This window comes from Oncorhynchus nerka, linkage group LG6 (genome assembly GCF_034236695.1).
Source record: "Oncorhynchus nerka isolate Pitt River linkage group LG6, Oner_Uvic_2.0, whole genome shotgun sequence".
Lineage (NCBI taxonomy): Eukaryota > Metazoa > Chordata > Actinopteri > Salmoniformes > Salmonidae > Oncorhynchus > Oncorhynchus nerka.
This window is the reverse complement of record NC_088401.1, coordinates 58,831,086-58,903,174: the sequence shown is the minus strand read 5'-3', so window position 1 is coordinate 58,903,174 and position 72,089 is coordinate 58,831,086. Positions and strand designations below refer to the sequence as shown.

Sequence of the window (72,089 nt, the reverse complement as noted above, 5' to 3'; positions counted from 1 at the left end):
CCCTGACACAATGGGATTCAATTATTCATTTATTCCGACTGTCTTACATCCAATTACATGGCAGCTGCCGGTCCCCAGGAGCATGGCATCCAGGCAGAGCACCACATTTAAAGCTTCAGCAGCAGTAGCCTCGCCCACTATGCCCCCTTGCCAGGAGGAACATACACAGTGAACCCCCCCCCAGATCCCCTCCCCCCACAGATTCCAGTCAGAGGCCTTATCCACAGCTCCGCACTGTCTGGAATGGAATGCTTTTCATGGAGATTTACGCATGCCAAACTTCCTCTTAGCTGTATGTCTGTGAGTGTGGGTGTCTTTGTGCCTCATTAACTAGAATCAGTCTAGCCAGAGAATGTCAGTATGGTTATTTGATGCAGAATTCCCCACAACAACACAAACAAAACCGCTTTAAATGTACAGTATGTATGACCAGCTATTGCTGCTGACCCAATAAGCATAATGAAATCAAATGGATGTTAAATGGTCTCCTTTAGGTTATCTGTGTTCTACTGTCTGGATACAGACCTTATTGGTGGCATTAGCGCCAGTTTCAGACAAAAAGAGAAGAACAGTCTTAGCATAATTGCACACTTCCCCAAGTTTATTAGGTTTTCCCTTGTGCAGACGCAAACACTGTGAAGCAATCTGTGATGTTTATAAACCAACCAAGGAAATGTTTTCACCAAACTATTGCCTTAGGTCAAGCGAGAACTACAGATCAATTTGTTTTAACAACTTTCAATGCTATTGTAAGCAATACTGGCGTATTCAAAACCACCTACACTGGTTTTATTTAATAATGTTTATTCAATGAACAGCATGCTTGGGCTTTGCTCAATTGAACATTTCAATGAAACATGGTGAAGCCCCAAAATTGCCCCCGCTAGAAGCCTGTGTTTCAGATATAAGGAAGTGGATGGCTGCAAACTTTCTACTTTTAAACTCGGACAAAACAGAGATGCTTGTTCTAGGTCCCAAGAAACAAAGAGATCTTCTGTTGAATCTGACAATAAATCTGGATGGTTATACAGTCGTCTCAAATAAAACTGTGAAGGACCCCGGCGTTACTCTGGACCCTGATCTCTCTTTTTTACGAACATATCAAGACGGTTTCAAGGACACCTTTTTTTCCATCTAAATACGGCTGCTAGAATCCTTACTAGAACCAAAAAATGTGATCATATTACTCCTGTTCTAGCCTCCCTACACTGGCTTCCTGTCAAGGCAAGAGCTGATTTCAAGGTTTACTGCTAACCTACAAAGCATTACATGGGCTTGCTCCTACCTATCTCTCTGATTTGGTCCTGCCGTACATACCTACACTTACGCTACGGTCACAAGACGCAGGCCTCCTAATTGTCCCTAGAATTTCTAAACAAACAGCTGGAGGCAGGGCTTTCTCCTATAGAGCTCCATTTTTATAGAATGGTCTGCCGACCCATGTGAGAGACGCAGACTCGGTCTCAACCTTTAAGTCTTTACGGAAGACTCATCTCTTCAGTGGGTCATATGATTGAGTGTAGTCCGGCCCATATGAAGGTGAACGGAAAGGCTCTGGAGCAACGAACCGCCCTTGCTGCCTCTGCCTGGCCGGTTCCCCTCTCTCCACTGGGATTCTCTGCCTCTAACCCTCTAACCCTATCCCTCAGGGGAAGAGTCACTGGCTCTTCCATGCTGTCCCTAGGATGGATGCGTCACTTGAGTAGGTTGAGTTACTGATGTGATCTTCCTGTCTGGGTTGGCGCCCCCCCCTTGGGCTGTGCCGTGGCGGAGATCTTTGTGGGCTATACTCGGCCTTGTCTCAGGATGGTAAGTTGGTGGTTGAAGATATCCTTTTAATGGTTTGGGCACTGTGCTTTGACAAAGAGGGTGGGGTTATATCCTGCCTGTTTGGCCCTGTCTGGTATCATCGGATGGGGCCACAGCGTCTCCTGACCCCTCTTGTCTCAGCCTCCAGTATTTATGCTGCAGTAGTTTGTGTCGGGGGGCTAGGGTCAGTCTGTTATATCTGGAGTACTTCTCCTGTCTTATCCGGTGTCCTGTTTGAATTTAAGTATGCTCTCTCTAATTCTCTCTTTCTGTCTTTCTTTCTCTCTCTTGGAGGACCTGAGCCCTAGCACCATGCCTCAGGACTACCTGGCATGATGACTCCTTCCTTTCCCCAGTCCATCTGGCCGTGCTGCTGCTCCAGTTTCAACTGTTCTGCCTGCGGCTATGGAACACTGACCTGTTCACCGGACGTGCTACCTGTCCCAGACCTGCTGTTTTCAACTCTCTAGAGACAGCAGGAGAGGTAGAGATACTCTTAATGATCGTCTATGAGAAGCCAACTGACATTTACTCCTTAGGTGCTGACTTGTTGCACCCTTGACAACTACTGTGATTATTATTATTTGACCATGCTGGTCATTTATGAACATTTGAACATCTTGGTCATGTTCTGTTATAATCTCCACCCGGCACAGCCAGAAGAGGACCACCCCTCATAGTCTGGTTCCTTTCTAGGGTTCTTCCTAGGTTTTGGCCTTTCTAGGGAGTTTTTCCTAGCCATCGTACTTCTACACCTGCATTGCTTGCTGTTTGGGGGTTTAGGCTGGGTTTCTGTACAGCACTTTGAGATATCAGCTGATGTACGAAGGACAATATAAATACATTTGATTTGATTTGATTTGCTCCCCGTAGTGTTCAAACAATGAGCAAGGGGTAACCCAAAGACACTAGGTCATGCAAACTTATGGACCAATATATTGAGACAAATATTTGAATAGAAGACAATAGAGCTTTGGAAAACAGAATGAAGATTTGAACCTCCGAGCGGAATTAGTGTGAAATGTCCGTCCAAGCAGTACCAGGCAACAGAGGAAAAGAGAAGGGAAAATGAACTGAAAAATAATGTCACCCTGAGCTTATATCGGAGCGCATGGCATTTTGTGAAATGAAACAGGGGAAAGGAAATGCAATTACATATAGGGGAAAATGTGTCAATGGGGTTGAGAGTGCTCTCGCCATGCCGATTCATTCCTCTGTAATGAATAGTTCCTGTTGCCAGCGGCGCCGGGGGCTCGTATCACAAAAGGTGTGAAACGAGGTGGAGGGATTTGAGTGCTCGGAGTTATATGGGTAGCGACTTTATTGTACTCTCCTGTAGGAGCATTTGGCATCTGTAGGTACAAAGACAACATCAGCAAAGGAAAATGAATCAACCTCATCAAGCTGAGGTCTTATGCTAATAAGAGTTAAATGACTGTAAACATATCATTAGGCCGGTGATGAGATATTAATAGGCCAGTCAAAGGGATTTAGATCATAGATGGTTTTAGCCGTGTACAAATTGCCTTTCAATAGCCCTTTGTAGGCATTGGATAATTGTCTTTTATCGTCAAATGGCATGTAGCATGCTGAGCTAATGGCTGCTGTCACTCAGAACAGCTTGAACACAGACATCAGCTTGATGAATGAACAGATTCAACAATGACACTGGTACTATTAGTGCCTACTCTGCAACAATGGACTAACGTTATTTGTCCTCTCTAGAGCTACAATGTAAACACAATGTATCACAATGATGTATGTCAGTTAGTTCAGTCCAAGTGGGTTCGCAGTGACGCCATTCCATTTATGCAGATGGTAGCTCAAGTGAGACGTAAATCAAAGTCCTCGATTGATCACATGAAATAGTCTTTGCCTGAACTATAGCATGGCAATCAGTCAACACATGACCTTGTCAGTTCGCACTAAGCTGCTACAGAACCTGTTTATCTAACATTGTCCCAAATGAGCTGGATTCTGTGTCAAGGCCTGTGGGTGATTCACAGTTTGTAATATAGATTGTAATCGCTGCTCAGCGAAATTGACAGGTTTCCCCAGGGCCATGTCTCTAGAGTTACCCCTCAGAACGCCCCCCCCCCCCCGCGCTCCCAGCAGTGGGGCTGAGGGGAACCTCTGGAATTGCCATCCTCCACCGGTCCAGTGATAGCCAAGGCATAGGAACTGGCTGCCATTTTACAAGCGCTACTTGAGCATGGGGTTTGATCAAAACCTGAGTCGCTTGGTTCTGTCTGGGCCACCTTGTAGTGCTTTCACCACAGGTCTGACGCTGTAGCCTCGGACGGTTCAAGACCGGGTGGTTAACATGACCCGGAGGAGTTACGGTATATGTGAGTATAGCCCAGGAGAAGAGGGGCTACACATATGCCTCCATATTCTTGGTTTTCTGACATTTATTTGAACTCAAATACAGTACACCGACAGAAAGTATTTTTTAGAAATGTTTGCAGATTTATTACAAATAAAAAACTGAAAAAGCTTATTTACAAAAGTATTCAGACCCTTTGCAATGACACTCGAAATTGAGCTCAGGTGCATCCTGTTTCCATTGATCATCCTTGAGATGTTTCAATTCAATTTATTGGACATGGTTTGGAAAGGCACACACCTGTCTATATAAGGTCCCACAGTTGACAATGTATGTCAGAGAAAAAACAAAGCCACGAGGTCGAAGGAATTGTCTGTAGAGCTCCGAGACAGGATTGTGTCGAGGCACAGATCTGGGGAAGGTTACCAAACATTTATGCAGCTTTGATTGTTCCCAGAACACAGTGGCCTCCATCATTCTTAAATGGAAGAAATTTGGAACCAACAAGACTCTTCCTAGAGCTGGCCGCCTGGCCAAACTGAGCAATCGAGGGAGAAGGGCCTTGGTCAGGGAGGTGACCAAGAACCCAATGGTCACTCTGACAGAGTTGTAGAGTTCCTCTGTGGAGATGTGAGAACCTTCCAGAAGGACAATCATCTCTGCAGCACTCCACCAATCAGGCCATTGTGGTAGAGTGGCCAGACAGAAGCCACTCCTCAGTAAAAGGCACATGACAGCCCGCATGGAATTTGCCAAAAAGGCACATAAAGACTCTCAGACCATGAGGAAGAAGATTCTGTGGTCTGATGAAACCAATATTGAACTATTTGGCCTGAATGCCAAGTGTCACGTCTGGAGGAAACCTGGCACCATCATGCTGTGGGGATGTTTTTCAGTTGCAGGGACTGGGAGACTAGTCAGGATCTAGGCAAAGATGAACAGAGAAACGCACAGAGAGATCCTTGATAAAAACCTGCTCCAGGGTGCTCAGGACCTCAGACTGGGGTGAAGATTCACCTTCCAACAGGACAACGACCCTAAGCACACAGCCAAGACAACACAGGTGTGGCTTCGGGACAAGTGTCTGAATGTCTTTGAGTGGCTCAGCCAGAGCCCGGACTTGTGCCCGATCAAACATCTCTGAGAGACCTGAAAATAACTGTGCAGCGATGCTCCCCATCCAACTTGACAGAGCTTGAGAGGATCTGCAGAGAAGAATGGGAGAAACTCCCCAAATACAGGTGTGCCAAGCTTGTAGCTTCATAACCAAGAAGATTCTGTAATCGTTGCCAAAGGTGCTTCTACAAAGTACTCAGTCATTTTAAATGTTTATTTATTTATTTTATTTAACTAGGCCTTGTTCAAGGGCAGAATAACAGATTTTTACCTTGTCAGCTTGGGGATTCGATCTAGCAACCTTTCGGTTACTGGCCCAACGCTCTCACCCTTAGGCTACCTGCCGTAAAGAGTCTGAATACTTATGTAAATGTGATATTTGCAAAAGTCTGAAAACCGGTTTTTGCTTTGTCTTTATGGGGTATTGTGTGTAGATTTGATGAGGGGAAAAAAACAATTTAATCAATTTTAGAATGAGGCTGTAACGTAACAAATTGTGGAAAAAGTCAAGTGGTCTTAATTTTTAATATTTTTAAACTTTCTGAATGCACTGTATTTCTACTCCTGCATCATTATGGAGACTGAATTCATGTGAAACTATATACTGTATGAACTTCTTCCTGTTCCTTTTCAGAAAACTATTAAAGAGCTATATTCTTGTTGCCCACCTGCGTTATTTGAACCTGTATCCTAAAGAGACTAGATGTTCCCCTTGCTCAGCTGTTTTTTTGCCACTTAATTTTAAAGTTAGCGGTGAGTAAGCTGTGTCGACAGCAATATTGATTTGACTGGTATTGAATTTGTCCTCCATAACATAATGATGTGGTCTTTTATTGGTTATTTGGTCTTTGGAGGACTGTTCCCAACATGTTACAAATGTAGCTTGGTTATGACTACTTACTGTCAGTTGAATGGCACACAAGGAATCAAGCACAACAACAGAATGAATCAACACAAGGTGTATATTGTGTATTTCCAATTATGTCTCTAGTTTCTGTTACCGTTTTGTTCAGAAAACATATCATGTTGTTTACACACGTGACAAGGCAGAACTCAAAGGCTGCAGATAGATGATTCAAGCTAGAGAGACTCGGGTATAATGCGAAACAGGTTATCAATATATTACTAATGTTGATACATTTCTACTTGAGTAATAATCGTCATAAAAATATATCAAATATGAAAAACCAGTATCCATTTCCATGGCCAGTAGTGAAGGGTTATCTCAATGATGCTAAGTTATGCTGTTTAGTATTCTTCTGACTGGCACATCATTTTGCTTTCACATTGCACTGTGGCCTCGAGAAATAAATGTGTAACACAAGTCATCAATTCCAGAGGAGGTGTCCCCAGTCGCTCAAGTGGTAACGGGTCACTCCTTTGTCCTACACAGTATTGATGGTTTGACTGTGTGCAGAGTCTGTCTAATCTACTGCTGGGCCTGAGCCTGTGACTGGGTCAGTAAATCATTCTCCTCAGGGACACTGTAATCGCCTGCAAGGGCTGTGGAGCCCTGATCCTCTGCTCCAGCAGTGCAGTGCTACTGCTCGTTCTCCTTTTTTCCCATATTGAGTCTCTTTCTTTCTATCTTTGTAAATACTTCAAACTCTGCCTCTATCTCTGTCTACCTCCTCTATCTTTCACTCTCTCTCCCTCACTGTTCTGTGTCTTTCTCTCTCTTTCTTTGTCTCTCTCTCTCTAATTTCCTCTGGCCCTAACTCTGGTCTCAACAAGCAGCATTTCTTCCCCACGATAAGGCTGCATTAAAGAGACGCCCGCAGCAAATTCACTCTCAGTCCCGGCGTTAGCGGCACAGTAGGGAAATTTCACTGCAACACAACTAAGTGACTAAGTAAGACTTTCAGGAGATTAGAACTTTCAGTCGGTTCCCTGAGGCACATTGCCTGACAGATAATGATATACTAAAGTGGCCAAAAGACCAACCAAGTTATTCCGCCAACTATGAACAACATCATCTCTGTTGCCTAATGGAAATGGACAGAAGCCACCATGCCCATTATTGTGGAGCAATTACATCATCAGATGTGCTGGTGCTGGTTCATTTACATCATCAGATGTGCTGGTGCTGGTGCTGGTTAATTTACATCATCAGATGTGCTGGTGCTGGTTAATTTACATCATCAGATGTGCTGGTGCTGGTGCTGGTTAATTTACATCATCAGATGTGCTGGTGCTGGTTAATTTACATCATCAGATGTGCTGGTGCTGGATCATTTACATCATCAGATGTGCTGGTGCTGGTTCATTTACATCATCAGATGTGCTGGTGCTGGATCATTTACATCATCAGATGTGCTGGCGCTGGTTCATTTACATCATCAGATGTGCTGGCGCTGGTTCATTTACATCATCAGATGTGCTGGCGCTGGATCATTTACATCATCAGATGTGCTGGTGCTGGTTCATTTACATCATCAGATGTGCTGGCGCTGGTTCATTTACATCATCAGATGTGCTGGCGCTGGTTCATTTACATCATCAGATGTGCTGGTGCTGGTTCATTTACATCATCAGATGTGCTGGCGCTGGATCATTTACATCATCAGATGTGCTGGCGCTGGTTCATTTACATCATCAGATGTGCTGGTGCTGGTTCATTTACATCATCAGATGTGCTGGTGCTGGTTCATTTACATGATCAGATGTGCTGGCGCTGGATCATTTACATCATCAGATGTGCTGGCGCTGGTTCATTTACATCATCAGATGTGCTGGTGCTGGTTCATTTACATCATCAGATGTGCTGGTGCTGGATCATTTACATCATCAGATGTGCTGGCGCTGGATCATTTACATCATCAGATGTGCTGGTGCTGGTTCATTTACATCATCAGATGTGCTGGTGCTGGTTCATTTACATGATCAGATGTGCTGGCGCTGGATCATTTACATCATCAGATGTGCTGGTGCTGGTTCATTTACATCATCAGATGTGCTGGTGCTGGTTCATTTACATCATCAGATGTGCTGGTGCTGGATCATTTACATCATCAGATGTGCTGGTGCTGGTTCATTTACATCATCAGATGTGCTGGTGCTGGTTCATTTACATCATCAGATGTGCTGGTGCTGGGTCATTTACATCATCAGATGTGCTGGTGCTGGATCATTTACATCATCAGATGTGCTGGTGCTGGATCATTTACATCATCAGATGTGCTGGTGCTGGTTAATTTACATCATCAGATGTGATGGCGCTGGATCATTTACATCATCAGATGTGCTGGTGCTGGATCATTTACATCATCAGATGTGCTGGTGCTGGATCATTTACATCATCAGATGTGCTGGTGCTGGATAATTTACATCATCAGATGTGCTGGATCATTTACATCATCAGATGTGCTGGTGCTGGATCATTTACATCATCAGATGTGCTGGTGCTGGATCATTTACATCATCAGATGTGCTGGTGCTGGTTCATTTACATGATCAGATGTGCTGGCGCTGGTTCATTTACATCATCAGATGTGCTGGCGCTGGTTCATTTACATCATCAGATGTGCTGGTGCTGGTTCATTTACATCATCAGATGTGCTGGTGCTGGATTCATTTACATGATCAGATGTGCTGGCGCTGGTTCATTTACATCATCAGATGTGCTGGTGCTGGTTCATTTACATCATCAGATGTGCTGGTGCTGGTTCATTTACATGATCAGATGTGCTGGCGCTGGATCATTTACATCATCAGATGTGCTGGCGCTGGTTCATTTACATCATCAGATGTGCTGGTGCTGGTTCATTTACATGATCAGATGTGCTGGCGCTGGATCATTTACATCATCAGATGTGCTGGCGCTGGTTCATTTACATCATCAGATGTGCTGGTGCTGGTTCATTTACATCATCAGATGTGCTGGTGCTGGTTCATTTACATGATCAGATGTGCTGGCGCTGGATCATTTACATCATCAGATGTGCTGGTGCTGGTTCATTTACATCATCAGATGTGCTGGTGCTGGGTCATTTACATCATCAGATGTGCTGGAGCTGGATCATTTACATCATCAGATGTGCTGGTGCTGGTTCATTTACGTCATCAGATGTGCTGGTGCTGGTTCATTTACATCATCAGATGTGATGGCGCTGGTTCATTTACATCATCAGATGTGCTGGTGCTAGATCATTTACATGATCAGATGTGCTGGTGCTGGATCATTTACATCATCAGGTGTGCTGGTGCTGGATAATTTACATCATCAGATGTGCTGGATCATTTACATCATCAGATGTGCTGGTGCTGGATCATTTACATTATCAGGTGTGCTGGTGCTGGAATCGAACAAAATGTGAAACGGCTGGAGGTCCCTGAGGATTGGTTTGGGAAACACTGCTCTACAGTATTCCTAGCGGGACTGTTCCTTTGAGTATAACAGCAGTATAACAGCAGTACAGTGAGCTAATGGTATGTGTGAAAGGGTTCTTAATATTACTGTAATGCAGCTCCTCTTGTAAATCGGACTTAAGAATTGTTATTGTTTTGGATTAGCTCTTTAACCGCATTGGTATAAGGAGAAGGCGTAGGTGGCCAATGGTTGTGGAAAAACAATTGCTGCTAGTGATTGGGTATACAAGACCACAATCCTACAGAGCATACGTACAATTTATTTTCAAAATTCAAAAATCTCCTTTTCCCTAACCCTTAAACTGAACCCTAACTCCTAAAACACTCACTAACTCACAGTTACATGTGTGGAGGCCAGTCAGTGGAGGGTGCCCAAGTGTGCCAGCTGTTAGTGAGTTTACATGTTCTGTTAAAACTAGATTAACACAGTCATTTTCCCATCAACTGTTTCAGGCATTTTCTGCATTCCTTACCACAGCAGTGGCTAAACAACAACCTTTAATTTTATAAAGCATATTTCTAAAACTGATTCACACACAGTAGATTATTCCTGAGGGAAACAACCCAGTGAATAAACCCGGAATTCCAATGATAACGAGGAAGATTCAGCTGTATTGCTTGAACAGTATTATGACAATGTCCTTCTGAGAAATTACTTTTAAATATAGCACATAATCAGGGATCCTTGAACACATCAGGCTTCCTCATTACCTCACATGAAAGCTATCCCAAATCCTCCCTCTCTTGATTAGATGAAGACTTCCTCTCATTGCCCAAACCAAGTTGGCTGTCGTCTTCAACAAAGGATGTGTCTCAAAGGCCACCCTATTCCCAAATATAGTGCACTTCTTTTGACCAGAGCCCTACGGTGCTCTATGGGCCTGTCATAGAGGGAATAGGGTGTCATTTAAAAAATGTCATAGATTTTGTCTGAAATATACAGTATTAGATCCCTCTATTTATTTTTCCAAGCTAATGATCAAGTCCTGTAGCAAGCATTAGCAGCCATTAACGACTCATACTGTAGCTTGACAACGTGGTAACTTAATGGTGTTATATACTGTAATATACATCGCTATCTACTGTTTCTAAGATAAGAACGTCTGACACCTGTAGTAACTATTTTTCATTGAACCTTTGGCCAATTATAAATGGTAATTTATAATCATCAACACCATAATCCCAGAAACCCCAGACCCACTCCAATTTGCATACCGCCCCAACAGATCCACAGATGATGCAGTCTCTATTGCACTCCACACTGCCCTTTCCCACCTGGACTAAAGGAACAGCTATGTGAGAATGCTATTCATTGACTGCAGCTCAGTGTTCAACACCATAGTGCCCTCAAAGCTCATCAATAAACTAAGGACCCTGGGACTAAACACCTCCCTCTGCAACTGGATCCTGGACTTCCAGGTGGTAAGGGTAGGTAACAACACACCCGCCATGCTGATCCTGAACAAAGGGGCCCCTCAGGGGTGCGTGCTCAGTCCCCTCCTGTACTCCCTGTTCAATCATGACTGCACGACTCCAACACCATCATCAAATTTCCCGATCACACAATAGTGGTAGGCCTGATCACCGACAACAGCGAGAAAGCCTATAGGGAGGAGGTCAGAGACCTGGCCGTGTGGTGCCAGGACAACAATCAAGACAAAGGAGATGATTGTGGACTACAGGGAAAAAAGGACCAAGCACGCCCCCATTCTCATCGACAAGGCTGCAGTTGAGCAGGTTGTGAGTGTCCACATCACCAACAAACTAACATGGTCCAAGCACACCAAGACAGCCGTGAAGCGGGCACAACAAAACCTATTCCCCCTCAGGAGACTGAAAAGATTTGGCATGGGTCCTCAGATCCTCAAAAGGTTCTACAGCTGCAATGAGAGGAAGTCTTCATCTAATCAAGAGAGGGAGGATCCAGGACCTCTATACCAGGCGGTGTCAGAGGAAGGCCCTAAAAATGGTCGAAGACTCCAGCCACCCTAGTCATAGACTTTTTGGGGGGGGGGGTTTACCTTTATTTAACTAGGCAAGTCAGTTAAGAACACATTCTTATTTTCAATGACAGCCTAGGAACAGAGGGTTAACTGCCTTGTTCAGGGGCAGAATGACAAATTCTTACCTTTTCTCCTCGGGGATTCAATCTTGCAACCTATCGGTTACTAGTCTAACGTACTAACCATTAGGCTACCTGCCGCCCTGTTCTCTCTGCTACCCCACGGCAAGCGGTACCGGAGCGCCAAGTCTAGGTCCAAGAGGCTTCTAAACAGCTTCTACCCCCAAGCCATAAGACTTCTGAACATCTAGTCAAATGGCTACCCATACTATTTGCATTGCCCCCCCTCCACTCTCCACACCACTGCCGCCCTCTTTTGTCATCAATGCACAGTCACTTTAATTAACTTTACCTATATATACATACTACCTCAACTAACCGGTGCCCCAGCACATTGACTCTGTACCCAGCAACCCCTGTATATATATATTTTTTTTTTTACTGCTGCTCTTTAATTTAATTACTTACTTTTGTCTCTTATTCTTATCCGTATTTCTTGAATCTGCGCTGTTGGTTAGAGGCTTGTAAGTCAGCATTTCACTGTATGGTCTACACCTGTTGAATTCGGCGCATGTAGCTAATATAATTTGATTTGAATTACCCCAGTGTCTCAAAACACAGCGAATAGTATGTAGCTGCTAGAGTGAACTTTTTTAAGTGTCATCCGAAATATCAGGACCTAGCACCACAGTCAGTGTCTATGGGAGTGTAGAAACGATGAAGACCACTCTGTTAGCCGTAGCATGTGAAAAGTAGCCCAAGTGTTACATCTGACGAATGGGTGTAGAATGTTCGGTCAGCATTCATAAGTTAATTGAGCCTTCGTAGTTTCTCCAGTCCTGGACACCCCTTGTGTTGTTGTTGGCTTGGTCTCAGTATAAATCAGTTGATGACTACATCTTTAGGAGCCTATTGTATACTTTATATGCATCCCTCTTTCGGCATAACATTACAGTAATATACTATATGCGAAATAAAACACTATCAATATTTACTACGTGACCAAAAGTATGTGGACACGTGCTCGTTGGGCATCGCGTTCCAAAATCTAAAATAATATGGGGTTGGTTCCCCCTTTGCTGCTATAACAGCCTCCCCTCTTCTGGGAAGGATTTCCACTAGATGTTGAAACATTGCTGCGGGGACTTGATTCCATTCAGCCATGAGCATTAGTGAGGTTGGGCATTGATGTTTGGCAATTAGGCCTGGCTCGCAGTTGGCGTTCCAATTCATCCCAAAGGTCTTTGATGGGGTTGAGGTCAGGGCTCTGTGCAGGCCAGTCAAGTTGTTCCACACCGATCTTTACAAACAATTTCTGTAAGGACCTCACATTGTTAAAGGGGGTATTGTCATGCTAAAACAGGAAAGGACTTTCCCCAAACTGTTGCCACAAAGTTGGAAGCACAGAATCGTCTAGAATATCATTGTATGCTGTAGCGTTAAGATTTCCCTTCACTGGAACTAAGTGGCCTCGCCCGAACCATGAAAAACAGCCCCAGACCATTATTCCTCCTCCACCAGTTGACACTATGCATTGGGGTAGGTATCGTTCTCCTGGCATCCGCCAAACCCAGATTTGTCCGACGGACTGCCAGATGGTGAAGCGTGATTCATCACTCCAGAGTGAGTTTCCACTGCTCCAGTGACCAATGGTGGCAAGCTTTACACCACTCCAGCCGACGCTTGGCATTGAGCATGGTGAGCTTAGAATTGTGTGCGGATGTTCAGTCATGGAATGGTCTAGGTAGTGAGTGTTGCAACCAAGAACAGATTATTTTTACGCTCTACTCAGCAGTCCCGTTCTGAGAGCTTTTGTGGCCTACCACTTCGTGGCTGAGCCGTTGTTGTGCCTAGATGTTTCCACTTCACAATAACAGCACTTAACAGTTGACCGGGGCAGCTCTAGCAGTGCAGAAATTTAAAGAACTGACTTGTTGGAAAGTTGGCATCCTGTGACTGTGCCATGTTGAAAGTCACTGAGCTCTTCAGTAAAGCCATTCTACTGCCAATGTTTGTTTATGGAGAACTGTGTGCTCAATTGTATACACCTGTCGGCAACGGGTGTTGCTGAAATAGCCAAATCCACAAATTTGAAGGGTTGTCCACATTCTTTTGTATAGAGTGCATTTGGAATGGATTAATTAGTATTTTTTACTCATCAATTTACACACAATACCCCTTTTATGACAAAGCAAAAACAGATTTTAGACATTTTAGCAAATGATTTTAAAAAAAAAACTATCACATTTACTCAGTACTTTGTTGAAGCACCTTTGGTGGCGATTACAGCCTCGAGTCGTCTTGGATATAGCGCTACAACCTTAGCTTGTTTGGGGAGTTTCGCCCATTTCTTCTCTGCAGATCTTAAGTGCTATCAGGTTGGATGGGGAGTGTCGCTGCAGTTATTTTCAGGTCTCTCCAGAGATGTTCGATCGGGTTCAAGTCTGAGCTCTGGCTGGGCCACTCAAGGACATTCAGAGACTTGTCCCGAAGCCACTCCTGCGTTGTCTTGGCTGTGTGGTTAGGGTCATTGTCCTGTTGGAAGGTGAACCTTCGCCCCAGTCTGAGGTCCTGAATGCTCCGGAGCAGGTTTTCATCAAGGATCTCTCTGTACTTTTCTCTGTTTATCTTTCCCCCGATCCTGACTAGTCTCCCAGTCCCTGCTGCTGAAAAACATCCCGGCAGTATAATGCTGCCACAACTATGCTTCATTGTAGGCATGGTGCCAGGTTTCCTCCAGAAGTGACGCTTTGCATTCAGTCCAAAGAGTTGGTTTCATCAGACCAGAGAATCGTCTTTCTCATGGTCTGAGAGTCTTTAGGTGCCTTTTAGCAAACTCCAAGCAGGCGGTCATGTGCTTTTACTGAGGAGTGACTTCCGTCTGGCCACTCTACTATAAAGGCCTGATTGGTGGAGTGCTGCAGAGATCGTTGTTCTTCTGGAAGGTTCTCCCATCTCCACAGAGGAACCCTACAGCTCTGTCAGTGTGACCATCAGGTTCTTGCTCACCTCCCTGACCAAGGCCCTCCTTCCCCGATTGCTCAGTTTGGCCAGGCGGCCAGCTCTAGGAAGAGTCTTGGTGGTTCCAAACTTCTTCCATTTAAGATTGATGGAGGCCAAAGTGTTCTTGGAGACCTTCAATTCTGCAGACATTTTTTGGTACCCTTCTCCAGATCTGTGCCTCGACACAAAGCTCTACAGACAATTCCTTCGACCCCATGGCTTGGTTTTTGCTCTGATATGCACTGTCAACTGTGGGACCTTATATAGACAGGTGTTTGCCTTTCCAAATCATGTCCAATCAATTGAATTTACCACAGGTGGTAAAGTTGTAGAAACATCAAGGATGATCAATTTAAACAGGATGTACCTGAGCTCAATTTCGAGTCTCATAGCAAAGGGTCTGAATGTAAATAAGTAATTTCTGTTTTTTATTTGACATTTGCAAATAAATCTAAGCCTTTTTTTGTTTTGTCATTATGGGGTATTGTGTGTAGTAGATTAATGAGGATTCTTTATTTCATTTAATCCATTTTAGAATAAGGCTGTAACGTAATAAAATGTGGAAAAGGTCAAGGGGTCTGAATACTTCCCGAATGCACTGTATATAGTGTATGTTAGAGAACAGAGGAGGATACAGATGTGGGATCTTAATTTGAGCCAATTTGCTACTGCAGGAAAATAATTCTGCAGCATCAGGTAATGTGGATTATAATTAATGGACCATTTTTGGAGGGGTTGATACATCTTTTGTTAAGGCAAATCAAGTCTGATATTTTAAAGTGGAATTAAACATTTTAGAAGCCTTTTTAAACCTTAAATATACTACAAATTAGAAAATTCTCAGCGACAAAAGTGATCCAAGTTAAAATTATATGACTGTAGGCCTATATTATGACCTTTACATTCTGTTCAGGAGGTTGACATTTACAGATTTCATGCACTAGACTCCCTTAAGAACAGATGGATCTCTTGCATGTCATTCACACTGATCTGACATTTTTAAAGAAACTGTGTACAACTTTCAATATAATGCATCTCATATAGGTAAATAGTGCTTTTGCACAATGTTAGAAACCTAATATTCCACAAATTACTTTGTAATTTCAATAACAGGTATTCTTATCAACATTTTAGCTTTTTTAATAAACTAATGTCTTCTCAGTGTTGCATATTTGTTTCTAGGGCACAACATGTGCTTCAAAAGTAGAATTCGTATTGGGGTTGTTCTGTTTCAAAAAGCAGAATATTTCAACACCAACCATCTCAAATTGTTCTGAAATCGTTTCTGTAGTTCGAAACAGATACGGTGAGCATTCCGGAAACATTATTTTGTTGAATTATAATTTGATCTCTGAGAAATTAAGCTAATTGAATACCCCCAAATTGGCCATTTTTATTTATAGGGTTCATATAATATTCAATAATTATAGTACCTAACATCCAATTTGGACCAAACCTTTTTCGAACAATGACTAAGGAATCCAAAGAACTGGTCAGAAGCCATCCACTGTTTCAAATGTTTAGCATTTGTGGCACAAACCCAATGTAATTCAATGGTACACATATTAGCATTTTCGCGCTTCATATCCAATTGGCTTGCTGAAATGACATGGAACGACCCATCGGCCCAATATAGGCTGGATGTCAATCAACATTTTTTAAATTATATTATATATATATATTATATATTTTTGAATCAACCAGTTTTGTCCTTTTCAAGTTACAGATGTAGAATAGAGTTAAGCTGCCATGACATTACACTTTAAGAGTCATGACATATCCACATGTTGACTTCCTTGAAATCATTTTTGCTCTGTGTGTCTCAGCAAACCATTTGCTATCACTGTTCTGTATCTAACCCCAGAAATAGATGTCTAGCATCCCTTCAAAAAAAAAGAGAGACTGGGCGGAGCCGGAATATCACCACAGAGCATTTTCAAATAGGCTTCCATCCAAGTGCCTCCAGCACACCCCCCCCCCCCCCCCCCCAACACCACCATAATTGCAGTGTCAATGCACCCCTTGAACCAAAAAGGCTTCTGCAGTGAATCAGACATAATTCCCATGAGGCACAAGAAGAAAAAAAGGCTTATGTTTCTTCAATGGAGGATCCTCTGTTTCCAGGCTCAAAATGGAAATAGACTGACCTCCACCATGGAAACTTGGACCAATCACAACAGAGCGATTGGAGCGTTCATTGAGTTAATTGTTTCCTGCCACTGAGGTACAGTAAAGTGATTTAGGGACAAAGAAAGTGGGCAGTGTCTATTCTCCAACATTCACTTTGACATGGAAAGAAAATAAATAATATTTTTGGATATTGTAACATTGATATGTTGATATGAAAGGAGTATAGCATAGCTGCCAATCATCGTATTCATAGATACGGATTGTAAACGTTCATCTGATTTATCATAATCCTATTCAAAGTGGGAAAACAAGTACTTCCTTTAGTTGCGAAAAAACAGAAAAAATTATTTAGCACATCCATCTTAACCATACAATGTTAGTGAAGCTTGTTAGATCTCCCATTGATCGAAATGTTAGTACAGGCCCATAGCATGTTAATGCACATACACTCAACATATACATGCCCTACACCCTACACACACAGACTCACAAAGACAAGAACAAGAAGATAGCTAGCAAGAGAACCCCCATAGCCTAGGGAAGAACTAGCTAGCACCAGCTGGCACCTTGCTGTGGTAACTCCCTCCATAATGGTAGCTAATTGACGCGCAGCGCCAACAAGTCAAGCCTCCCTTTCATCTGTCCATGAAAGAAAAGGCTTGGGCTGGGTTTGGGTGAGGGACAGGAGAGGGTAGGCTGCCTAGTGCCAACACCCATTGACGGTCATGAAACATGTATGGTTGCCGAGCAGCAGCCAGCCGTAATTGATCAGAGGGCACCATTGTGACGGCACACCCCTATTTGGCTGCACCTGTGGACCCTTCCACTCCATTAGTCCTCCATGATGATCAGAGAGAGGAAGGAGACACCCCCTGATGAGTTACTGCCACTCTCACACTGGGTCTTGGGCCTTGGTCTTCACTGTTATGGAAGGGGGGTTTGGATGCTATCCTTCAATGATATCCAGCGTCTTTGCTAAGGTTGTTTACATAGGGAGGGCTTAAGTCTTTCGCAGGTAGCAGCGCTATTCTTCACCATAGCAATGACCAGAATCTGGTGTCATTGTTTGCACACAGGAAAAGGCCCACATGTAATCCCCTGGCAGATGTCAGGCGCCACATTCTCATTCATTTCATGCATTGTTAGCTGCCCCTCAATAAGAGGTCTGCTAAATGACTTAATCATCATCATCAGGAGAATTGTAATTGCACAAACATTGCAGAAGACAGGACGAGGACGGCCTGTGATGTGTGTACCACTGCTGAACCCAATTCCCAGTTATGTGACGATAATCCATACGGACAGGTGAATTAGAGAGAATTCCCTGGCAGATTGCGTGGACTTAGACAATCAATGGGTTGCAGCTGAAAAGTGCAGCGAGTTCTGAGAAAAGGCATATGTTTGTCCTGCACTGTAGCTCTTCTGTTGCTTTCCTTGTTCCTTCTTGAAGTAATCACAGATCTGAGGAGACTGGTGAGAAGACCAATATGGTGGACAGGGCTGTGGATTTTGAGAGTTTGAGACCCATTCCCCCGCACTCATTGATTCCTTATCGATACAGTGTCATATGTCAAGGCCTGTCAATCCAGAGCAGTAATCACCTTGAAGGGATGGATTGTGGTAGGTTGGAAAGCCTTTTTTAGAGAAGGTTTAAAGCCACTGAGAGAGATTGATTACTTTTACAGTGATAGGGGTAAAATCATCTGTTTATAGCCCTAGAATTACCATCAGTATCAATCTAAACATATGAGTCTTCATAGACTTTATGGCTGTTATGATAATACTAGTGCTGAGCGATTAGTGATTTTTGACTGTTAGAAAATAATCACAGATTTCAGTTTCAAATATTTTTTTTAAGGATTAAATGCACTATGCATTTTGTGGGCTGAATGATGTAACACAGAATAAAACAATTAATATAAGTCCCTAATATAAATCACTAATTAACCATCATTTATTCACATTACTTTACTTTAGTAATATGTTTCAGTTGTGTATATTACATTTGCTTTATTTGATGACTTTATTATTTAATTCAAAGTCACCATCTCATCTCTATAGAGCTGCTTCCTATGCTGTCTGACAAAATCACTATTTTAGTAGTTCAAAGTAAGGCATACTTTTATGACTGCTGAATACCAACTATCAATCATATGGATCATGTATTTTCAGGTAGAGATAACTCGTGCAGCAACTGCTCTCTATCCCTCTCATCGAGCATTCTTCTGTCCCTTTTAAATAGCAGTCTTAAAATAAACACAGATCGGACAAGTAGGCAAGCAATGGATTATGATCATTGCAGTTCATTGACAAGTTTTCGGCTCTAAACTATGTTGAATATTGACCTGTTGAAAACAACAGGCCTACATCGCGTAGTCCGGGCTTGATCTGATTTATCTCTAGAGAAACTGCCCAATGTGCACATTGAGCTCACAGAAGAAAAAAAACCAGAACGAAGTGGAATTCAAATAACTGAACCTAAGTTGGTTAAAATCGTTCAGCACTAGATAACGCGTACCTGTATACTACAGTATGATGGTTATGATCCTCATCAACACGTAGCAGTTATATTATTTTTGCCAGTTACACTGTGTAATTGCGATCACATTTATTGGATAGTTTATGACGATATGGGACAATGGTTACCCTACTGACAATGCGTGTCCATCTGCTGCATGGGTCAAATTGGTCCTGCATGCTCTAGAACTCTTTCGGATTACAAATTGGTCCTGCATGCTCTAGAACTCTTTCGGATTACAAATTAGTCCTGCATGCTCTAGAACTCTTTCGGATTACAAATTGGTCCTGCATGCTCTAGAACTCTTTCGGATTACAAATTGGTCCTGCATGCTCTAGAACTCTTTCGGATTACAAATTGGTCCTGCATGCTCTAGAACTCTTTCGGATTACAAATTGATTGCAGGCCTTGAATCACTCCGTTTATTGATATTCCTCCAATTAAAGGCTATCGCAAACTGCATCCACTCCGTTCATTTTGATCTCCCTGCTGAAAGAAAAAAGGTTACTGAATGTTTGATGTCTGCATACAAATTAAGAATGCTCTATTGAGAAATTTTACAAATCAATAACTCGGGAGTTTAAAAGAATCGGAGGTTCCACCTTGGTTTCCCACGTCGGTTAATTGGAAAAGTGTGAATGCGTAGACTAAGTGTACACACTTCACCTTAACAGTACAACTTCTTAATAATCTTCTACTCTTAACTCTAAAGAACTCCGCCAAGATTATATAACTGGATGACGATTCAAATAGACGACAAAAGTTCATAGAATATTTGACATTCGATGGTGTGTCTGTACAAAGATGTGCCAGTCTGAAAAGGCTCCAAGGCAGCCATCTTATAATAGCTTCCTGAGCAGAACAAGGCCATGACACGCTGAATTGAATTTCATTGTGGACACCAAGGCTGTGGGATGTTTGGCTCATTGTTAGAGTCATCTCATTTCCTCCTGCCGTTGGCGGTTTCCACTTCTTGTTGTGTCAGGTCAGGCAGGTGAAATGTGTCATGACCAAACGTAGGGAAAAAGTTGCGTTACATTTAATTTAATGGAGCTTGTTTTTGTTTATGTCAAGTGCATGTTAAACATTAGTATGATTACAGGAAGCCGGGTAGCATGTTTCTATAAAAAAAATATTGAATCAGATTTACTGGAGCTGACGTCATTCTAAGTGTCATTGACAGCTTGTAAAGCTGACCCTGAGATACACAGTACAACTCATTCATCTGTACATGTGCATTTATGAAGAGGATGTTGGGTGACATTCAGGTCCAAAGTTACATAGCAGGGTGTATATACTTATTTCCTACAACAGAAAAAATCAAGGTTAGTGAGCACAATTTACTGTCGATCACATGCATATGTCTACTTAACACCCTGAGTGCGTCGATCCAGTCTCTACACGTTTTGAAATTGGTCATCAAAAATGATACGATATGATACTAAATTCTTGGTTTCATGAAGAAAGACCATTGCCACCTACCGATTTGAATATATACACAATACACCCATCTTAATGCCGTTGCTGTTCAGTAAATCGACAGAAAGGTTAAGAAAACAGCTCTGCACACCTTGGGTCATCCAAACACAGTTTGGAAGAAACTGTCTAAATATGCATATTTCCACCAAAAGGCCAACGGCTTAGATTTAATGAGCAACATCTTGAAAAACAGAAGACATCTTTGGAGGCCAAAGTCGAAATGATGAGCCAAAGAAGAACAAAACCAAGGTACACAAGTAGATTGAGAATTGACCCATGCCTCATTAAAAATTCCCTTTCTTTCACCGTTCAGTCACTTTCTGTGTGCCTGAGCAGTAATTTGTTGCAGGGGCGTTGATGAGTGAGAACGGCATATCACCCTAATGGGCATGTGAGGGGGTGGTCTGCACTCTGAGGGTGGTAAGCATCTACCAATGACTCAGCCATTCAGCGCTGGCCGCACACAGGTTTCTCTCTCTTCCTGCTCTGTTCCCTGTTTCAATGCAATAAAGCGTGCTGTTTAACACATGCTTTCATAAAAGCCCACTTTTGTTAGGTGTTTGTCTCTTATGCAGTACAGCACATATTCAAGGTAGTTATTAACAATGTAGTCAAACCTGTTGAACACATTCTGCAGTTATGACAATCAAATGCCCTTCTTCAAATCAGCCCTCTCTGAAAACTGGCAATTTTATGAAATCATCCCTCCATCACTCGCAAATACCATATTACAAGACAGAAATATTGTCTTATTGTACATATATCATTTCTGTCAAATGCGGTAAACACAGCAAACCCACACACATGCATAAAAACTAGCTGCACCTCTCAAAATAACAAAGCTAGCGTAACATGCAATTACAGTGCTACATGTGTTGGTTTAGTTTAATTTAGTGCATGTTTGAGGGCTGAAATAAAGCTAGGAGAAAACCCTTAGCAGAGAATGATTGAGGAACGCTCTCAGGTTTGTGGTGCTCAGAAGCTGTCTTTGCAACACTCCATAATTAGTGTGGCTTTTGAATGATTATTCTCCACTGGAGTGGTGTTATGTAACTATTGCCGCTTATGCAATACTTTCTATGTGAAATACCCTTTCAACATACCAAACAGAGAGGCCATTCATTGAATGTACTATGTACCTAGGCTTTTTGTCACACAAAAGTGTAGTGGAGAACTTGTGTCAAAGATACCTTGACAAAGTGGATGCATTATGGGATGGAAAAGGGAAGAAAACATTTCCACCCACGTTGTCTCCTCTTGTGTGGTAAATCCATTTCACAAGACACCCATCTCTCATTGAAATCCCACTGACCTCACAGAAAGTCTAAATAAACAGATAGGAAATGAGGGGCGAAGAGCTTGCCTGTAGTTCCATTTATATGTTAATCTGTTGCAGCCTTGGTCTTGGGCTTTGAGTGATTCTCGTATAAGGCAAGGCAATGAATTCAGCTGGACATATTCTGCTGTACGTGATTAAAACTTGAAACTTGGTCATGTAGAGCCTACACATCCTTTGAACTCAGAGGCAATCCATCATTATGTAGGTCCTGCAATGCATTAGGTTCAAGCCTCCGTAATTGTCCCATTTCTTTAGAAGATAACTGGTTTGTAGTGAAATGGCTGGTGTATATAAATCACCTTTGTAACCATGGGTAATCGTAACTCCAGAGGACAAAGCATATACATTTGCCTTTTGTCCAGTGCAAAGAATAAATGTAGAAGAAGAAGAAGAGGATGAAGAAGAGGACTTCTTTATGGACTACTAACTAAAAATTCACCTCTTGAGTCTCTCCATTTGCATGATGGATTGTACATTTTGTCAAAGTGAAGGAGCATTGGACCTGCACTGTTTCACCCCCTCAAACACCACAGTACATTAATGGAATTTCAACGCTCCTGTGAGTTTTGGCTGTAACGACATTAATTCTTCATCGTGTGTGTGAGGACAAGATGGCACCAACAGACACGGTCACCCTATTTCTAGCTCCTAGCCAACTTTGTAGTGTTTCATTTTTGTGTGTGTGTCATTTCGTACATTATTTGCTCAGAACGTTTCTTATAGTGTTACACACAGACAAAAAATTACCTTTGGACATTAGAATAGAGGTCACTGCCAGAAATTCAACTTCCCTGACCTGGATCCTTTGTTTGAACTTCATGAGGCAACTCTATTCATCCCGGGGGCAGCATCAAAACACTGGCGCCCGGAGAAAAGTAAGAAGTGGGGCCATAGTCAGACTCAGGCGGCGTGCATACCATCGACTGCTTCAGATTATATTACTCGCTAACGTTCAGTCCCTGGACAATAAAGTAGACAAGCTCAGGGCGAGGATCTCCTTCTAGAGTGCCATCAGGGACTGTTTTACAGAATCATGGCTCTCTGGATATATTGTCCCCGTCCATCAGCCAGCAGAGTTCTCTATCCATCGCACGGACAGGAAGAAAGAACTCTCCGGGGAAAAAAGGCAGAGTTTTTTTTCATGATTAACAACTCATTGTGTGATTGTGGCAACGTACAGGAAATCAAGTCATTTTGTTCTCCCGGTCTGGAATACCTCACCATCAAATTCCGACCACATTACCCCAAAGCAGACACCTTGACAGTTCTCAGGAAATCTGAGGAAAACGCTACCGAAATTCTATCAACACATCAACTGAGCTACACACGCATCATGTACCCTGGATCAATACTACTCTCCCTTCCGGTACGGCTACAATGCCATCCCCCGACCTCCCTTTCGGCAAATCGGATCACACCTCCATTCTGCTCCTCCCCACCTATAAACAGAAACTTAAACAGGAAGCACCCATGGTAAGGACTGTTCAATGTTGGTCTGACCAATTGGAATCTATGATTCAAGATTATTTTGATCATGCGGATTGGGAAATGTTCCGGGTCGCCTCTGAGAATAATATGACGTATACACCGACTCGGTGACTGGGTTCATCAGGAAGTGCATAGAGAATGTTGTTCTCACTGTGATGATTAGAACTTATCCAAACCAAAAGCTGTGGATAGATGACAGCATTCATGCAGAACTGAACGCGCGAACCACCACATTTAAACATGGCAAGGTGACTGGGAACATAGACATGTACAAACAGACCAGCTATGACCTCAATAAGGCAATCAGAGACAAAACGACAGTACAGGGACAAAGTGGAGTCGAAATTAAACGGCTCAGACACGAGACGTATGTGGCAAGGACTCCAGAAAATCATGGCTTATAAATGGAAATCCAGCCACATAACAGACACGACGCCTCGCTCCTAGATTTAAATGTTCTGTATTGACTGACCTTCATGTCTTAAAGTAATAATGGACTGTCGTTTCTCTTTGCTTATTTGAGCTGTTCTTACCATGGACTTGGTATTTTAGCAAATAGGGCTATGTTCTATATACCACCCCTACCTTGTCACAACACAACTGATTGGCTCAAACGCATTAAGAAGGAACGAAATTCCACAAATTAACTTTTAACAAGGCACACCTGTTAATTGAAATGTATTCCAGGTGACTATTTAGTGAAGCTGGTTGAGAGAATGCCATGAATGTGCAAGGCTGTCATCAAGGCAAAAAGTGATACTTTGAAGAATCGCAAACAGAAAACTATATTTTGATCTGTTTCACACTTTTTCGGTTACTATATGATTCCATGTGTCATTTCCTAGGTTTGATGTCTTCACTATTATTCTACAATGTAGAAAATAGTACAAATATATCTATATATACACACACACACACAAACACACACAGTGTTAAAAACATTAGGAACACCTGCATTTTCCATGACATAGACTGACCATGTGAAAGCTAAACTCCCTTATTGATGTCATCTGTTAAATCCTCTTCAATAAGTGTAGATGAATGGGAGGAGACAGGTTAAAGAAAGATTTTTAAGCCTTGAGACAACTGAGACATGGATTGTGTATATGTGCCATTGAGGGTGAATGGGCAAGACAAAATATTTATGTGCCTTTGAACGGGGTATGATAGTAGGTGCCAGATGTTGCAGTTCTTGAGTGTCTCAAGAACTACAATGTTGCTGGGTTTTTCACACTCAAGAATGGTCCACCACCCAAAGGACATCCAGACAACTTAACACAACTGTGGGAAGCATTGGAGTCAACATGGACTAGCATCCCTGTGGAACACTTTGGACACCTTGTAGAGTTGATGCACAACGAATTGAGGCTGTTCTGCAACTCAATATTAGGATAGTGTTCCTAATGTTTTGTACACTCGGTGGGTGGGTGTGTGATAATTTCGATCTTTTTACTTTTTGGATTTCTGTGTATTGTTTTGTATTGCCAGGTATTATTACTGCACTGTTGGAGCTAGAACCACATTTCACTGCACCTGCCATACCATCTGCAAATCTGTGTACACGACCAATAAACTTCGATTTGATATCCCTTCTAAACTCCATATAGCCCACAATAGCAGATGCTTGACACGTCATACCCGACATATTTGTCTCAGTTACTCATTCCAGTGTGAAATGATATGTTTTTAAAGAAGTTTCAGACATGACCCAAGGGCGGAAAATAAATTGTTTCACATGGCTATCAAGAAAAATACACAGACCTAGCCAGAGAGGAGCTTTCTAGGTTATAGTAACTACAACCCAAGGCTATATGTTTGGGCTCCCAAGTGGCACAGCGGTCTAAGGAATGCATCTCAGTGCTAGAGTTGTCACTACAGACACCCTGGTTCGAATTCAGGCTCTATCACAACCGGCCGTGATTGAGAGTCTCATAGGGCTGCGGACAATTGGCCCAGCGTTGTCCAGGTTTGGCCGGTGTAGGCCGCCATTGTAAATAAGAATTAGTTCATTACTGACTTACCTAGTTAAATAAAAAATGTAATAAATGTATTTATGTGCACTGCAAATATTCAAATGGTATTTGTGGCACGTAGTCAGTAGGTCAAATAAATGACAGACCACTTGAGAGCCCTTACCTCTTCCACATCCCAGCTTCTGTGGTTAATGAGTTCAGACTCTATGTGCTGCTTGACTGGCCAGAGCAGCAGAAAGGGGCCCCTTTACGAGGAGTCAAAGGTACTGACCTGGAATAGGGGTTCAGGGGTACGTGAAGGGCCATGGGGCCAGTGAGAATGCGCATCTGGGGAGTACTGAGTCGGAAGGTCATGCACTGATTGTGCTGAATTGCGGTTAACTTTGAGGGTCACTCGACCACACAAAGGGTCGGTCAATGATTTCGATGGTAGTTAACGCATGGCCAGATGGAGCGGCAGGTTTTGATGGAGTGATCAGTCAGTAAGACAACATGTCAGGCTGCCCACGAGTTATCCCGTTCTGCCTCGCCAGTTTGCCTTAGCCCTGGAGTCATGGCCATAGTTGTTTGGTTAAAGTAACTCTTACTGGTGTCCAGCAGCTAACCATCTTGTGTTTCCCCGGTGTCTTCAAACCCTTTCTCCACACTGTATTCAACAATATTCAACAACGCCCTCTGGAGTTCATGCTATCGTCTGGCACTCACATCTAGCCTTGCTTGTCATTTCACTATGTTGATTTCCAGGCTCCTTCCACACTCATTCCCAGTTCCCTCATACACAGTAACAGTTTTTGTTTCTTCTCCACAATTCGCCATTTGTCCCAGGGCCCTTCGACACCTAATATTTGTATTCGCTCGACGCAGTGGAAAGCAGAGCAGAGAAGAGAAGAGCACTGGTGTCCTGAGCTGAACCAAGCAACAGTCAGGGAGGATTATTTGCTGAAGAAATTCGCCACTGCTAAAATTCACCAACTCCCTACTATAATCGCTCAAACGCAATAAACTGTTATGTAGTTTATCAATATGCATAAATGCGCGCGCTTTCATATTCCTCAGTTTCGCGGTTTGATAGCGAATAGAGATTCAATCTCATTCCGTTGTGCACAATGTTTATAGCTGAAAGGGGGAAAGCAAATCTGTTGATGATTATTCCCAGCTGTCTCTGCAAGATTCCAGTTCCCTTGTGTCCCACATACATGAAAAAGAGAAGATATCACAAGCTACAGCATCAAATGCTGCAAACAGCAGTTTAATGTAGTCCTCTGTCTTGGCCACTGGGATGGTTAGGCTGTAATGAACTGCTGTTTATTTCCCTTGGCTTCATCTGTAATGAGAAATTACGTCTGTGTGGTACAAAGGTACAGTATATGGGCGATTCACATACTAAAGGCCAGCCTTTCAAAAGAAATGTCTCCTCAGTGACAACACATATTCTAAAACTATTGTGAAGAAATGCCAGATATGAATGTTCAGTCATGAGGGGTATTCAGACTACAGTGAAACTAGGACACCTGTGTACATACTGGGCCATCTTCGAGCATCAAAGAGAACAGATTTTCTTTGGAGAGTCCTTTAAGGCTTTTTATCCACTTTTCTTGATAGATCATAGGGATTAGGTAACCTTAAGCAACAAAGGCATACGGAATATGCATATACTGTTGTTATTTTATGTGAAATATTAGCATTATCTGCCTTGATGCACCTGCTTTCAAAATAGAGTCATATAGATAGTTACCTTTATTGAACAAGACATGCTTTTATCACTGCATATCAATATTTGGTTTGATGCTGCCTTTGGTCACTTCAGCAAGTGGAAAATAAACACATCTAAAAAGACTTAGAAAAGTATCGCCTTAGAAACAGTTTATTTTGTGCTCTGTTACTCATGAGGGCCAATTCATTCATTCCTCTGAAGGGTATCATCTCAGAACACAAGTCTACTTAACACATTGCTTTTATGATTTCAGTCTTAACAAATGGTCGTTTAACGTCTTCTTTTACTCTCTGTTCAGTCATGTCCTTTGCCTTAAAACATTGCCTCATATGAAGAGAAACGTTCCCTTTCCCCAACGTATAATTCAGCGCCAGCTCCCCAGGTAATGAGATATGCAGCAGGGCATGTATTTAATGGGACTCTGAAGTTCATTTGCCACCTCCATCTGCAACATAATAAATCTCCATCCAGCATACGCAAATCATAACCTTTTCCTCCACTAAATTATTATCTCATTGCAGGAACGTTCAGCAAATATTTATGATTATTAAGAAAACCCTAGCAATGGGAACCTCTGGCGATTTCAATTTGCGAACCAGACGGATAAAGTGTTATGCCTCACGGCACTTTTGTCATAAAATAAATGAATGAGTGGACTTATATTTCCCATTGAGAGATTTCTCCATGGCCCCTAAAGTGCTCCTCACCAGCTCCTACACTGTCTTTGCTGACAGGATGTACAGTATACTTCCTTACTCCAATCCAGCTCATCCACTAAATGTGTTTGTTTTGAAACACCACAGCAGCATATTGTCCCATCACATGTCTAAAGATCACTCGTGAACAGACTGGCATCAAAACATGCCAGATGCGTCCATTTACCAAGTAATTTGAATGCAATATTACTTGAAATTGGTCTACGGAAAACAATTGGGCTCTGTTCAGAGGTTGTATTGTGAGAATCCACAAGGAGGAGAAACAGATGTGGACACTGGCAGAGTCCAAGAGAAAGAATCAACCATGGACACTCCTGATGATGTCATCACCAGCTGATTTGCTCATTAACACCCTGGTTGAATCCCCTTAACACATTCTATATGTGAGGACCTACAACAGAACTTCTTTATTACTGGCAGGGTGGAGATATCAAAGACCATGTTTGTGGTTGGAAGCTCTGAAGTCCCTAGAGCAAGATTAGTCTCTTTGTTTTGATGGGCTCATTTCTGTATTACAGAATAGCTGGAAATTGCATTGAAGGCACAACTCCACCCCCCAACAACTAAACCTATAGTAATTACATTTGTATATTCGAAACCACAAAATAACACCATTTTCCTGTTCAGTCAATGCCTGGATGAAAAGGGTGCAACGATCGAAGTGACTTACTGTCAAAAGCATGACAACAGAAAAGAGAAATAAACCATTATGATCGCCAACTTATAAAAAATAAACTGCTAATAACTGTTTTGATTACAAATGTTTGCTTCAATCTGCTTCATAATCAAGCATAATATCAACACTTGATTTATTTGGAAGTAGATTAAACATTTAATCGCCCGTGTAACATACGATACCATCCCTGTGATCAGACCCCCCATGTATCTCTTCCTATGTGGTGAACTGAGTGAACCAGAGCTGTGATGGAGCTTGGCAGGGCCCTCTGTTCCACTTCAGTTTGATCCAAGTGCTGCGATGCATGCAATGTCCTGGTTCGGCCCTCCGCCATAAACTGCATGGTGGGGAAAGATTGACAGTGTAGCCTGTGGTTATATAGCTTTAATAACAGGAAAATCAGACCCTATTCTTTATCTACCTTCTGCATTATGACCAAATGTCCACCCCACTGGGGGCTACTGACTCGGATAAGTTGGCTGTAAATAATTATGGTTGCAATACAATCTTTAATTTGAGTCAGATATCCACTATGGAGACTCGTTGAAAAATGTGAGTTGGATACATTTCAGTGTCAATTTGTCAGTAAAAGACATTATCCAATGAATCAACAGATTACCTTTGTATGTTGCGTCATACTGCTGACCTATGTGTCGTTGCTGAAGTAAACAGTAGAAAGCCATGTATTATATATAGATAACACAATTGACACAAGGCTCATTGGGAAATGACTATCCCAGAACGTGACATACTTCTCGAGAGGATACAGTAATCAAGTCAATCTGTGTGTATATGTAGGCCTCACGAGATTCCACGCATTAAGGCAGGCAACAATGCCAAACCAGGCAATTATTTGACAAGAGAAGAAACGGTTGCTCAATGCTCAGGGATGCATGTAATGGCCTTCGACACGTAAGGTTATCTAATAGGGAACAGACATGGCATAGTATGCATCTCTGTTAAGAGTCCGGTACAGTGGTTAAAAGGATTCATTGAGAATGTGGCGATAATTAAATTACAATAATGGAACAATAGAGAGTCTAACTTCCAGCAGTAAAGCAAATATGTTTTATTAAGCACTTTAATATACATCAGAAAATTCGGCTTAACAGAGTACAGGAAATACGCTTTTTGAATGAAAAGTTCAATGTACATGGTAAGCTATTTACAATCAAATTGTTTAGGGTCAATTTGAAACAATATTACAGACAACACAGGCAAGACAAGTAATGACAGTTTGATAGATGGCGAAACAAGTTTGAATACTCGTCCAGAATTGATCCTAAAATGTTTCCTTTCTACCTTCATACTGTAGCACACCTTCATGCTGTACTGGAGAGCGGAGGGCTGTGACTTGGGCTTTATACCGTATGTGTTTGTGCATATGCGACAGCGGTCCATTTTTTTCTCTCTCTCTTGGCACAAAATTGCTCACTGTGAACATTGTGAAAAGCCCTGCAAAAAAATATGACACGCCAATGCTCACACAGGCTCCACATAGTCCATTAGAAACACATGTTTCCAATCCGAAAGCACCATCTCCAGGACCCTCCCTTGCCAGGGGAGCCAGAGCTGGGGCAACTGATCTGCAGCCGCTCGGGCGGAGAAGAAAAAAAGCTGTTTCAACTTTGGCATGATAGGCATACATTTCAAACAATGCCTAAAAAACATCATATTATTGAAGTCTACTACTAGGTGAAGTCGTGACAAGTGAACCTTAAGCCTTTTTTGTGTCTTGCCCCAAAATATACTGCAATTATCAAAACATAGCCACACTACAATAGGGGAAACAAAGCTTGAATTTAGTTTCTTGCATTGCGGGGTTATATATAGAATTCTGTCAACGAATGCATTCACCCCGGCTTAAGCTTGAGACATTTGCATTCAGCACCAAACTCTGTAGTCGACAGAATACTAACGGTTATTTTAATCAATTTAAATGCACACAAAAACAAATTCAAAGTCCCACAGGGACAAAATGAAATCACATTGGTTTAACGTTTTCATCGAACTCTCCCCCTTTAGGTACTGTATCTGCAGTACTACAATACACATAGCAAAGAAAATAGAATTAAGTTGACCAAAATGGAGTCCAAAATAACTGCAGGATTTTTTTTGAACACAGCACCATGATAGAGCTTACAATACAAATGAAAGTGGCTTTTTCCTAAATAAATATGCTTGATTATACTTGTATAGCAAATTGCCTTAACTATTATCATATTACACACAGCATAGTCTACATGACCAGAAGTATGTGGACACCTGCTCGTCAAACATTTCATTCCAAAATCATAGGCATTAATATGGAGTTGGTCCCCCCCCTTTGCCGCTATAACAGCCTCCTCCTCTTCTGGGAAGGCTTTCCACTAGATGTTGGAACATTGCTGCGGGACTTGCTTCCATTCAGCCACAAGAGCATTAGTGAGGCCGGGCATTTAGGCCTGGCTCGCAGTCGGCATTCCAATTCATCCCAAAGGTGCTGACGTCAGGGCTCTGTGCAGGCCAGTCAAGTTCTTCCACACCGATCTTGAAAAACAATTTCTGTATGGACCTCACTTTGTGCACAGGGGCATTGACATGCTTAAACAGGTAGGAAGCACAGAATTGTCTAGAATGTCACAGCATTAAGATTTCCATTAACTGGAACTAAGGGGCCTAGCCTGAACTGTTTTCTATTTAATGAGGCAAGTCAGTTAAGAACACATTCTTATTTTCATTGACAGCCTGGGTTAACTGCCTTGTTCAGGGGCAGAACAACAGATTTTTACCTTGTCAGCTCTGGGACTTGATCTAGCAACCTTTCGGTTACAAATCCAACACTCTAACCACTAGGCTACCTGCCACCACATGAAAAACAGCCACAGACTATTATTCCTCCTCCACCAAACTATAGTTGACATTATGTATTGGGGCAGGTAGCGCTCTCCTGGCATCCACCAAACCCAGACGAACTGACTTGTTGGAAAGGTGGCATCATATGACTGTGCCATGTTGAAAGTCACTGTGCTCTTCAGTAAGGCCATTCTACTGACAATGTTTGTCTATGGAGATTGCATTTCTGCGTGCTCGATTTTATACCCCTCAGCAACAGGTGTGTCTGAAATAGCAGAATCCACTCATTTGAAGGGGTGTCCACATACCTTTTTATATATAGTATATGCTTAGCACACTGAACAAAGTTAACACCGATTATTTGGGGTTTTCAGAAAGACAGAGTATCAACGCGTGCAACATTATCCCATGTCATCGATTATCTTGATGTCCCTCTGATCTGATGTGACGATGAACTCAGTGGTAAATTGCTGTTGGTGTGTATGATTCCAGGACAAAACAACACACACAAAATATATATATGATCCTTTTGAACAATTAGTTTGAACCACATGAGCATAAACGGGAGACTGAACAAATGCATGTTTGTCATTCTCTTTTTAAAAAGTGCATACACTGCATAAATATCAATACATTAAATTAAATGATAGTGTGCATGATTACACTGAGAAGACTGTAACAGATGTAGGCACATTGAAGTATCAGTTCATGTAAGCCTTGTGCAGCGATCAACATTCTTCCCTTAGGTTTTCTGAGGTGTTCCACTTGAGAGTGGAAAACAATTCAATCGGTTCTTATGCGGATGAACATAGTTGCTTTGGCACATTCCCTCCGATGTCTGCATGACGATATGGCATTCAAGACATCTGAAACGGCAATGAAAATGATTTGGGTTTAGTGCTGAGTTGGAAAACATCGTAGTCTTCTTGGCCAGAAAAGGACATTCTTTGAAATGCATCAGTCATGTTCAAGTTTGTTTATGTTCTACTAATGATAATAGAATATTGACAGGATATTTCCATACAGTGTTTCCAGTAGTGGTGAGTGAGTCATTAGATTGTATTTTAATAACAACATACTGTATCAACAACGTGGCAATCAATCATACAAGTAATATACAGACATGTATACTAGTACACGGGGATTCTGATCTTCAGCCTTCATCCCATCCCTGCATGTTGTTAACTAGATCTTCTATCTTCAAGATGTAATGAAACCATTTGAAACCATACTGAAAATAAAGCCCGTCTGAATTGATCATCTACTTATTAAATCATTAATAAAACAACTGTTGAACACCAGAAGAACTCTAGAGTCGGTGGTTAATGCTTAGGAAAAAAGCATGACATCAGATTAGTTTAAACCCTTACCAGCTATAATGGAGTCTCCTTTTTGTAGTTAAACCCAGGGTCAGATCCTTCTATCTGCAGTTTCAAGACTTGTTTAAGGCTTAATTCAGTCTCCCCTATGGGGTAGTTCTCCAGAACGTCCTGGTGCCCTCTATTCTGTACAGTCCTATGGACAGAAACCCTCCCGAGGAAAACCTGATTGCCCTGAAGATGGTAGTTGGGGTTTGTCATAATGCCATTTCGCTTCTTCTCTGCAATGCTCTGCTGTTGGATGAATAACTGCTCTTGGGTCAGTCCCACTTCTGGCTGGGTGGAGCCACCAACCATGATCTTGCAATGAGGATCTTTCACCGCAATGCTCGCTACAGACTTGTTGAGCGCAATCCTCTTATCAAACTGGGTCATCTCATATTCTAACACCTGACCCTGGGTTGAGCCAATGCTCTTGAGCCTTTTCTTGTCTCCAGACCCCCCTTTGCTGTTGGATGTGGTATTTTCGGTCTTACTCCCTTTGGTCGACTTGAGACCCGGCTTAACCTGAGCCCAGTCAAATTCACTCTGAGAGCCCTGCTGATGTCCAATGGACTTGGTGGTGGAGGAAGGTGAGACGATGGACTGTCGGCTCCGACTGCGAGGCAGAGAGTGTTGCTGGATTTGCTCTGTGAAGGTCATTCCGTGGAAACTATCTATCGGCACAGTCTGTGCAGTCGCTGTGGACGAGGTGGTTCTCAGTGAGGAGTTCTTAGAACTCTTGAGGGAATTATTTGAGAGAGACAACTTCTGTCTGTCCACGGTAGAGTCAGGAGATTCCGAAGGGGAGCTGAAGGCGTGGACAGGACCGTTCTGTAAACCACGTCCCGATGACTGCATATCTCCAGCTCCTGTGCTGCCAGAGCTGTTGGATTTTATTGTGAGGGAGTGCATTTTCCCAGACACAGAGAGTGGGATTTTCTGTTCCATAGTGTGTACTGGCGAAGGACTACAGCCATTAAGACTCGAGGCCCCATACTTCTCAAGAAGTTTGATGATCATTGAATGCCCCCCTTTTGCAGCCACACGCATGGCTGTGCGTCCAAACTGGTCTGCGTGGTTGGGGTCAGCGCCATGCTCCAGAAGGATCTGCACTACATCTCTGTGCCCCTCTTGGGCAGCAATGCCAAGCGCTGTTGCCCCCTGATTACATGTATTATCCACGTGAGTACCATTGTCAATCAAGAACTGCACAACGTTTGCGTGGCCTTGCCAAGCTGCTGACTGGAGGGCCGATCGCTTCTCGTTGTCACAAGAGTTCACGTCGGCATGATAGTTGATCAGCATCCTGACCATTTCTACATGCCCTTGCCAGCAGGACACGTGGAGGGCCGTCCTTCCCTCTGTGTCGCTGACTTCCACATTGGCCCCATTTTCCAGGAAGTACTCCGCCATTGCTAGCTGATTCTCAAGTGCCAATATGTATAATGTTGGGCGTCCGTCTGCGTCTTTATAATCTATATCAGCACCATGACTCAGCAACAGTTCAACAATATCCCTGTGGCCTTCCAGTGCAGCTGCCCTGAGAGAATTCCTCCCATCGTAACCTCTCTGGTCGATGCAAGACTTGTTGTCCAGAAGAATGTGGACAGAGTCATAGTGACCCTCTTGCGCAGACAATATCAGGGGTATTCGACCATCGTTATCCACCTCTGTGCATCGGGCACCTTGCTCAATGAGGGCATCGCATACTTGCCGGTGACCCTCGAATGAGGCCATGTGCAGTGGGGTCCAGCCTGAGTCATCTCTGTGATTTTCATCTAGCCCTCTGTCCAGCAGAGTTCGGACCACCTCTACATTCCCTTGAGCGGACGCTATGCTCAGAACAGTCCTTCCTTCACTGTCGATGCTGTCTACAGCTGCACCCCAGAAAAGCAGGGTATTGACAACAGAGGCATGGCCCATGGATGCTGCTGCAAGAAGAGGCGTTCGGCCATTGTTGTCAGTGTGATCCACGTCAGCTCCACCTTCCAGCAGCAGATCAACTACGTCCACATGTCCTTCATAGGCAGCCACAAGGAGGGGGGTCATGCAGTCTTTGTCGCAGTGGTCCACCTCTGCACCCCTGTCAATGAGGAGGCTTACGACAGAGGCATGACCTTTACTGGCAGGCACACAGAGAGCAGCAACTGAGAGGGCTGTCCTTCCGTCCGCATCTTCATGGTTCACCTCTGCCCCGTGCTCCAAGAGGTGCTCTACGATTTCTCTGTGCCCCATGTATGCCGCTGCAATGAGAGCTGTCCTTCCTTCATTGTCTGCTTTGTTGACTTCTGCCCCGTGTTGGAGGAGGTTCAGCACGATGTCTTCATGGCCTCCCCAAGCTGCGGCTCTCAAGGCGGTTCTGCTGTCGGCATCAGCACAGTCAACTTTGGCACCGGCGTAGAGGAGAGCAGACACCACCTCCGAATGCCCACCCCAGGCTGCAGACCTAAGGGCGGTCCACCCATCGTGGTCTGTGTGATTGATGTTTGCCTCACAGCCAATGAGGCAGTTGACCACCTTAGTATGCCCTTGTCTTGCAGCAAGAGTAAGTGCCGTTTGTCCATGGCTGTCCACCAGCTCCATGTTAGCTCTTCTGGATATGAGAAAGTTCACCACATCCAGGTTTCCACTGTACGCAGCATTGGCCAGCAAAGTTCTGCCACTGGAATCACATTGGTTCACAGAGGCCCCATTGTCTAGCAATGTCCGAATGGAATCCTCTCTCTCCAGTGCCTGCTGCACTATGCAAGAGGCATGGTCGTCCTCGTTGTTGACATGAGCCCCAGCTTTGACCAGAAGCTGCAGCACCTCCTGTTCTTTAGGTATGGAGGTGGAAAGAGAGTCTTTAGTCGGTGTGCCATTCCACACCATCCAAAGAGCCAGGTTGAAAGGCTCTATCTGCAGGTTGGATTTGATCAGATGCAGGGCAAACTCCTGCACCTCCAGCGGTTTGAGCTGCTTGGCCCTGCAAGTGTAACTCATTGCCATCATTCTATGTCCCTCTGCTTCATTACACAAGTACTTTTGGGTACAATGCTTAACATCCAGGAGCCACTCGGCAAAACTGTAGTGAAAGAGGATCTTAGTACTTCTGAGGCCATCGATCAACAACTTGGAGAGGATGTCCAACTTCTTCTGAAAGTCCTCCATGGTGAGGGCCATGTTTTTGGTCCAGACAGCATAGTAAAGCTCCTTGACAGTAAGCGGCCTGCAGGTGGCGAGGATCACGTTGAGGATGGGCTGGACTTTGGCAAACTGCTTCCGGACAAACAGCCTTTGGCAGAGCCACAAGTAGAGGCCATTGAGGGTGCCGGGGATGTCACGGATCTCTCGCAGCATGATGAAGTTCTCCACCACCCCGTCCAGCACTCGTTCCAGGTACAGGAAGCAGCCACTGCTTTTGATGTGCAGCTGGTTGAGCATCTCGGCCGTCTCCTTGGTAAGATGCTGGCGAAGGGCCTCCTCCTGGTCGAGTCTGTGGAGGATGTACTGCTGCACGTCCTTGACGATGTAGGCTTTACGGAGGTCATCCAGGCTGATTTTACGGAATCCTAGAAAATATAGAAAAAAAACCTATTAGTTTACCACAAACTTTTATTTCCGCCAACTTTTTCCCACACATTTCCAATATTAATATGGCAGTGTTACAGTGTATCAGAGTAATAAAGAGCGGGTATAATTAGTCTTTACACTGAATTTCAGCACTCATACGAAGATAAGTAATACATTTTCCCATGGTGACCTTAAATTCTCAGAAAGACGTCTGAACTTCAGAATATAGTCACTCCATTTTCCCATTGATCTTTTACCTTTGAAAAATTATATTACATCAAGCTTCCATTTCCTAAAGCAGAGACTAATTAGTGGCAAAGCCATGTTGTTAAAATAAAACCTTTCAAAGGAATTGAGAGCATGACCCTGGTCTCTGGCAGAGTAATCAGTTCAGCATCGATATGGCAGATCTTTTGTGAAGGACTATGGAAAACAAAGCTGCTGTAATTGACGCTCTAAAGGGGTATTTGATGCATAAGGCCTTTGATTATCCTAAGAAAACACAATACATTATCAGTCCAATACATTTAACCAAAGACATATCAATAATATTGTAAAATATACTGCACAATAATATAAAACGCAACATGCAACAATTTCAAAGATTTTACTGACTTGCAATTCATAAGGAAATCAGTCAAAAGTTCATTAGCCCCTAATCTATGGATTTCACATGACTGGGAATACAGATATATATATATTTTTAAAGGTATTTGTGTTGGTCACAGATACCTTTAAAAAAGTAGGGGCTTGGATCAGAAAACGAGTCAGTTTCTGGTGTGACCACCATTTGCCTCATGCAGCGCTACACATCTCCTTCACATAGAGTGATCAGGCTGTTGATTGTGGCCTGTGGAATGCTGCCCCAGACCTCTTCAATGGCTGTAAAAAGTTGCTGGATATTGGCAGAAATCATACTGAAACATGAGGTGATGGCGGTGGAAGAATGGCACAACGATGGGCCTCAGGATCTCGTCACGGTAGCTCTGTGAATTCAAATTGCCATCGTGTTCATAGCTTATGTCTGTCCATACCAAAACCTCATCGCCGCCATGGGGCACTCTGTGCACAATGCTGACATCAGCAAACGGCTCTCCCACACAACGCCATTCATGTGGTGCGCAGTTGTGAGGCCGGTTGGACGCACTGTCAAATTCTCTAAAACAATGTTGGAGGTGGCTTATGGTAGAGAAAGTAACATTCAATTCTCTGGCAACATCTCTGGTGGACATTCCTGCAGTCAGCATGCCAATTGCACAGTCCCTCAAAACTTGAGACATCTGTGGCATTGTGTTGTGTGACAAAACTGCACATTTTAGAGTGGCCTTTTATTGTCCCCAGCACAAGGGACCTGTGTAATGATCATGCTTTTTAACTAACTTCTTGATATGCCACACCTGTCAGGTCGATGGATTATCTTGGCAAAGAGGAAATGCTCACTAACAGGGATGTAAATGAATTTGTGCACAAAATTTGAGAGAAATACGATTGCTGTGCGTATGGAACCTTTCTGGGATCTTCTATTTCAGCTCATAACACATGGGACCAACACTTTACATGGTGCATTTATATTTTTTGTTCAGTGTAAGTAGTTTTGGAAAATAAAGTATGCAAATAAGACTCTCTTATACAATACACATCAAAATCCTTAAAGCTCAGGGCCCAACTAATTCATTAAAGCTCAGGACCCAACTAATTCATTAAAGCTCAGGGCCCAACTAATTAATTAAAATGACCTCTCCTCACATACCTCAGAAACATGCATTGAAACCTGTACTGTAATATATTTGAGAGAAAAGCCACAAAGTAGGTAACATCTGGGAGACATTTCCATTTTATAGTACACCAATGGCCATAAGACAACTCTACTGCTTCACTCATTAACAGACTACATGCACAGACCAGACCTTTAGAAAGAAATCACCATGGGTCTTAATGAATGACCCCACTAATGTGCAGTAGCAATCCTTTCCCAGATAGGGAAAATGAGCTCCATGCCAGACTGCTAACAGACATGTAGAGGGAAACTTCCTTCATGTTGAAGCAGTTAGCTCAGGCTACACACCCAAGGGCAGGGGAAGCATTTCCGCATCGATGTATTTACTGTTCCCATGGTCTTAGGCCTTCTGGGGAAACAAGAGACTCGTTCAATGTTGACATATTTCTCAATTCTAAACTAGCCTCCTGCTGTGGGAAACGGGTGTTAAATTCCTTTCTTTTATCTAATTGCCTAGATCATCAAAAACAAGCCACTTCTAAATGTTTCCTGAAGAAATGGGCTCGTTTCCTGCTGCCTGGGTTAGGGTAACCGGGTTAATTCCTGCTGCCTGGGTTAGGGTAACCGGGTTAATTCCTGCTGCCTGGGTTAGGGTAACCGGGTTAATTCCTGCTGCCTGGGTTAGGGTAACCGGGTTAATTCCTGCTGCCTGGGTTAGGGTAACCGGGTTAATTAAATGAAGGTACCTTAATAAATAAAACAAACATTGCAAAGTAAGGATCTGAGAGGATTCTAGACAGAGACTAATGACATTGTTTAGACACAATCAACATGCTCAGAATCAATCAGTGCCATTAATACTACAAACTGGGTTGGTTTGATTGTCTGTGCAGAAGTATCACAAAGCCTGTGGCATTGTGCCCTCCATTAATAAGACTATGAAACCTTATCCAGCACAGAGGCAATGGAACCACACCTGTAGGTACACGAGGCACAACCCCTCTAATCATTGTCATTGTAGCTTTCGACACATGAACCTGGCAGTACTCATACATGTGCGATAAACCGATCCTTGAGGAATATAAAACGTTTCATGCAAGTCAGGGTTAATTACGTTCTACATTATAAAATGCTATTCCTAATCATTACAAACGGCTATCTGTGGTATAATACCATTCCATGCTATAACAGAAACGACAAAAAACAATGCAGCTAATCTGTCCTACATAATGTAGTCACTAATAACAGAGTACAGTAGGATCACCATAATATTACTTAGAACCCAATGACCCAAAGCCTCTGTGTGTCAGTCAATGTTTTTAGCAACAGAGTATTTTCCACTGCCTCTTCCAGGCCCTGTGGCCTCCTGCTCCACCTCAGTCTCATTCTCCGCTAAGCATTCGGGATCCCTCCAGCGGAGACAGGAAACCCACCGCCCGAGAGGAGGCAGAGGCCATTAAGAGGGGGGACTGAACGATATCTACGACAGATGACCTAAAAGTCCATTTTAGCCAGCCGGGAGCTTTTGCCTCAGCATGCTGTCTTTTAAAAGGTTATCTCAGTGTTTGATTTAGACACATGTAACCCGCCATCAGAGGATCAGTGAATCAGACGACACTGCATAGCAACTTGTAGCAGTTATTTATCTCTCGAGGCAATGATGAACAACGAATGCACTCCTTCTCTCCTACAGTTTAGAGACTACTGTCCCCCCCAGTTCCTACACGGTTGTTCATATGTACATTATGAACACTGATGATGTGGAAAAGTCAAGAGGGGGAAAAGAGAGAGAGCAAGTTAACCACAGCCATCTTGAAATAGAGCATTATCCCTGAAAACATTTCCAGAGGCCCAGAGAAAGGAAAAGAAAGAAATGAACAAGCATGGGCCCCCTGTCTGAACACACCATAGGTCTTTTCATTAAATGACTATAAATGGAGGAATTCTGACCTACAATTCCCACTTGAGTCATCACAGACATCACTTCATATGGCCTGAAACTCTGCTGTGCAGTCGTGGCAATATCATTGTTCTCCTCGTGTGGCACAGATGAACACAAGAGAAAGTTGAGGCAACAACTTCGGCTCATCACAGTAGCAGATGTAGTCACTAGCTACACAATTAACTGCTATCAGAGGTCTGCATGACTCATGTTGCACAGGCCTTTCAAGAAGCGTGTTTTCTTTTAACTGCAGGCAAGGAAGGACATGATGCCAAGACCTTGAAACTTTTCCAGGTCAACTGGACCACAGTCAATTGTAACTGGGGGGCTGCAACAGTACGAGCATGGATGGCAGGGGTCTGAACAGAGAGGGACAGCTAACCAACCAACAACTGACGCATTCATCAGGCCAGGGATGCAGCGCCGAGTACAGGCCTCTGAGCCAGCTGCTGCTCGTTACGGAACTGGATAGTAGCCACGAGAGACATAGTCCAATACAAAATGAGGAACCGTTGTCAGATGACAAATGAGGTAGGGTGTGTGTGTATGGAGTGGGGGGTGGTTACAGGTTCTGACCCATGAACCTGGTTCTGACCGACAGCGTCTCAAATTTGTCACATTCTTCGCGAACCACCATATTAAGTCATAAGATCCAAAAGGTAAACAGAAACCCTAGCTCCTCTGCTCTAGCCTGCCGTGACCCCCCCCCCCCCAACTCGACAAACGCCCGTCCAACAGCTGCAGAGGTCTTGGCTCCAACATTGAAAATGGCAGCCTCCCAAACACAAGTATGTGGGTCGAGACTCTGCTCAAACCGTCTGTAGAAAAATAAGTCTTAAAAGCTTCAGTTGCCTTTTCATTTTGAAATATGTTTGCTGCACGCTCGAACGCTGATTACATTAGATAAATCTTAGTGAACTGCGGAAAAGATGCCATAGTCTATTTGTTATTGAGAAATGAAATATAGATGGAAGTCGGTATTCATTTAAAACAAGTAAGAAATGAAAACTGTAACTGTACTCAAGTTTATTTGTTGGGAGAAACATTACTATGTCAATGAATTCTGTGCCATTTATGTCCTTACGCGGCATCCTGACATGAGAAGCAGAATTAAACGTGCCACTGGAAACAACTACATAAACATTCAAACAATGGCGGCACAAGCTTGAATGGGTCTTGTCCGAACGTGTCCTCTCCTGAATTTCAAAACGGGAGAGGAGACCTTCCAGTTAGACCTGTTGTGGTAACTGAGTGGACTGGGGAACACTGAAAGGTATACACTTCGGGCCATTTAGTACAGCCTAGTATTACAGTCTACAATCTAATGGTCCCATCAAGCCACCTGCATGAAAACGCATCACACGCTGCAGGAAAACATCTATCAAAGATGATTTATGTGAACCACTGCAGAGCCTGCAGACTGATTAGGGGAAATATCCAGCCAATGAAACGCTGTGTTGTATTCCAGAGATTCTACAGGATAGTGGTATGAGATGAATTCATAAGGCAGCACACCTGGGTGGCTATGCTCAGCTCAGTCTTTGACCCACAACGGGTCACTATATCTACAGCTGGATTGACATGAAGCCTCTTTTTTTGCATGCAGCTGCACCAATGACTAGCCTTTTCCTCCAGATGACATTTTGAAAGCCTGCATTAAACTGATGGTGATACTATGTTTCACAACTAGAGCCTGCCATTTATCCTGACCACATGACCTAACCAGCAAAAAATAGTTACTAAAAAGAACAGTATTGTTTTGGTTGCATCTTGCCATGGTTCAACTCTTAATGACCTAATTAATACATATTCTTTGACATTTATTGTCATTAGCGCAGACTCTCTTGCCTAGAGTGACTTACAGGAGAAATTTAGGGTTAAGTGCCTTGCTCAAGGGCACATATAAACAGATTTTTCATCCAGTCGGCTCTGGGATTCGCACCAGCGACCTGTCGGTTACTAGCCCAATTCTCTTAACCGCCGAGCTATCTTCCACCCTTTTTGACCCACTCTTTATGATTTTCGGCACAGATTTTCGGCACAGAGTAACGTGTCCGGCCTTGGATGCCAATCGTGTTTTATTTGTCGTCACTTCAAATCAACCTCTATCTGTTATCGGTGTGCAGCAGGGAGTCTGGAACCATTTTGTTCAGCATGTCCACGCACCAGATTTAACGCTCAGCCCATGGAATGTTCACAGAGCTCGCTGTAAAACCCAGGTACTTGCAAAGTTATTCTTGGCATGAGAGTCGGAGTCAGTCTGGCATACCACCCTGTCTTTAGCACGCTTTACCCCCCGTTGCAAGGCGAACCGTTGGCTTGCCCGAAATTATAGGGCATTTATTTTCCTCAAATCAAATTAAGACCTAATTAAAGATCCCTGTATCGAAACGAGAACCGACATGCCTATACAGAAACCTAAAGAGAATACTAATCTTGTTCTATGAAACCGGGGATTGTTGGCAGGGCCATGCTGCATTCCAGAAGGCCATCACCTAGAAGGCAAAGAGACAGAGTTCTTCAACCATGTCTTGAGTCATGTTTCTGCGGTGCAACACCAAAGGTCTCATAGATACACAGACACAGAAGACCTGTAATTTGCTTGGCTGTCAGACTGCTCGTGGTAAATACAGCATTCGTGGGGAATTATGGTTGTCTTCAGCACAGCCAAGTAGCGCTCAACACGCAGACCCAGAGACTAACCAGCATACAGGAATACAAACCTGATCCACAATCTGTAAACACCGACTCAGCAACTATGAAGTCAACGGCAACTATGACGATAACCATAGAACAACCAAATACTATCATTTGAAGGATATTTTAGTCCGTTGAGGCTGTGCATTCTGTAAGCAATGACTTCCTGACAAATAAGCGGTCCACATATCTAGCACAAAGTTATTTGAATGGTCACTTCCACTGACATCCCTCCCATTTCTAATGATTTTACGTCACCCGTACTACGTCCACGATTCCTACATCTATGACAATGTGTCATGACAGTGGAGCCTGCTGGTCAATGATAGGTCATCCAAACACCATCTTCATCCCTCTTTGGGGAGCATTCCACTCCTGGTGTAGGATAAATAAACAGTCCTCGATGCTTTACAGCGATATTTGTGTTGTCAGCTGGCCAGAATATAGTGAGGCCTCTCCATTTGCACCAAAAAGAGGAAAACAACTCCCGGGATGGAGACGTTTGAGTGCTTTGACTTTCTTTCGGAGGGGCCCTATGCTCTGCGGCCCCTCGTAACCAAGCTTGGGTCTGCAGACAAGGGCTGGTCTGAGAGCTATGGTGGGGGCAGGAGAGGCCTGCTATTTCATTTCTGGTCAGTGGTGGTAAATCAGGCCTGTCACCTGGCTTTGGTGAAAAGAATGGTCCATTCAGAGCCGGAGCAGAGAAGGCACAGCTCCTCACTAGGCTGGACAACAGCTCCTCACTAGGGTGGACAACAGCTCCTCACTAGGGTGGACAACAGCTCCTCACTAGGGTGGACAACAGCTCCTCACTAGGGTGGACTACAGCTCCTCACTAGGGTGGACTACAGCTCCTCACTAGGGTGGACTACAGCTCCTCACTAGGGTGGACTACAGCTCCTCACTAGGGTGGACAACAGCTCCTCACTAGGGTGGACAACAGCTCCTCACTAGGGTGGACTACAGCTCCTCACTAGGGTGGACTACAGCTCCTCACTAGGGTGGACTACAGTTCCTCACTAGGGTAGGGTGGACTACAGCTCCTCACTAGGGTGGACTACAGCTCCTCACTAGGGTGGACAACAGCTCCTCACTAGGGTGGGTGGACTACAGCTCCTCACTAGGGTGGACTACAGTTCCTCACTAGGGTGGACAGTGGACAACAGCTCCTCACTAGGGTGGACAACAGCTCCTCACTAGGGTGGACTACAGTTCCTCACTAGGGTGGGCTACAGCTCCTCACTAGGGTGGACTACAGCTCCTCACTAGGGTGGACTACAGCTCCTCACTAGGGTGGACAACAGCTCCTCACTAGGGTGGGTGGACTACAGCTCCTCACTAGGGTGGACTACAGTTCCTCACTAGGGTGGACAGTGGACAACAGCTCCTCACTAGGGTGGACAACAGCTCCTCACTAGGGTGGACAACAGTTCCTCACTAGGGTGGGCTACAGCTCCTCACTAGGGTGGACTACAGCTCCTCACTAGGGTGGACAACAGCTCCTCACTAGGGTGGACTACAGCTCCTCACTAGGGTGGACTACAGCTCCTCACTAGGGTGGACAACAGCTCCTCACTAGGGTGGACTACAGCTCCTCACTAGGGTGGACAGTGGACAACAGCTCCTCACTAGGGTGGACAGTGGACAACAGCTCCTCACTAGGGTGGACTACAGTTCCTCACTAGGGTGGGCTACAGCTCCTCACTAGTGTGGACTACAGTTCTTCACTAGGGTGGACTACAGCTCCTCACTAGGGTGGACTACAGCTCCTCACTAGGGTGGACTACAGTTCCTCACTAGGGTGGACAACAGCTCCTCACTAGGGTGGACTACAGCTCCTCACTAGGGTGGACTACAGCTCCTCACTAGGGTGGACTACAGTTCCTCACTAGGGTGGACTACAGCTCCTCACTAGGGTGGACTACAGTTCCTCACTAGGGTAGGGTGGACTACAGCTCCTCACTAGGGTGGACTACAGCTCCTCACTAGGGTGGACTACAGCTCCTCACTAGGGTGGACTACAGTTCCTCACTAGGGTGGACTACAGTTCCTCACTAGGGTGGACTACAGCTCCTTACTAGGGTGGACTACAGCTCCTCACTAGGGTGGACTACAGTTCCTCACTAGGGTGGACTACAGCTCCTCACTAGGGTGGACTACAGCTCCTCACTAGGGTGGACTACAGCTCCTCACTAGGGTGGACTACAGCTCCTCACTAGGGTGGACTACAGTCTCTGTCTGAAGAGACGTGAGAAGGAAACAAAAGCTGCTGATAAAACCACCGTTTCAGAGAATGGACGCAGCATAAATGGTGACACACAAGCATGGGGGGAGTAACAGGTATGTATGTGGTAGACATTAGTTATGGGAGTGATTTGTGCTCAATAGCCCAATGGATAAATGTTGTCTCGATAAAGTAATGAAAAGTCAACCATTATTTCCCTATGGAGGGCAGAAGAATGTCCCCAGGAAGGGTTTAGGCTTCCAGCCACCATTCCTGGGTGAAAAACTGAAATATGCCCATCTTAAAATCCTGTTGCTATACATGGCCAAAAAGAGAACACCATACTGTGTGTGTCAGCCAATAGTCCACTGAAAAGTTTATTGGACAGATGGTATCCATCACTACCGTTCTACTGTCCTCTGACAGGGAAACAAGACAGGGCTTCATCATGCATTCCAAATGAGTTTTCACATGATTAGTCAGTCATTTTCAGTCAACACTACAATGTTTCACTGTCCACTGTTTACAAAGAGTGCACGGCAAACATAGTAAGGTAATCAGACAGTCCGGGAAGAAACTCTTTCAGCTTAAATCCTGATCATGTTAACCTTCAAGACAAATCAGAGAGAGAGAGAGAGAGAGAGAGAGAGAGAGAGAGAGAAAAAAAAATATATATATATTTTGAGATACAATGAGTCAATTTCCATGGCAACGTTTTTAGGGATACCATCCAAAATATTCTCCAGGACCATTTGAGCTGAATGGTGGCCTAACCAATGACCTTTTGGTCAGAAGTCGTTCTCCAAACTCAATCTTCACTATTCATGTGACCACAAAGTTCCCACAACCACAAAACAGCGTGTATTGGGCTACAAACACCTCCTCCGCTCAGGACAGAAGTGCTATTTTCAATAGGCGAATGCGGTCGCTTTACAGAGAGCGTGACGCTGCACTCTGGCAGTACACTGCCAACACAAACTGGCCTCGTAAACAATACAGAGGACTATTTTTAGTGTACGCTTCGACTCAATTTGATACTCTAAGTCTTGTGGTCTATTTTCATCAAGCTCTACGGGAATTGTGAGTATTCGCACAGCGGTTAAAATAAGTGGGTGTGTCTAATGGACGATCAAGTAAGCGTGCATGTGTGTGGGAGGCTGCAGAGCTGAACGGTTGCTGATGGGGTGGAAAACACAGAACAATGAACACAGACTAAACCAAAATGAATGGCTTGACCACGTCAAGAAACTCTTGAGTTTTGCTTTCTGTGAATGCTAAACCTATTACTCAGAAGCACAAGCCACTTTATCGGGTGTGTAGACTTTTGATCCTGTGACTGTTACAACAGCTAGCAGCATTTCAAAACACATGTTTGACATGTTCATTTTCCATCTGCAACAGACAGGTAAAACGTATCTCGCTGTTTTTATCATTCCGTCGGGCGTTTAAAGTGACAGTAGGCTATGACATGGGCTTGGCCCTTATCATAGTGACAACTAAAGGGATCGAGAGGACGGGAGTCAAACAGAAAACACGAGAGATAACTGTTGTTTATCGGATTGCTCAATAAAACCATATCAAAACAACTGTAAGTAAAAATACCAGTAATCATTCATATCACTAAGCAACTTCCTGATAATGCTTCCTGATGAGGATTATCATCAGGGATTTACATTGGTGGCATATACCAGCAGTAATTCCATCCCCAACAATTGATGTCTCATGAAATCCACAAATACGGATCTACGGTTGGGGGCAAAATCACAAATGTCTGATACCTTTCCGCTCATGATGAATGGAATAATGGAAACGTTTAAAATAGTATGCAAATCAGACAAAGCCTTCCACTCACGTCAATGTGTGCAATGCATCTGTGTGTTCTGTGGGCTAAGGACAGTACGGAAAGGAGACATGACAGAGCTATGATTAATCGGCCGCTGTGTTCGGTTAGATCAATACTGTTAGGCAGGGGGTCCAGGTCACTGGTGTAATGGGAACTGAATGCCTCTGCAGACCTTCCAGCAACTATTACGTTTGATTATCTCGATGCAACGCTTACATTTCAATTTCATATCTATTTTATGTCCATCGGAATTGGTATGGCTGGTCCACACAAGGGTCAAAATATTGATTTAAGAATCCTCTCTCAAATTCCTGCTCATGTTATCGACGTACAAAACAAAACAGTGCCATAGAAGAGCTTTCGGGCAGGCTTCCAGAACCCTATCCTTTCACGATTCCAAAAGTCCTTGACTGTGCTCAGGAAAAAAATGTGTTTTCATACAGCGCATGTAAATATGATTGAATCTCTCTAGACATTTCTTGAGTTGTTTGCCCATCTTATTAACATTTGCAGTTATGTGGCAGAATATGAATCAGTACATCGTCTTGTTCAAAACTGCCAGCTTCCCTGCGTTAACCCTGCCCACAGCCAGTAATACCTAAACTAGCATAGCATAGGAATTCTATTCAGCAAGAAACCTTAATTGCATTTGGCAACCACTTTCTGAATAGAGCACAGAATAAACAGGGCTGTTTTAAATGGGGTTTTACATGATGTTTCAAGCAGCAACAGGAGGGCATCCGAATCTCCCACATATTGTGTTTGGAGAGCTGAAGGGGACACAACAGTGCAGGCTCTGCGGCGGGTATTACACCCACACTCTCTTACTGGTTCGATTAATGTTACGCCAGCCTCTCTGCTCATCACCCAATAGTGGGCTGTTATTCTGACAGCTCGATAATGGCCGCTAGTTCTGCTTGTCACGGCACAGAGAGCAGTAGTCGTTTTCGCAAGACACCGTGATATTTAAGCGTTCTGTGGCAGGACCTAATCTTTTTTGCATTTCACGATGTTAAAATCTATACGGAATTAGCATTCGCTGAGCCGACGTGGCTGGAAGCACAGCATGACATGTGCTTTGTTTAATAGTTGCCGAAAAGGCTGACATTTATCACGACACTGAGTAGAATAATCTGTACTCCAGAAGAACATAACCTGCTCAGTAAGAGTTTAAATATAACTGGAAAGGCTTTTACTACGATTACCTTACAGAAAACTCAAAGGAAATCCATATATCTCCGGAGAAACATATGCTTAATGTATGCAAACAAAAGCAGTTAAGAGGAAGTTTTATTCTTCAAGGAGCCACAAGTGGCAGACTAGTGTCAATACAAGATGGCACATTCCCGTTAATTGTTTGTTTGTGTGGCCATGTGTGTTGTCTAAAGGGAACTAAAATGTGTTCTGCGATACATTTTTCCATTTGGTGGAAAATGACTCATTACGTGAATATACGAAACAACATATACCAACTGCTGTATATAAGCCTCATCATATGGATCCCGAAAGAAATTAAAAACAAAGTCTTTCAAAACCTGATGAGAACCCTATCACCCGACCCGAAAGGTACCCAAACAAATTTACTCAGACCTGTGAACAGTTTGGTGATGGCCCTGTTCTGTCGGCGTGCTGAGCAGATGAGGAGGAGCCAGGGTGGGAAGAACTCATGGTGGCTGGCCAGAAGCTCAGCGATGGTTCTGGGGGTGCCTGAACCTGAAGACCTCTGTTCCCCCTCACCCAGCTGACAGCCTTCGTCAATAGAGTCTACCAGGAGGAAGAGGGCCTGCTGAGGCGGCTTGGCGCTCAAGAGTGGGAGGAGAACACACCTGTAGGGCAAAATAGAAGAGGAAAGATTTAGAAATCTCTCTGTGCACCTAACGCTTCCCACAGCAAGTTGATACTGTTGAGGAAAGGTGAGGATGAATGTCCACCTACATCAAAAATTGATTTAATGTCAGTCTGTATCAAACATTTGATTGTATCTTAGAAACTTTCTCTCAATCAACAGTTTAACTTTCAGGCCCTTGACCTGCCTTCACAGTGCAAACGCAATCTCTAAAACTGAAACCCCTTTAGGGAATTGAAATCTGCAGTACAGACATCACTGCATATAGACTGTATAACACTGCATATAGACTGTATAACACTGCATATAGACTGTATTACACTGCATATAGACTGTATAACACTGCATATAGACTGTATAACACCGCATATAGACTGTATTACACTGCATATAGACTGTACAACACTGCATATAGACTGTATTACACTGCATATAGACTGTATAACACTGCATATAGACTGTACAACACTGCATATAGACTGTATTACACTGCATATAGACTGTATAACACTGCATATAGACTGTATAACACCGCATATAGACTGTATTACACTGCATATAGACTGTACAACACTGCATATAGACTGTATAACACCGCATATAGACTGTATTACACTGCATATAGACTGTACAACACCGCATATAGACTGTATTACACTGCATATAGACTGTACAACACTGCATATAGACTGTATTACACTGCATATAGACTGTACAACACTGCATATAGACTGTATAACACTGCATATAGACTGTATTACACTGCATATAGACTGTACAACACTGCATATAGACTGTATAACACCGCATATAGACTGTATTACACAGCATATAGACTGTACAACACTGCATATAGACTCAATCCTCTAGATTGTTTATTAGCCGTCTGCTGAGAGAAAATTTGAGAGAAAATAACTGAATTTCAATTGAAAACAGACCGAGCAGGTCCACATGAATCAAATGAAGACAATGTCCATGCTTACATGGACGACAACTGTCTTAAATAGTCAGGGAAATGATTTGAGAGTCGTTAAAAATCCCTGTCAGTGTTTGAGCCTACACACACACACACACACACCCATTAAAACAGCCTGGATGCACTGTGAATAATGTACAGTATTAAACAACCAACACTCAGCTATACTCACAAATCCAAAGGGTTTAAATGCTGTATCGACATAACATAAGCGTGCAAGCCAAATGGAAAAGTGAAGATCCCATTTGCTGGAATGATAATGCCTAGTATGACTGCGTGCATAAATGCCATGATGTCAGCCCTGTATTTGTTCCCGTTATTTTCCAACCACATGTTTGTGCTGGCAAGACTTTAGTGCCTGTGTACAGAGCTGCTACCCCAACCTGATTCCTGTGTTGAAACTGTTATTTTGCTGCTGTAGATTCCCACCACCGCTAAAACAGCCCTTAGTTATGCATGCCCTCGCTGATCCCCAAATTAGAGTGTTTTAAATGTTACTTTAAGTCAGAATGCAATTCCAACGGCTCAGCAAACACTTTCTCAGCCAAACCTGCCCTCCAATCCTCTATTTTCCAGCAGCTCATTTTCTCAAGTGCAAGAAAGGGAGGGTAATGCGCAGTCATCAACCTTCAAGCTCCATCATTACATCGCACCATCTCAGAGAAAAATGGCTGATCGCTCTTTCTGACGACTGCAGCCCCACATCGAATCTGCAGTACAGGCAGGGAAACCAGCCAAGAGGAATGTCCATCTGCAGAGTTTGTGTGCTCCAAACTACTGCAGAGACGAACAAATGCACAGCGACAGCAATGCAGGCCTTGTTACGAGACAAAGAGCCATTCTTTCTCTAAAAATCAACTGCTTTCAGAACTGTTGACAACTGACTTTCCTGCAGGAAGGGGACAGGGGCCTGAAATGAACACAACAATGGGATGAGTGCCAGACTACCTTCCTAAGTACCTCAGCCTATGATGAGTGTATTTGTGACGCATCCTGTCCCTCAGACCTTAACACCAACTATTTGGGGCTTTTGTATTCCATCCTCAAAATATGCCAATAGCTGAGGCCCATTATCATTTTGGAAAGAAAGGGAACGTGAAACGAGCCTAATGCACCCGCCATCTGTTACGCTGCGGTCCCCATCTTCCACGGCCCGGGCCACATTGTGCAAAGTGGATTTCACTGTGATGTTTAGTGAAGATGTCTGGGCCGACAGTCAGCACTGGGCACCGTGCCCGCGTCTTACAAATTTACTGAGTCGCTTTTATGGAGTGGGCGCTGAGCCTGAAATTTCCCCCGTCATGCAATGGCGCAGGGAGACTGGCTCTAGTCCAATATACATGTCCGGCCATGACACCATTCTATTAATGGAGTAGAGCTGCAGGTGAGTCAACGACTCACTGCAGAGACCCCATTGAAAAGCAATAGCTACTAGCATTCCACAGTGCCACAGTGGAAAACGAACGACTCTTCATTAGGAGAATCCATTTGAACGGGAGCACCTGGATTTCTTCCTTTAGAGAGTCCATTTAGCCTGCTCAGCTTCTTTGCAGAGTCAGGAGAGCTTAGGAGAAAAAGACTGTATGACAACAGTTGACTCATGCCCCATCAGGGGGGTAGACAGAGAAAAAGCAACCAGCCCCGAATTTGGAAAATGCATATTATTAATTTATACCATAAAGTGGAACTGACAGCATTTTAACTACTTTGTAGATATGAAACAAACAGACAATCATATCAGCCCAAAATATACAATTCCCAGTTTATGCTACAAAACCAACTTTATGAGGGTTTTAAAATTAGGTTCTATTTGACTCAGCATTCCATGGCGTAGAGTTGGGCATTGTTTGCAGAATAGATGGATGCAGTACAATGCATGACTCATAATTCACCACAATACATCTTTTTGGTAGTTCAACAAATATTGCTATCAGGTTGTAAATCACAGGTGGCCTGGTACATTGCATGCTGCCTCCAGCCATTCGGGATTCAGTTTCAATGACTCAATATTTTGGAAAGAAAACCAACTAATGTGAATACAATTCAACTAGCAAGGGCAATGATCCCAAGTCAGTCATAAACTAGCCTATTAGCCACGTTATCCACTGATGTAACTATTTAATTAGCGAGCTAAAAACACTGCGTCTAACTTTAGCTAGATACTGTTAGCTGCTGGGGGATGTCATGTCGTTGGACGAGTGGCTGAATTTTTATCCCCATAGTTCTTCTGTGGCTACAGCTAGAGATGCAGGTTGGTTAGTTAGCAAGAAATGTGGACTAATCAATAGGACTGTAAAGTTCCCAAATGTAAGAGGACTCCCGTGGTGTTTACATATTTGCAGAAATCCATTCAGCTGTGTTTTGTGGCTTATGGCTGAATGCATTCTAATGATCTAATATATATCTATATATATACACACACAGCGCTGCTATATATTTGTTTTAACCATGAAACCTTAATTTAATCATAACCAGTCTTTTTGATCTGACATAAGAGGTTTATATTTACCAATACCATAAGTTAGTGTAGAGCAGCGTTTCCCAAACTCGATCCTCAGGACCCCAAGTGGTTCACGTTTTGGTTTTTGCGCTAACACTACACCGCTGATTCAAATGATCAAAGCTTGATGATTAGTGAATCAGCTGTGTAGTTCTAGGTCAAAAACAAAAACGTGCACCCCGTGGGATCCCGAGGACCAAGTTTTGGAAACTCTGGTGGAGAGGAAATCATGCATGTAGTAGAAAAACTCAATTAAAAAATCACTAGTGTAGGTGCAAAAAATAAGTGAACCCCAAGATGAATTGGTTAAATCAAGTAGGTAAGTAGAATCAGGTGGGTAAATAATGAACCAATCAAAGGAGAGAACATTAGGAAAGAGTTTGGGCGAGACTCTGATAAATAGAGATAAGAAACCTGGTCAGTTTGGCGTGACCCATCCAGGTGAATGCAAAGCACGCCATGCCGAGAAGAAAGCATAATTCAGAGGACATCAGGACGAGGGTAGTGAGGTCACATCAGTCTAGGGAAGGCTATAAAATCATCTCAAAAAGATTTCAGCTCCATCAGTCCACTTTTACAAATGGAAAATGGAGAGCATTTACAATGACAGCAACTCAGCCTAGAAGTGGACACCCTTCCAAAATATCCCCAAGAGCCTCAAGAACAATAGTAAATCAGGTAAAAGCCAACCCAAACATAACATCTAGAGATTTGCAGACCTCCCTTGCTGCATCTCCGGTAACTGTGCTTCAACAATAAGAACACTGAACCGAAATGCTATTCATGGGAGGGTTTCTAGGAAAAAGCCTCTGCTGTCAAAAAAGAACCAAACGGCCCATTTGAACTTTGTCAGAGACCACCTGGAGAAACCTGAAGGTTTCTGGAAGTCCATTCTCTGGACCGATGAGTTCATATACAGTGGGGCAAAAAAGTATTTAGTCAGACACCATTTGTGCAAGTTCTCCCACTTAAAAAGATGAGAGGCCTGTAATTTTCATCATAGGTACACTTCAACTATGACAGACAAAATGAGAAGAAAAAAAATCCAGAAAATCACATTGTAGGATTTTTAATGAATTTATTTGCAAATGATGGTGGAAAATAAGTATTTGGTCAATAACAAAAGTTTATCTCAATACTTTGTTATATACCCTTTGTTGGCAATGACAGAGGTCAAACATTTTCTGTAAGTCTTCACAAGGTTTTCACACACTGTTGCTGGTATTTTGGCCCATTCCTCCATGCAGATCTCCTCTAGAGCAGTGATGTTTTGGAGCTGTTGCTGGGCAACACGGACTTTCAACTCCCTCCAAAGATTTTCTATGGGGTTGAGATCTGGAGACTGGCTAGGCCACTCCAGGACCTTGAAATGCTTCTTGCGAAGCCACTCCTTCGTTGCCCGGGCGGTGTGTTTGGGATCATTGTCATGCTGAAAGACCCAGCCACGTTTCATCTTCAATGCCCATGCTGATGGAAGGAGATTTTCACTCAAAATCTCACGATACATGGCCCCATTCATTCTTTCCTTTACACAGATCAGTCGTCCTGGTCCCTTTGCAGAAAAACAGCCCCAAAGCATGATGTTTCCACCCCCATGCTTCACAGTAGGTATGGTGCTCTTTGGATGCAACTCAGCATTCTCTGTACCCCAAACACGACGAGTTGAGTTTTTACCAAAAAGTTATATTTTGGTTTCATCTGACCATATGACATTCTCCCAATCTTCTTCTGGATCATCCAAATGCTCTCTAGCAAACTTCAGACGGGCCTGGACATGTACTGGCTTAAGCAGGGGGACACGTCTGGCACTGCAGGATTTGAGTCCCTGGTGGCGTAGTGTGTTACTGATGGTAGGCTTTGTTACTTTGGTCTCAGCTCTCTGCAGGTCATTCGCTAGGTCCCCCCGTGTGGTTCTGGGATTTTTGCTCACCGTTCTTGTGATAATTTTGACCCCACGGGGTGAGATCTTGCGTGGAGCCCCAGATCGAGGGAGATTATCAGTGGTCTTGTATGTCTTCCATTTCCTAATAATTGCTCCCACCGTTGATTTCTTCAAACCAAGTTGCTTACCTATTGCAGATTCAGTCTTCCCAGCCTAGTGCAGATCTACAATGTTGTTTCTGTTGTCCTTTGACAGCTCTTTGGTCTTGGCCATAGTGGAGTTTGGAGTGTGACTGTTTGAGGTTGTGGACAGGTGTCTTTTATACTGATAACAAGTTCAAACAGGTGCCATTAATACAGGTAACGAGTGGAGGACAGAGGAGCCTCTTAAATAAAAAGTTACAGGTCTGTGAGAGCCAGACATCTTGCTTGTTTGTAGGTGACCAAATACTTATTTTCCACCATAATTTCCTACAATGTGATTATCTGGATTTTTTTTCTCTCATTTTGTCTGTCATAGTTGAAGTGTACCTATGATGAAAATTACAGGCCTCTCTCATCTTTTTAAGTGGGAGAACTTGCACAATTGGTGGCTGACTAAATACTTTTTTGCCCCACTGTATATATTTTTAAATAACATAGTTTTGATGTCTTTACTGTAATTTTACAATGTAGAAAATAGTAAAAATAAAGAATGACCCTTGAATGAATAGGTGTGTCCAAACTTTGACTGGTACTGTACTTGTTTTCTCAGCTTGTCATTGGTCAAAGACTACAAAACAAAACCAACAGGAATCTATTAAGCAAATACTTAAATGCAGAAAATAATGTCTGTGGTAAATACAGGCTTGGGAGATCTTATACATGTTGTTCTATGAGTTAATATCAGTCAGTTACCATGAGCTTTATGAATGGTCCTTGTTTTGGTTATATAAATGCTTCAAAATTCACAAGTGACGTTAGCTAATGAAGATGATCTCATAGAACAACACGTATAAGATCTCCTAAGCCTGTGTTTACCGCAGACCTTAGTTTCTACGTTTACCCCTCCAAAAATGTTTTATTTCCCCCATAGGCTTTGGCCAACGAGCCATGGCGGAGTTAGCCTCCGTTAGTGCCTACAAAAAGACACCATTACTATTGCTCTCTAGGAGACTTCAGCTGAATGCTTCATAAACAAATGAAGGACTTTTCACCTTGTATGTATACAGAGGTGAATTGGTAACTATGCTGGAATGAACAATACTAGCATTTTGTCAAAGAGGAGTCAAGAAAGTACAGCAAGGCATTTAGAGTATAAAGCAATGGGGATCTCAGACATGTCTACTGGTGCTGCAGAACAAAGTCCAAACATTTCTAACGCATAAACAACTGCATCTCCACAGCCCACAAGTCTCTGCAAGTACAAAACCATTTCTGACATTTTCTGATAAACTGCACAGTTTATCAAGATCTTTTTTTTTTGGCATAAAGCTATTCTGCCCACAATTCATATCTCCATGGGATCCCCCCCTTCTCCCTGCAGTAGCAAGGAGTCATGGATTGGTTGACTGGGTTTACTGAATGTGGGCTTTTAGACAAAGTGTTTTTCTCTAGAAGGAAGACTAAATGTATGTATAAAGGGCTACTACAGCTTAGCAGTAACTTGACTCAAGGTGAAAATGGCAAACTAGGTGGCTACAAGTTAGCAGTAACTTGAGTCAAGGTGAAAACAGCAAATTAGTTGGCTTACAGACAGACAAAAGCGGGAATCTGGTAATGAGTTGATGGATGTTGCAAAATCTGTTTTCTGCAGACATCCTAGAAAAGGGAGAGGTCTAGAGCTGTCGTAAACAGTGTTCTAGAGACAGTTCATGCAATACAAGGTAAAGACAGGAGTGGTTAGCCTATACAATTCAATAACCTACACAAAAACAACGTCCTTTGTGCTTTGGAATTAATCTATTTCAAACGAAGCAAAAAAAAACTAAACATGAGTCCAATATGGCATAACCAGAAAATGGTGCTTTTAAGTTATTTAAGATAGTTGATTGATCACAAACAGGTTTATTCCCTACACTAACCCCTGAAATGATATACGTTTCTAAGTGGTAAGGTGTGCATTCCCGGCCAGGCTGCCAGTGATTCAACAATGTCAGTGGGATCTGAAATTTCCTCCTGCCAACTCCCAGACCAATTTTCTTTTAAAATTTGATTAAACCTTGATTTTGACAGGGAGTCAATGCTGACACCCAATGTCTCTTTTCCAGATGATCCCTGTATAGCACCACAATACACATCAAAATACAATAAACACGTGAAACTACACATTCATATACACACTAAACTAGACGTTATTATACAGAACAACACACAAAAAAGCTAAACAAAATCATAAAAAAACAGACACATTCTTCAGTAAAAAAACATCCCTAAGATCCGTCTGAAATGCCCTAGAGGCACCAATTCCTTCCATTTTAAAGTGCATTGTATATCATTCCACACGCAACGGATCTACCTAACTCCCTAGACGTCAAAGGAGTCTCCAGAGTGAATCAACCCTGTGAATGGGTTTGATCACTTTTCATTTTAAATCTTAACAGTGATGTTAGGTGAGTCGGAAGTTTGTGGAGCAGGCCTTTCGTAAATAAAAAGAGTGTAATGATGTGATCTACGTGACTTCAAAGCAGTCCAGACAATCTTTTGGTAAAGAATACAGTGATGAGTGATGAAACTGTCTCCAGTGATAAAACTGCATCCAGGCCTTTAATGGTAGAGGCAGATTCACTTTGATAAATAGTATCACCATAACCAAGAACAGGTGGAAAGGTTGACTGCACAATCTGCTTCCTGCTGACGAGAGAGAGACCAGATCGGTTTCTGTTCAAAACTTTAAATGCACTTTAAATCTTAGTTTCTTAACCTCCTACCCCTACGTATATACTTCTGTTAAAATTGGACTCTGGGACACGCTACACAGTACACACACAGCATGGTAAATGTCTGACGAAGCAGCCTGTGGGGGCAATGAGAGGGTCTCCTGTATTTCATCCTGATGAGGACACACAAGAAAACATCATGTGCCAGACAAAGCATATGCAACTTCCTTCCCTCCCATTCACTCCCGTCAGCGCGAGACAGAAGTAGGCATATCCCACACGGCATTGCCGAATTGACATCCTCTGAAAGCACAAAAAAATCTGCCGGGGCTTTCATTTCACATCACTTAGCGACCCTCCACGTTTCCGAATGTGTGTGCAGCCAGCAGCTCAGTTAACATATAATATGTTCATCATGCAAACACGCAAAGGGGATCCGATGAACGTGTTTGGGCTATTTGTTGTCATAACACCCACTCCCATACCCACCGCCCCTGTATGCCAAGTTAAAGCGACGTGGACAGAGGGGCTGGCTCCAGAATGCTGAGTCATAGCTGCAGCCACTGAGACCGTCTCTCTGGCTGTCTGGGGCTGAGCCTGACGCGCCACAGCGGCATCCTTTAAAACGTGGCCTAATCTGCAGTGAGTCTTCCGCAGCCGTGCACCACATGAAGGGCGCGCGGCACTTTCATCTTCGATTAGCATCCTCTTCTTTCCCCCCGACTGCCCCTCTGCAGTCCCCAACCTTCTAGGCAACAGTACAATAAGTACTGCAAAGTACAATAAGTACTACAAAGTACAAAAACAGAGTACAGGTACTGATCCAACTTTACAAGAACTGTGCCTTCATAATGATGTATTTCGATGGTAGGCAGATACATAGTTGCACCTGTTTGTGGCATGCAAATAAGCTCAGAGTTGAGATGCATTTTCAGGATACCAGCGATGTTATGGTGAATTGCATCAGACGATCATGACACAGGATTGTGAAGTTAGGACAATCATATACCATGAACATAAGTGTCAGCAGAGTTTCAATACATCCAGATCGCTACCCATCATTTATGGAGTTCATGAATGTTGATGTTATTAATAACATCCGAAGCTCCAACTACAGTAGACGAAAAGCAGCATATTGCTGTCAATGTGATTTGTAAAGGCTAGCAACAAACTTGTCATCGCCTTCAGTCCTTGCATGTAAAAAGCTTTAGAACATTAGCTTGTTATGCTAGCTGTAGGCCTATGTATTTAACAATGTTTTTTATTTGGAGCGCATATAGAACATTTGGAAAAACCACAATCAACTTTCAAAGCAAAAGGGTCATAAAGGCAAGAACGCAGACAGAATTCTGACAAGAAACTCAAACCTGGTTTTCAGATTCAAGCCATGAACACTCTACCAGCTCCCTTTGCTACCACGTACAGATTTGCCTGGCAGTTATTCAAACAACTGCACGCCCATTTGAAAATTAGACTTACAAACAAACCCCAAAAGCTCTCACCTAAACAAAAAAGTAATCTCCCCTCTCAGCACATTTCCCAGTGCCTTCAGCTTTTAGAGTGCCCACATGACTGAGTTAATTCCACCTATTTATGTGTGCTCTTTTGTCCCGAGGGAAAAAAGACATGTTGGGGAGAGAGAGACTGTTGTTGGATAGTTTCAAACAAGGCCACATTTAATTACACTGCTAGTGCTCTCTAGTCAAAACATGGTAGAGGCCATTAATAGAGGGAAAGCATATTGTAGTTAGATCCCCTCCCTCCCAGGTTTTCATGTTGCCGTTGTTCCTATCCAAGATATCCTATTCAAGATATAGCTTAGTCTGGTGACTAGAAAAGCACACAATGGTGAATGGAGAGGATGGCAGTGCATAGGATGGAGGTGTCAACCAACATCTGAACCAGGTTTATTGCATTGACACACAACCGATGATTACGATCAACTCTCTGGTATTCACATGCTGGTAAGGTTTTAAACCTGAGTGGGGGCCAAAGGCTAAACAAGACTGGTGGAAAAATCTGTCGACGTGCCCTTGGGCAAGACACTTAACCCTAATTGCTCCTGTAAGTCACTCTGGATAAGAGCATCAGTTAAATGACAGAAATGTAACAAATGAACACACTCTTTTTCATTTATTGATTGAGAATATAGCCTAGTTATTGGAACACGTTCACCTGAGATGAGTTTTTCACCCACTGTGAAATGATATCCCTAAAGTCAATTAGGGTAACCATCATTTTGGAAGAATAATACACTTGTTCTATATTCCTCCATTACTTGCTTTGCCTATTGGAAATGCCAGTCCCCAAAAATAAAGCGGAGGATCTTGGCTTGTCTACAGATCTTCCACATTCCAACGTTCTGCAACCTGACAACATCTAGTAGATTGCCAAGGGGCCGTGAGATTATTTGTGTACAACAGTATCCACGACACTTTTACACCTGAGATGGTGATAAGAAATTCTTCAGAGTTCATATTTACTTCCCAAACAAAAGGCTGTGATCTTCATTGGATAAGAATTCTGTATGTTGTCCACCGAGTCTGAACCAAACCTCAAGCGGTGAAGAAATACCCTTGTTTAGGCCAGGATTAGTTGGTGATGCGGTCTGTGAGAAGCACTCTGACCAGAAATGGACCTCTGTATTTCCACAGGTTGTCCATGTCCCCATGTTAACCTGTCTTCAATCTCAAAGTTCACAGTCAAGTCCCAGGCATCAATAGTGCCTTATTACTATACTAACTGACACAGGGCTACTTCCTCGACTTCCGTTGGGAAAGGTGTATAACCCAAGGGAAATCAATGAGTCTGTTGACTATTTAAAAATGATTTACCTCACTGAACGTTTGACCTACATTCCCAGTGTGTGATGTAGAGATGGTGCAATAAGCATCACCAGATGGCCAGGCATGAGGCATGTGTGTTCAACACTGCATTCCATCCCATGTGTGTAATAGTATAGACTGGCTGACCCATCCCATGTGTGTAATAGTATAGACTGGCTGACCCATCCCATGTGTGTAATAGTATAGACTGGCTGACCCATCCCATGTGTGTAATAGTATAGACTGGCTAATTCATCCCATGTGTGTAATAGTATAGACTGGCTGACCCATCCCATGTGTGTAATAGTATAGACTGGCTAATTCATCCCATGTGTGTAATAGTATAGACTGGCTAATTCATCCCATGTGTGTAATAGTATAGACTGGCTGACCCATCCCATGTGTGTAATAGTATAGACTGGCTAATTCATCCCATGTGTGTAATAGTATAGACTGGCTAATTCATCCCATGTGTGTAATAGTATAGACTGGCTGACCCATCCCATGTGTAATAGTATAGACTGGCTGACCCATCCCATGTGTGTAATAGTATAGACTGGCTGACCCATCCCATGTGTGTAATATTATAGACTGGCTGACCCATCCCATGTGTGTAATAGTATAGACTGGCTGACCCATCCCATGTGTGTAATAGTATAGACTGGCTGACCCATCCCATGTGTGTAATAGTACAGACTGGCTAATTCATCCCATGTACATAATAGTATAGACTGGCTAACCCATACCATCTATGTAATAGTATAGACTGGCTAATTCATCCCATGTATGTAATAGTATAGACTGGCTAACCCATCCCATCTATGTAATAGTATAGACTGGCTAATTCATCCCATGTATGTAATAGTATAGACTGGCTAACCCATCCCATCTATGTAATAGTATAGACTGGCTAATTCATCCCATGTATGTAATAGTATAGACTGGCTAATCCATCCCATGTGTGTAATAGTATAGACTGGCTAATTCATCCCATGTATGTAATAGTATAGACTGGCTAATTCATCCCATCTATGTAATAGTATAGACTGGCTAATTCATCCCATGTATGTAATAGTATAGACTGGCTAATTCATCCCATGTGTGTAATAGTATAGACTGGCTGACCCATCCCATCTATGTAATAGTATAGACTGGCTAATTCATCCCATGTATGTAATAGTATAGACTGGCTAATTCATCCCATGTATGTAATAGTATAGACTGGCTAATTCATCCCATGTATGTAATAGTATAGACTGGCTAATTCATCCAATGTATGTAATAGTATAGACTGATAAGTCATCCCATGTGTGTAATAGTATAGACTGGCTAACCCATCCCATGTGTGTAATAGTATAGACTGGCTAACACGTCGTGTAGATAAGTCATGCAAGTAACATACACACATAGCAGTTAGCCCCAGTCTAACAGTTTTTTGTTATCCTGTATGTCCAATTGTACTTGTATTAGATATATGTTCTTCCCTTTGGCCACCTGAGCTTTGGTGCCACTTAAAATAACTGACCTTTCCTCAACCAAGGGCTAGTGGGGACAGTCCCACAGCATGCCACACAAGGGGAAAACAACAACACAAACACTTCATCAATGGGTAGGGGGAGAGAGGAGGTTGGGGTTAAGGAAAGTGTTTGAGCAGTGAAAAGGGGAGGGGTGGGGTAAGGCAAGGAAGGGAGAGGAGGGAAGGGGGTGGGGTAGCAGGTTTCACTTACCTCTTGAAAGCCTCAGTGGGGTTTCTCTCACACTCCCCGGGCTGCAGGGCGCTCTGCACCGCTGGTTCATGCACCTTCTCCTTGTAATCCGGCACCAGGCCGCTCTGGCAGATCTGGGCCACCAGGCCTCGGATGAAGCCGCCAAGGCAGAGTGTGTCCGAGTCGTCCGCACGGCAAAAATGGAAGGCCAGATTCTGCTGCTGCAGCAACCGATGAGCCCCCTGGGCTGAGGTGGGCCACAGAAGCTCTGTGCATAGGGCCGTCTTCCCACTCCCAGGCCCCCCCACCAGCAACACCCCCCAGGTGGTGGCCTTCACAGAGCCTGCTGCGGAACTGCCGCTGGGGTTGGGTGCGCCAGTACCGGAGGCAGAGGACTGCTTGCTGGGAGTGGTGATCACACCACTCAGGCCATTCGTTTTTTCCCGGACACAGTGCTGGATCTTGTGGAAGACCCAGTCCCTGCAGTAAAAACGCTTCCCCTGCAGCAAACTGGTTTGGGCCATTTTGAGATACTGCTATTCCGACTATTCCTCATAGGGCTTTCCTTGCCCTCACATTTTCAACCCAGACTGGGCCAGCTGTAAATTTGAATATCCATTTTGTTGACTCCACATGTGCTTTTCCAAGTTGATTGCAGCTGTCCTTAGCGTTGTCATAAAGCCAAAGTGAAACTGAGGCTCCCTTCTGAGAAAACACAGAATGGTTGTGGACAAGAAAACCAGTTTTTGAGACGTCACTTAATATATGGGGCAAGAAAAGAGTCACAATTGAGGCTTATACTGTACATTTTCCACTAACTTTTTCCATGGCTTTCTCATTGGCTGGACTGAATGCCCAGTGTTATTCCAGGTTTGTTGCTTTAACATGGTGTTGTGCATGACAGGGCACAGTGCTTTGAGTGCATCCACTTTCAAACTCAACCACTGCTTGATTAGCCCTGAGAGTCAGTTATCTGTTTCCCTTGATACATTTCAAAGAGAAACTGGAGCAGAGATATTGTTTCCATTACATTTGCCAGAGATGCGTTGGTCTGTCCATAAACATTGAGTGCCTGGTCACTTTCCTGGAATAAACAGTTTGGTGTAAAAAAATAAAAATAAAAATCAGATTAGAGGTTCAACTTCTATCTAGCAATACAACTACACAGTTCACTCCCATTTCGAAAATGCATAGCATTTGCTGAATGGGGAGTTTGTTTATAACACAGTAACTAACAAGACATTGCTGATGGTCCTCACACTTGGACTCTGGGCATGGTTTCGTTCAGTTTCTCTAGCCTACTCACGGATCCTTCTTCCTTCCTATGTGGCTGTGTCGCAAAAAAATCACATCCGTCCTGAACGGGGGAAAACTCCAAATGAGAGGACCCCCTTTCTCTTCCTACTACATCGATGTTCCCTATCCCTATCCCCTATAATGACTAAAAGCAATAACCTTAAAGTGTCGGATTCTATTCAGATCTGTCATACAGGTGGGCGCTATTCTGCATAACAGTAATGGGTATATCACTTTAAAACACATGTATTATGTCCGGTAAATGTTATTATTCACCTTTCTCCAGTTTTCTAGGCACACATTTTATCGCGTAACCATAATAGCCTGCTACAGCGCTCTCATTTTTAGAAAGAAATGACAAGAGGTAGTTTAAAAAAAAACTCATTACCGAAATGCAACCGCAAAAAAAACAACCCTACGAATAGGTAGACACAACCGCTATTAGGGGTAAACTGTCATAGGTGTCGATGAAACGTGGACCAAAGACTGGTTAGGCTACACCGTCTTTTGTATGACAAAAAACCTCACCCATTTCTAAAATATAATACAATCGAACACCTTTAGTCAATCTAAAAACATACACAATGTAAAGATAATGTCATGCCCATTAAGAGCAAATAGGTCAATTAACTGAATGCTGCCCGTAATCTTGTAAAATACAATGCACCTATTTTTTTAACTTTAAGCAAATGTGTATAACGTTTTTCAATGTTACAGTTTCAAATGTGTCGTATAGCCTGCGGCTTCTCACCTCTTGCTGAATCTCCCTTTTCTTTTGGTTTCTGTGTCCGTGGTAAAACCATCTGTCGTCTAACCAAATGCTATGCTTTAAAAGCAATATTTGAATTGCTTAATAGATTTCCAAGCCCCATCTTCCACTTCGTCCATCCGCGTCTTTGCATTATTCTATATTTCAGCAGCGGCGGTTCCTGCTATCCAACACAGCACTGTAACCAGTAAACCATTCTCTTCCTCCAAACGCTCTCCAAAATTCCATCCCTCCTTGCATACAGAGCACACACGCAGGATGGACGCAAAGTCTGATGGGAATTGGGGTTTTGGCTCCCCAAGCCGCCATTATAACGGCCAAATAAACGCACATTTTCTGCATTTTAAAGAACAACAATAATTAGTTTTAAAAAAGTGTTCGCGTTAAAACCAGCCGTTTTCTTTCTTTACATAAGATGTATAACAATGCTAATATAGGCCTAATGTTATTACGACAATGTTGCATAGAGGAAAAAGTGACAGTAAAAAATGTTCCAGACAATTTATAATCACTGATGACCTTTGAGGTACCATTAATCATTCAAGGCACTATGGTGTAAAACATTGTTTTCCAACTGGTTGATCATTTGGGTGTTTTCAGAACAGAATACAATAATTACCAGGCTAACTGCCTAAGATCACTGATAATTTGATTAAAGAATGACAAGAATGGTGTTGCAGTTGTAACACGTAATTAAAAACAGTGTTGCTTGTGCCTGCAGTTCACACCGAGTAAATGAGTGTTTTAATTTCAAAGTAAACACCTTCCCTTCTTGTAAAAGTGTTGTCTGACCCTTAACCCTCTGGGGAAGTTATGCTTATAGAGCTGCCCCCAGTGGACACGACAAAGAGAGATAAGCAAATCTATATATTGAACCCAGCCTTTCTCCTGTAATCACACACACATACACACTCATCTCCTCTCTCTGTCTCCTCCTACATTTACCTCTCACTAATACAGTATGCCATGCAGGGTCTCCACCCACAGAGAAGTATGAATCTATGTTTCATCTGGCTGTTCACACGAAAATAACAAAACACAATCACCTCCAACGTACTACTCACTTCATACAGGCAACATTTGCATGGCACTCTTGTGAGAAGAGAGTGGTTGTTAATGTGCACTGTACCCGATTCTAATGTCAGCTGGAGTTGATGTGTTACGAGCTCATTCCCTTAAGCTGTGGTAAAGCTGCATGTTGCTGTTTATACCACGCACAAACTGCTCAGTAGGTGTATCCAACAATGCATTCAAGCCAATCTGCGGAATATGGGTAATTGTCCGTCTCTGTGCCAGTTAAATACCAACTGGTTAATTTCAGAACAAGACAAAGGTTAGGGGGGTCATTGTGTGCCGTAACAATGATTCTCGTTTGTAAATATGTCCAATATATTCTGCCTCAATTTGACATCAACAGTTTAACACATTTGGTGTATTAGGTTGGCAGCATGTTATTTATTTGGGGGAAATAGTGTAGAGAGAGTATCCGTGTCTTTGCCATTCTGTACTCTTGCTGAAATGTTGGCAGATGCTCTACTGCCCTGTAAAAAGGTTGTTGGTATATAGGTATCTAAAACACAGCTCTTCAGGGCCTGAGAATGTAGGTTAATGGGTTACTGCTTCATATTGCGCCTTCTTGCCTTGCAACTTAAGGATAAAGAACGGGACCTTTAAAATGGCAATCTGGGGTGAAAAATATCTGTAATATATATCATTTATTTTAACACTACAGACAGCAAACAAAGCCCAGAGGACTGCAATCTGCATCCAACATTTTGAGTGTATCCACTTCAAGCTTATTCCACTCAAACATTACGGCACGCTTTCCAAAACAAACATGTATTTCATAAAAGCATACATGCAAATCAATATATTCCACGGTGAAGACAATGTAACATTGATGAACAATAAGAAGCATCAAAATCGTTGTTTCTTCTTCACATGCAATAGCACTTAGTGTACTTCACAAATCCCAGCAGCAGGTCAGCAGGTGAATAATACTTAGCAATCACTCAATGCGGCTCCTTGATTTGAGCATGCTACAAGAACAAATACCTATTTTAAGGTGTGTGTGTGTATAGGCACAGCATAGCTATTGAAGTAATTTAGGGGCATGACTAATGTGCATAGCAGTAATTGTTTGGCTTGCTGCATCCTGGACTCAAAGCATGAATCACCTTCTGTAATAGATTAGCAATCATATAGTCTAAATTTCAATATCCCATTAAAGTGACATATTTGGAGACTATTGACATTTGCGGTGACACTGACATGACCTTCTCATTCCCAACATCTTCTCTAATTGTAGATATGGGAAATACTTCGATACGAGCATGTATGTTGACGAATATTTTATCTTCTTAAGGCTTGAAATGTTGTTGTTAGACACAATACTCCCTTGCTGTTGGACCATTATTGGAGCTAAACATGTTTCATATGTCACGCTTTCCTCTCACTGTCAGTTAGAAAAATCCTTCATAGCACAATGTCTTCAGGGCCACAGAAACAAGTTGAGAGAAACTCAAGTGTCATGGTTCAACAGAGTACTAAGACCCCTCAAACAATGAGGGCAGTTGGCAATTTCAAGGCCATTGAGCTCCACTATGTTTGAGGTTAAGACGTATCATTGGGTTTTGAGGACCATAATGAGTCTGCTGCCTTCAGGACAGAGAAATGCAATACAATAGACCTTCTTTTGGTTTTGCTGCTGGGTTTTTCTACTGTGTGAATTCATCTCAAATGACGTGAATTGGTTTGACGGGATGTCGGAAATCACACCAAGGCCGAGCCAGGCAATTAATAATAACACCTAATAGTGTAAATGTCATATGTCATCTGTCTACCTGGAGTGGGTTTTAGTTTTCTCATGGAAAATAAGCTTTTGTTCCTTGCAGTTTTTTGGCCTCCGAAAATAAATAACTACCACCTACTCCAAAGAAGTTGTTGATTGGAGAATAATGCTGTCAATCACTTTATAAGACAGATTCACACAGCTCTGGGGCCAAGTTGACACTCTTTGTACAATGTTGTCCAGCAGACTGGAACTAACAACAACTACTCTCTGAAATATTAATATCCCTGGAGTGAGAGTGTGTGTTGGCTGTCGATGGAAAACTGGCACAACATTGATGCATTACTAAAGGGGGAAGTCTTCTCTCTCTCTCTCTCTCTCTCTCTCTCTCTCTCTCCCTGTGCCTTCAGGCTACATCTCCCACTATCGATGCTAAAGATCCTGTGAATTCCCAACATTGCTATATTTGTCATGCAAAGGCCATGTTTACTATATACAAAATGCATCCACTCTTTGTCCCTTACTTGGAGTAATTACTGATCTGACAAGGTTTGATTGGTCGAAGAAAGAGAATGGAAACTACACTAACCATCCACATACAGATCAGTGAGCACTTCAACGAAGGATACATTTTACAGTATTTAAGGGGGGCATTAAATGTAATGCATCCCAGAGTGGACAATGTATAGTAGATTCATTCTCTGAGGTAATGCTTTTAATGAATGCTTTTAATGAAGTGTGGTTTTAAAAGGACTGTTACAAGTTTATGCAGTCTGCCATCATTCTTACTATTTCCCTATGAGACATAAGTTATGGTATTCACATAGGCTATATCATTGAGTTTAGAGCTAGGGTTGTATGAGTCAACATGGGAGGGCACCCTCATAACAAGCAAAACCACTTTTTTATTGAGATTCTATTGCAGCACTGTTCCCAAATTCCATACCCAAATTCTCATTGTAAATTCATAACCTCTTGAGTACTGAATTATTAATTCTAAAATAACAATATAAAACATGAAACAATAACATGTAGTCTTCAGAAATCTAGGACGTGGACATTGAATCGTGAGCATTGTAAAACAATGCAGACTTAAATAATTGATGAAGTCTTGGTGGAATCAAAGGACTTGTGATAAGCCCCCAGACTGCGGTGGATACTCATGAGAGTATTAGATGTCTGTATCTATGTGTCTCTGAAGGACTCCTTTGAAAAAAGAACAGCTTTTGTCTCTCAGCGTTTCGATTACGTAACTGGCTCATCCAAGGCTACAAGTTTCACTCTTCTCTTTATTTCCTACTTTCCCTCTTATCAAAACGATGAGATACGAGCGCCTGTGGAGGAGAAATATGTTGTGCAATGACTCATCATGGCGCACTATTGACAGAGACGGAAGAGGAAGCGAGACGCCACACTCGCTGTTTTTTTCTGGTTCAATGAAAGTCAATGATCTAAGTAGACTAGACCCAGCTGCTATTGCATTGGTGTCTATGGGAGACACCCACTTACGTAGACCAGAACTGACCATAAAAAAAGGAAAACGGCCTGAGTGAACTCTTCGTTTATCCACTGTCTTTGCTAGCGAGTCACTTGAGACAAAGTATGTTCACAAGTAAAGAGCACGGCATGTCGGTGTGCAGTGATGACCTCGTGCATTCTGGGTGCGGAGTGATGACCTCATACCAAGAGCATAAACTCTTGGTCCTCCACCACATCATGTTACCATTGTTTGCATGGTATGTGACACCAGTCTGATTCCTCATATTTCCCAAAGGACTAGAAGTTGTTTAAGTAGTGGTGAGAATATGTAAAACAGTCTAGTTGTAAAATGGATCTGAATAGAGGCCAAAAAGGTGTGGGTGGAGACCTATGTTGGCAAAAAAAACTAACCAGTAAGTAATAATTTATTACTAGTAATTAGAAATTCATTATGTTAATTTATGTAACAATCATTTGGGCCACAGCGCTGCTAGTTTGCATCCTTTCCCACTACTCAGGGATTGAGAGTAGACTTTCTGTCCCATTCATGATATAGGAGAAATTAAAACCAGCAGTACTGAGGACATTGAGGCAAGTATTTGGGTATCGGTACCCCAGACATACCCAGATATAATACGTAATTTTATTACAACTCTTAGAACTGCAGAAGTTATTTGACGATAAGAGGTAGATTGGTGCATTGATACCTTAGCTGCTCTTCCGTCCGGACAGTCCCACTTCCTTCCCCTTGCAGTGACCTCCAACTGGCCTGGAGGTGACATGGCTGTCTGTTGTTTTGCTACACTGCAAAACTGCCTATTTAGCTGCCTAATTCATAGCTGCCTATTTCTTAACTGCCTATTTCTTAGTTGCCTATTTCTTAGTTGCCTATTTTTTAGCTGCCCTATTTCTTAGCTGCCTATTTCTTAGTTGCCTATTTTTTAGCTGCCCTATTTCATAGCTGCCTATTTCTTAACTGCCTATTTCTTAGCTGCCCTATTTCATAGCTGCCTATTTCTTAGCTGCCTATATTTTAGCTTTCCTATCTTTTAGCTGCCTATTTCTTAGTTTTCCTATCTTTTAGCTGCCTATTTCTTTGCTGCCTATTTCTTAGTTGCCTATTTCTTAGCTGCCTATTTCTTAGCTGCCTATTTTTTTGCTTTCCTATTTCTTAACTGCCTATATTTTAGCTTTCCTATCTTTTAGCTGCCTATTTCTTAGTTTTCCTATCTTTTAGCTGCCTATTTCTTTGCTGCCTATTTCTTAGTTGCCTATTTCTTAGCTGCCTATTTCTTAGCTGCCTATTTTTTTGCTTTCCTATTTCTTAACTGCCTATATTTTAGCTTTCCTATTTCTTAGCTGCCTATTTCTTAGTTTTCCTATCTTTTAGCTGCCTATTTCTTTGCTGCCTATTTCTTAGTTGCCTATTTCTTAGCTGCCTATTTCTTAGCTGCCTATTTTTTTGCTTTCCTATTTCTTAACTGCCTATATTTTAGCTTTCCTATCTTTTAGCTGCCTATTTCTTAGTTTTCCTATCTTTTAGCTGCCTATTTCTTAGTTGCCTATTTCTTAGCTGCCTATTTCTTAGCTGCCTATTTTTTTGCTTTCCTATTTCTTAACTGCCTATATTTTAGCTTTCCTATTTCTTAGCTTTCCTATCTTTTAGCTGCCTATTTCTTTGCTGCCTATTTCTTAGTTGCCTATTTCTTAGCTGCCTATTTCTTAACTGCCTATATTTTAGCTTTCCTATTTCTTAGTTTTCCTATCTTTTAGCTGCCTATTTTTTGCTGCCAATTTTTTTTATCTGCCTATTTATTAGTTTTCCTATTTTTTAGCATTTCTATTTGTAGCTGCCTATTTGTAGCTGCCTATTTCTTCGCTGCCTATTTTTTTACTTTCCTATTTCTTAGTTTTTCTATCTTTAGGTGCCTCTTTCTTTGCTGCCTATTTCTTCGTTTTCCTATTTCTTCGTTTTCAATGCCTTTTAAAAAGGACAAGGACACTGTAAAGGACCTTCATTATAAGAAAGAAAATTAGTAAATGTGTGAAGACAGGCGACATTAGTTTTAAAGTCTATTGCATTTGTCTAATTAGCTTGAGTGACTTTCAAGGTCAGTGATGACTGGAGAGATGCCATCAGGGATATCTGTATCTGTAACGGTTCTCTTGTGGTGAAGGAGAGTCGGACCAAAATGCAGTGTGTAGATTGCGATCCATGTTTAATAAACAAACGTAAAACACGAATCAATTATAAACACTACAAAACAAAGAACGTAACGAAAACCGAAACAGCCTATACTTGTGTAAACTAACACAGCGACAGGAACAAGAACACTAAGGACAATCACCCACAAAACCCAACACAAAACAGGCTACCTAAATATGGTTCCCAATCAGAGACAATGCCTAACACCTGCCTCTGATTGAGAACCATATCAGGCCAAACATAGAAATAGACAAACCAGACACACAACATAGAATGCCCACCCAGCTCACGTCCTGACCAACACTAAAACAAGGAAAACACATACGAACGATGGTCAGGCCGTGACAGTATCATGGTGATTGGAGAGATGCCATCAGGGATATCTGTATCATGGTGATTGGAGAAATGCCATCAGGGATATCTGTATCATGGTGATTGGAGAGATGCCATCAGGGATATCTGTATCATGGTGACTGGAGAGATGTCATCAGGGATATCTGTTTCATGGTGACTGGAGAAATGCCATCAGGGATATCTGTATCATGGTGATTGGAGAGATGCCATCAGGGATATCTGTATCATGGTGACTGGAGAAATGCTATCAGGGATATCTGTATCATGGTGATTGGAGAGATGCCATCAGGGATATCTGTATCATGGTGAATGGAGAAATGCCATCAGGGATATCTGTATCATGGTGATTGGAGAGATGCCATCAGGGATATCTGTATCATGGTGATTGGAGAGATGCCATCAGGGATATCTGTATCATGGTGAATGGAGAAATGCCATCAGGGATATCTGTATCATGGTGACTGGAGAGATGCCATCAGGGATATCTGTTTCATGGTGACTGGAGAAATGCCATCAGGGATATCTGTATCATGGTGATTGGAGAGATGCCATCAGGGATATCTGTATCATGGTGACTGGAGAAATGCCATCAGGGATATCTGTATCATGGTGATTGGAGAGATGCCATCAGGGATATCTGTTTCATGGTGATTGGAGAGATACCATCAGGGATATCTGTATCATGGTGACTGGAGAAATGCCATCAGGGATATCTGTATCATGGTGATTGGAGAGATGCCATCAGGGATATCTGTTTCATGGTGACTTGAGAGATGCAGTTGGGGATATCTGTATCATGGTGATTGGAGAGATGCCATCAGGGATATCTGTATCATGGTGACTGTAGAGATACCATCAGGGATATCTGTGCCATGGTGACTGGAGAGATGCCATCAGGGATAACTGTATCATGGTGACTGGAGAGATGCCATCAGGGATATCTGTGCCATGGTGACTGGAGAGATACCATCAGGGATATCTGTGCCATGGTGACTGGAGAGATACCATCAGGGATATCTGTGCCATGGTGACTGGAGAGATTCCATCAGGGATATCTGTGCCATGGTGACTGGAGAGATGCCATCAGGGATATCTGTGCCATGGTGACTGGAGAGATACCATCAGGGATATCTGTGCCATGGTGACTGGAGAGATACCATCAGGGATATCTGTGCCATGGTGACTGGAGAGATACCATCAGGGATGTCTGTATCATGGCGATTGGAGAGATGCCATCAGGGATATCTGTATCATGGCGATTGGAGAGATACCATCAGGGATATCTGTATCATGGTGATTGGAGAGATGCCATCAGGGATATCTGTGCCATGGTGACTGGAGAGATACCATCAGGGATATCTGTGCCATGGTGACTGGAGAGATACCATCAGGGATATCTGTGCCATGGTGACTGGAGAGATACCATCAGGGATATCTGTGCCATGGTGACTGGAGAGATGCCATCAGGGATATCTGTGCCATGGTGATTGGAGAGATGCCATCAGGGATATCTGTGCCATGGTGACTGGAGAGATACCATCAGGGATATCTGTGCCATGGTGACTGGAGAGATACCATCAGGGATATCTGTGCCATGGTGACTGGAGAGATACCATCAGGGATATCTGTATCATGGCGATTGGAGAGATACGATCAGGGATATCTGTATCATGGTGATTGGAGAGATGCCATCAGGGATATCTGTGCCATGGTG

General features: G+C 42.9%; 1 protein-coding gene across 1 annotated transcript; it reads right to left on the bottom strand.

Annotated features, from left to right (window-relative positions):
* Positions 1 to 29,771: 29,771 nt before the first annotated feature.
* On the bottom strand, positions 29,772 to 63,743 carry LOC115130763 (ankyrin repeat domain-containing protein 50-like). Its single transcript, XM_029662199.2, has 5 exons — positions 63,528 to 63,743; positions 61,502 to 62,564; positions 48,479 to 48,714; positions 32,923 to 36,464; positions 29,772 to 32,418 (listed from the first exon to the last, which is right to left on the bottom strand). Exons 2-4 carry the CDS (start codon positions 62,002 to 62,004, stop codon positions 32,926 to 32,928), a joined length of 4,278 nt encoding a protein of 1,425 aa, XP_029518059.2. The 5' UTR covers positions 62,005 to 62,564; positions 63,528 to 63,743; the 3' UTR covers positions 29,772 to 32,418; positions 32,923 to 32,925.
* Positions 63,744 to 72,089: the final 8,346 nt, after the last annotated feature.

What these genes read in the sequence shown, in the direction of transcription:
- LOC115130763 (XM_029662199.2), bottom strand. Translation starts at nt 62,004, where the DNA reads ATGGCCCAAACCAGTTTGCTGCAGGGGAAGCGTTTTTACTGCAGGGAC. An exon ending in CCCACTGAGGCTTTCAAGAG is followed by an intron (nt 48,715 to 61,501) that starts GTAAGTGAAACC and finishes TTTGCCCTACAG; the next exon opens with GTGTGTTCTCCTCCCACTCT. An exon ending in CATCACCAAACTGTTCACAG is followed by an intron (nt 36,465 to 48,478) that starts GTCTGAGTAAAT and finishes TATATTTTCTAG; the next exon opens with GATTCCGTAAAATCAGCCTG.